The sequence below is a fragment of the Trichosurus vulpecula genome, chromosome 2 (genome assembly GCF_011100635.1).
Source record: "Trichosurus vulpecula isolate mTriVul1 chromosome 2, mTriVul1.pri, whole genome shotgun sequence".
NCBI lineage: Eukaryota > Metazoa > Chordata > Mammalia > Diprotodontia > Phalangeridae > Trichosurus > Trichosurus vulpecula.
In genome coordinates, this window is record NC_050574.1 from 90012013 (window position 1) to 90084101 (window position 72089).

The window sequence follows — 72089 nt, forward strand, 5'->3', positions numbered from 1 at the left end:
CAAGGAATATTGTAGCCAAATTCCAGAACTATCAGGTCAAGGAGAAAATACTGCAAGCAGCCAGAAATAAATAATTCAAATATCAAGGAGTCACAGTCAGGATTACACAGGACTTAGCAGTTTCTACATTAAATAATCATAGGGCTTGGAATATGATATTCCAGAAAGCAAGGGAATTTGAATTACAGCCATGAATCAACTACCCAGCAAAATTGAGCATAATCTTCCAGGGTAAAAGGTGGATATTCAATGAAATAGGGGACATTCAAAATTTCCTGATGAAAAGACCTGAGCTGAAAAGAAAATTTGATCTTCAAATACAAGACTCAAGATAAGCATAAAAAGGTAAACAGGAAAGAAAAAACACATGGTATTCAATAAAGTTAAACTGTTTACATTCCTACATGAGACATGATACTTGTAACTCTTAAGAACTATATCTCCATTAGGGAAGTTAGAAGGAAAATACTTAGAAGGTGTGAGTATAAGCTGACTTTGATGTGATGATAAAAAAAATATTAAGGGGTGAATAAAAAGGACTGTACTGAGAAAAGAGGAAAGGGGAAGGCAGACTGGGGTAAATTATATCACATGAAGAAGCATGGGAGACCTATTATAGTAGAAGGAAAGAAGGGAGGGGGTGAGCATTATTTGAACCTTATTTTCATCAGATTTGGCTCAAAGAGGAAATAATATACACATTCAGTTGGGTAAAGAAATCTATTTTACCTTATAGGGAAGTAGGTGAGGAAGTGGAAAAGAAAAGGAGGGTGATAGAAGAGAGAACAGATTGAGGGAGACAGTGGTCAGAAGCAAAACACTGGTGAGGAGGAACAAGGTGAAAGGAGAGAGAAAGGCACAAACAGGGGGGAAATAGGATGGAGGGAAATACAGTTAGTAGTCATAACTGTAAATGTGAAAGGGATGAACTCTCCCATAAAATGGAAATGGATAGCAGAGTGGATTAAAAACAAGAATCCTACACTACGTTGTTTACAAGAAACACATTTGAAGCACAGAGATACACACAGAGTAAATATCAAAGGTGGAGCAGAATATATTACGTTTCATCTGAAGTAAAAAAAAATAGCAGGGGTGATAATCTTGATCTCAGACAAAGCAAAAGCAAAAATACACTTAATTAAAAGAGATAAGGATGGAAACTACATCTTGCTAAAAGTTACCATAGACAATGACTTAATATCAATACTAAACATATATTGACCAACTGTTTTGCATCCAAATTCTTTTTTTTTTAGAGGGGGAAGGCAGGGCAATTGGGGTTAAGTGATTTGCCCAAGGTCACACAGCTGGTAAGTGTGTCAAGTGTCTGGGGCCAGATTTGAACTCAGGTCCTCCTGACTCCAGGGCCAGTGTTCTACTCATTGTATCACCTAGCTGCCCCTGCATCCAAATTCTTAGGAAAGAAGTTAAGTGAGTTACAGGATTATGTTAATGGGGGTCCTCAACCATCCTCTCTCAGAATTAGATAAATCTAACAACAAAATAAACAAGAAAGAAGTTAAGGAAGTGAATAGAATTTTAGGAAAGTTAGATGTGATAGAATGCTGGAGAAAATTGAATGGGGTGTATTGGTAATTAAGGTGGGACTTTTTTTACTCTTTTCTCTTTTAGAATGCTAAAGTAATCAAGCACCTTTGATTAAGTCTTACTAGGTACTAAGCCCCAGGCCCATACCCTTTTGCTAATTAAGTGTGAAGCCTTCAGGCCCTGAACAGGGTATATAAACTCACGGATTAGCATTTTGGGGGGGGCTCTCACTCACTAGAAGAATGTTGATGTGGAGACTCTGAGTAGCTACTGGAGCCCCCCCCACCCCCAGCTTTGAAGAAAACCCAGATGTTGGTACTTCTCTTTTTGGTAACTATGTATATGATGTCTTGATCAGACAAAGCCTGTCTATTTGAATTGTCTTATTTGATCTGTTGATATTTTCTGTTTGTGATTTCTATTTGTATTCTCTCTGAAGTTCCGGATGCTGGATTTTGATATATGTATGTTTGATCAAAGTGAGATTGTTAACCTCTTAAAGTTGCTTTTCTTAGAAAAGCAGATCAAAGAACTTGTGCTGGCAGCTCTTGTTGCTGGTCTTATTGGGTCTTACACCTCAGCAGCAGCTGCAAGTCACATTATTGTTACATGGGGATAGAAAGAAATAAACCTTTTTCTCAGCAGTACATGGCACCTACAAAAATTTACCATGTATTAAGTCATAAAAACCTCACATTCAAATGCAGGAAGGCAAAAATGTTAAATGCATCCTTTTCAGATCATGATGCAATAAAAATTATATGTAATGAAGGGCCGTGGAAAGATAGATTAAAATTTAATTGGAAATTAAATAATCTAATCCCAAAGGATGAGTGGGTCAAACAGCTAATCAGAGAAACAAATCAATAACTTCACCAAAGAGAATGACAATAATGAGACAACATATCAAAATTTATGGGATGCAGCCAAAGCAGCATGTGGGGAAAATTTTATACCTTTAAATTCTTACATGAATAAAATAGAGAAAAAGCAGATCAACAAATTGGGCATGTAATTTAAAAAGCTAGAAAAAGAACAAATTAAAAATCTCCAATTAAACAACAAATTGGAAATTCTGAAAATCTAAGGAGAGATTAATAAAATTGAAAGTAAGAAAACTATTTAACTAATAAATAAAACTAAGAGTTGGTTTTATGAAAGAACAATAAAATAGATATACTTTTGGTTAATTTGATTTAAAAAAGAAAACCAAATTTCCAGTATCAAAAATGAAAAAGGTGAATTCACAACAAATGAAGAGGAAATTTAAAAAGTAATTAGGACCTATCCAACTGTATGCCAATAAAACTGATAATCTAAGTGAAATGGATGAATATTTACAAAAAATATAAACTACCCAGATTAACTGAAGAGGAAATAAAATATTTAAATAACCCCATTTTAGAAAAAAAAATGAACAAGCCATCAGTGAACTCCCTGAGAGAAAATTCCCAAGGCCAATTGGGTCCATGAGTGAATTCTACCAAACATTTAAAAACATTTAATTCTAATACTAGATAAAGTATTTGGGGAAAATAGTGAAGAAGGAATCCTATCTAATTCCTTTTATGACACAAATAGGGTGCTGATACCTAAATCAGGAAGAGCCAAAACAGAGAAAAAAATTATAGACCAATTTCCCTAATGAACATTGAAGGGAAAATTATAAATAAAATGTTAGCAAAGAGATTATAACAATTTATCACCAGGATAATACATTATGACCAGGTGGGATTTATACCAGGAATGCAGGGCTGGTTCAATATTAGGAAAACTATTAGCATAATTGACCATATCAATAAGAAAACCAACAGAAATCATATGATTATCTCGAAGAGATGCAGAAAAAGCTTTTGACAAAATACAGCACCCATTCCTATTAAAAACGTAAGAGAGCATAGGAATAAATGGAGCTTTTCTCAAAACAATAAGTAATAGCCATCAAAAACCATCAACAAGCATTATCAATAATGGGGATAAGCTAGAAGCTTTCCCAACAAGATCAGGAGTGAAACAAAGATGTCCATTATCACCACTAATATTCCATATTGTACTAGAAATGTTAGCTTTAGAAATAAGAGAAGAAAAAAAAACTGAAGAAATTAGAATAGGCAGTGAAAAAGCAAAACTATCACTCTTTGCAGATGATATGATGGTATGCTTAGAGAATCCTAAAGGATCAAACAAAAAAACTACTTGAAATAATTAACAACTTTAGCAAAGTTTCAGTATATAAAATAGACCCACACAAACCATAAGCATTTCTATATATTGCCAACAAAGTTCAGCAGCAAGAGATAGAAAGAGAAATTCCATTTAAAATAACTGTAGATAATATAAAATATTTGCAACTCTACTTGCCAAAACAAACCCAGGAACTGTATGAACACAATTATAAAACACTTTTCACACAAATAAAGTCAGATCTAAACAATTGGAAAAATATCAAGTGCTCATCCATACTGGATTTAAAACTATATTATAAAGCAGCAATCATCAGAACTATTTGGTACTGGATAAGAGATAGAGTGGTGGATCAATGAAATGGATTAAGTACACAAAGCACAGTAGTAAATGACTACAGTAATCTACTGCTTGATAAACCCAAAGGCTCCCATTTCTGAGATAAGAACTCACTTTTTGACAAAAACTGCTGGGAAAACTGGAAAACAATATGGCAGAAATAGTAGGGCAGAAACTAGGCATAGACCAATATCTCATATCATATACCAAGATAAGGGCAAAATGAGTACATGATTTAGACATAAAGGGTGATACCCTTTAGTTAGGAGAGCAAGGAATAGTTTACCTGTCAGATCTATGGAGAAGGGAAGAATTAGAGTTAGAGAACATTATGAAATGCAAAATGGATAATTTTGATTATGTTAAATTAAAAAGTTTTTGCACAAACAACACCAATGCAACCAAGATTAGGAGGAAAGCAGAAAGACGGGAAATAATGTTTATAGCAAGTGTTTCTGATAAAGGCCTCATTTCTCAAATATGTAGAGAAATAGGTCAAATTCATAAGAATCCAAATCATTCCCCAATTGATAAGTGATCAAAGGATATGAACAGTTTTCAAAGGAAGAAACTAAAGATATCTATAGTCATATGAAAAAATGCTCTAAATCACTACTGATTAGAGAAATGCAAATTAAAACAGCTCTGAGGTACCACCTCACACCTATCAGATTGGCTAATATGACAGAAGAGGAAAATGATAAATGTTGGAAAAGATGTGGGAAAATTAGGATACTAATGCATTGTTGGTGTAGTTGTGAACTGATCCAACCATTCTAGAGAGCAATTTAGAACTATGCCCAAAGGGCAATCAAACTGTGCATACCCTTTGATCCAGCAATACCATTACTCAGTTTGTATCCCAAATATATCATAAAAAATGGAAAAGGACTTGCATGTACAAAAATATTTATATCAGCTCTTTATGTGATCCAAAGAACTGGAAATTGAGAGGATGCCTATCAATTGGGGAATGGCTGAACAAGTTGTGGTATATGAATGAATGCAATACTATTATGCTTTAAGAAATGATGACCAGGCGGATTTCAGGAAAACCTAGAAAGACTTATATGAACTGATATTGAGTGAAGTGAGCAAAACCAGGAGAGCATTGTATACAATAACAGCTACGTTGTTCAATGATCAACTGTGATGGACTTAGCTCTTCTCAGCCATACAATGATTCAAGATAATTCCAAAAAACTCAGGATGGAAAATGCTATCCATGTCCAGAGAAAGAACTATGGAGTCTGAATGCAGATCAAGGCATATGATTTTCCCCTTTGTGTGTGTGTGTGTGTGTGTGTGTGTGTGTGTGTGTATGTATGTGTGTGTGTTTTTCATGGCTTTTCTATTTTTTCTGTTTCTTCTTTCACAGTATGGTCAACGTGGATATATATTTACATGACTGCACATGTATAACCTATATCGGATTGCTTGCCATCTTGGGGAGGGGGAATGGGAGGGAGAAAAAATTTGGAGCTCAAAATTTTATTTAAAAGTGAATGTTAAAAACGATCTTTACATGTAATTGGAAAAAATAAAATACTATTTCAAAAAAAGATTTAATACTCAAAAAAACAGAAAAACAAAAAGAGGTCAGCAAATACCCAGGAAGCTATTCTGTCAGCAAGTAAAACATAAATGGGAGGAGGCCTGAAGGGTGCAGGACAAGGGACGCTTTTGACTGGTCTCCCAGAACTGTCCTTGGTGGCCTTATAGAAAAGCCTGGAGATGAGTTCTCTCTCCCTTGCAACCAAGACTGTAGGTCATGTAACCAGTTAACTCAACTGCCAGTTTTGAGGTGTGCATGCCAAATAAGCAATTCCTTGGTTTCTGCAACCTCCACCTTTCCTTCCCCTCCCCTAAAAGTCGTCTGCTATGTAGATTCCCTTTCAGAGCAGCAGCCCGATTGAATTATAGTCGATTTCAGCTCAACCTCTGATCTTACGATTTCAGGAACCTTAAAATACCTGTTGTACGATGACCTCAGTGTAGGTCTAGCAAGACTACCCTCCAACAATTCAGGCCAACTAAAGAAGGTAGAAAAGCTACAAGTCCGGTGTGGAAAGAGGCCCCAGGAAAAAGAGGAGCAAGACAGCTGTGTCACAAGTCTGCAACAGGGTCCTGGAGTTGAAAACTCCCTTAAAGACATAAAAATACGGTAAACAAAGAGGCTAAAGCATATACATCAACAGTTATCCTCTGAGCTTGCCATGCCAGTCTCCTTGATTTATATAGATTGCCATGTTGATCAGCAAGACTTGGCGGCGGCAGCAACTCTTCAGCTTTCCGATGGTCTGCTTTTCTGACTGCCCCTGCGCATGAACTGAGCGGAGATACACACAGAGAGAACAGCCTTACAGGGATCACAACCATGGCAACACCTCTCACAGCACGTAGTCCAGTTTGGAAATATTCCATGATACACCAAGATGAATTGCAAGAGAAGCCCTAGAAGGGAAATTCAAAGAGCAGTATTTCTAGGACCGAGTTTCATAGAACAAAACACTGTAATGCAATGAGCAGAAAGAGGGCTATATCCTCCATTCAGACAGAGGCAAGCCCACCACGCAGTGCCGCACCTGTGGTAGGAGAAGGAGGGAGAATGTTTCTCGAGAGTTAAGGCATGACTTAAGGGAAGAAACCAGGGGGTAGGTTTTTGCCTGCAGGGAATCACGTTGTCCCCTCACCCTCAAGTCTTTGTGCTCCCCGCCCACCCCTCTCCACCCCCACCCCAAGTTCCTCCACAACCTGCTTTTCCCACATGAGGTTTTATGGGCAGACGCCTCTATGTTCTCTGGGCTTTTCCAAACTGGGAGTGGATAAAAGAAAGGTTCTTCCCTATCTCCATTCCCCGCCCCAGCTTCCCACCGTTCCCTAGATGAGACACTGCTAGGTGCGCCCATCCCAGTCCCTAGCAGAGTGGGAGCCCGGCACTGTGCCGAAGGAGCTAGCAAGGAGGGGGAGCAACCAGGCTCAGGGCGATTGGTTATGGGGGTTGGAGGGTGGGCGGGGGAAAACTCCTCCCTCGGTCTCTTAGTCTTCTGGTAGCGCAGCTCTTTGCCTACTGCTGCTACGACTCGTGTACTGGCTGGAGGGCGGACCGGACCAGAACGGACCCGGAGCTGCCTTGCTGGTTAACGCTCTCGGTGCCTCACTCCGCCCAGCGCACCACACTCTTCCAGAGGAAGACTCCCCAGCCTGTAGCCGCGGGATAGAAGAGGAAAAGCAGCCGCTCTCTCCCAAATCGGCCAAATCGGTGCCCTCCCCGACCTTCCCCGCAGGGTGTCCGGATTACAGGTTAGTGCGAGTCCCCCGCCTCCAACATTCCCAAGAGAGTTCAGAGCAGGAAACTGGAGAGGAGGGGTCAGTGAGGAGCAGGCAACTGGCTGCCCGGCCAGCAGGTCACAGCTTACCATCCCCAGGGCAAGTCTTGGGTATCCATCTTCCTTAGTAGATCTTACCCGTGTCTTTGGAGCAGCCTGTCTTCCGAGTGACCATTACTCCCCCAACCCCTTTTTAGCTCCTCTCGACTTGGTTGCAGGGGAAAACTCATTTCCAGGCTTTTCTGAAAGCGAGCCACGGGTAGAGGTGTGGCTTCCCACTCTGAGGGACCTGTCGAAAGTGCCTCTTGTCCTGCACCCCTTCAGTCCTCTCCCTGTCCACTTTGTCCTAGCCGCCAGACCTCAGACCTCTTCCTCTTGGGTTCCGTATTTTAGGAGACATTCATCACTCGGTCGGTGGGGGAAGGGGAAAGGGTCCGGGCTTCCCTGAGCCCCCTCTGTCGCAGATATCACAGTTGAAGGAGGTCGGGCACTAGGCATCGAGGGTCTGGACTCAGGCAGCAGCAGTCTTCCCAGGACATATCCAGATCAGAACAAGAGGGGAATAGAATAGAGATTTGTCCCTCCTTTCTATATCCTAACATTTATCAATAGCACCTCGTAATTGTATAGTGTTTTCTACTTTGCAAAGCTTCTTCGTGTGTGTTCTTGTCTGTGGTTTTTGTTTTTGTTTTTTCATCTCTTTTTTAGGAAAACTTGCCCACCCATGCTCACATTCACCGCCTGCTTTGCACGGTAAAAATATATCTCAGGCAGGGCTTTAAATGGCTAGTAGGGCTGCTCCCGTTACCAGGAAGTTTTATTGGACGCTGGACTCTTTGGGTTCCCTGGCAGTAGTTGTATGGAGGTTCCTAAAAGACCCTATTGGAAACAGAGCCCATTCCCAGAGTGAGCAGCCCCTTGTTCACAACCCTGAAACTCAAGAGCTGTAATCATTCACTTCCTTTTCGAACTGCTTACAATCAGAGAGTATTGGTTTTGGGAGAGGGGAAACTAGTGAAGCAGAAGGATCCCATTCATGTAAAAAGACCATTGGAAACTTGGTTTTAGTGTCGCCTTGTAGTCCTTGCCTGACTGTTAGCAGAATGGACGGCGTTTGGTATTTAGACCTTAAAGACAAGCTCTAGCTCTGAGTTTCCTTTATCTGCTTAATTTTCTTATGGAACTGGATCTGCTTAGGGAGATGGTGGTGTTGCTGCTAAATAAATAGCAGAGATTTAGGGACAGGTAGGGATTTCTAGAGGTCATCTGGCGGGGCTTGCTTCTTCTTGAGAGGTTTGTGACTACGTCAGTGCAAGAATATGAGTATCCTATTAATAAAGGTGTTTGGGAGGGTTCGCTACAGTCTCTCCTAGATGTTTCTCCTCGGGTGCTTTTCACTTGATTTTTTTCTAACTCTTTTTAAAGAGATAACAGAAAAAAAGAGAGAAAAAAGTCGAATAGTTATTCCCATTCAAACTGGAGTTGTTTGTGATTCCTTGATTTTTTTAAAGAATTTTTTATTAGTAATAAGCAGTAGCATTTAAAATTCCACATTCTATAATCCAATTGCATCAGATATTGATATACAAGAATACGTATTTTCTTTGTTCATTAAAAATCCTGTTTTGGGCTTGGAAGGAAGAGTTTTCTTACTCCCCTCCCCCCATTCCTCTCCATTCCTCATCAGATACTTGCTTGCAATCAGTAATAGAAATGTCTTTAGTGGGGATATTTACAAGTGAGACTGCTTCTGAACATTACTGCATTCTGAAGCTACTTTCTGATGTCCAGCCTTTGAGGGGAAGTGGAACCTTTGAGGATCATAGAAGTATTCCAAGAATACTGGAACAGTTAACAGTTGGCTAGTTTTTTGATCCTGTGCACATTATATGCCCACGATACTTCATGTATTGTGGGATTTCAATAAATATTGGTAATTGCCATCGTCAAAGAAGCAAACATAATATGAAGATTATCTTTCTGTCCTGATCTTAATAGTTCCAAAACTATTGCCAGATTCCATGATAATTTAATTATTGCTGCTGTTTTTCCTTCTTCCCTCTCCCAACTAATGGCTTTATTTCTTGCTTTCTTTTGGAGTACAAAGATGTTTGAGGAGATGGTTAATCATAATCAAATGCCTTTTTTAATGGATTGATTGTTACCATTATGAGGAAGAAAGATTGATCCTTAAAGTAAAAATTTTAGCATTCTGCTTATCAACTCTATCTCAAAGGAATCCTAAAATGTCTCCTCCCCCCAGCTAATACATCTCACTTTACTTCTGGTTTTAGGTATGTAACTTAGTGCTCTGTGTTTAGTTTAAGACACAACAAAATGAATGCTTTATTAAAGTCTCTTAAATGGTTCCAGTAGACATGTCTTTTAAGTGTCATTAGCTCACATATGAAAGACAAAACAAAGTAGTTACTACACATAATCATAGGTTTTGTTCCCTGATTCAAAGGGGTCATTCAAGTACCTGAGCTAATATATTTATAGAAATAAAATTAATAGAGTATTAAGAGAATGCCACATTCTCAGGTACATATTTTAGGAAGGTAATTTATCTTGTAATAAATTGGGGAGATGGGGAGCTTCAGATACTTTCAAAGACTTCAAAAAACACTTAGAAGGTGGTCAGGGGAATGTCAGCAATGAGCTTTAAATGCTTAAATTTGCCAATAAATGAACTGGGGGATTCTGGGAAGGGGTAGAGAAAGGATTCATCATTCTGATTCACAATTTAGGCTGCCAGAGTCTTAGTTGCTAAGACTGATAAGTGCATGTAATATTCTTGAACATATGATAAAGTCTTTGAGGCTGATGGAAATCATTAATCTCTGTATTCATTAAGCTGCTTGAGGTGCCAAGTGACAAGCTCCACAATCCATATCTCCAGATTCATCTCATCTGTAATTCTGTATTGTAGCACTTGCGTTGATCAAATTTATTTCTCCACAGTGCACCATGACATGTGACAAAAATTCTTCTGCCACAATTCTTTGGAATATGAATGTGGCCTATGATCATGTTCAACACCTGGGACTGACAAATATGAAATACTTTAAATTGTGGGTTCCATTTACACAGGTCAAAAGGGAAGTTTTGAACAAGTAGCTCTTCACTATGCAAACGTGAAATTACTGCAAAAACCAGCCAAAGCATTGCAAGCATTGCAAAATATCTGAACTTATCAAGAGGGTTGGTTAAGATTACCATTAACATGTCCTAAGCTCTAAACATTTCAAATTCTCTACTATCCTATTATACTATTCTCTACTATCTACATGAAAATGGAAATCTCTGTTTACATTATGTTTTAACCATTTTTCTTCATTGTTCTTAGTGTTCAAAAGGCTTGGAAAAACCAAGTATCTGCTTTGTGTAAAGTAGGTTCCTCAAGACTGTTACAGGGTTGCATACAAACTTGATGGAGATGGCAAAAGCACATAGCTATGAGAATTTGTGTTGGATTCAGGAAACAGAGAAAATAACTTCTATGACAGCATCAGTTCAGAAGCTAAATGGAATTCATTTAGGGAGCAGTCAATATATAGATTCAGCTCCCCAGGGAAGCTGAAATAGCAGCCCTCCTAATTAATTTGTCATAAGAGTACTGCACTGATTAGAAGGACCTGTTAATCTCTTGGTTATTGCCAGTTAAATAGGTGTAGTTCTCAGTCACTTGGCACTGCAGTATTTCATTGTGCCTCTGGTGCCCAGTTTGTGGTTTTTTGGGATCTAATTCTCAATTATCTATCAGTGACAGGTAACTTGTTTCTTTAGTAGATTATCAATCCCCCAGCACAATCTAAGGATTTGAATTAACTCTGCATTTAGTACTTTGTACTATTCAATCAGGTCAAACATTTTATAAATGTTAGCTCTAACTAATACTAATCTTTGCAGTGACCTTGAACGAAGGTGCTGTCATTTTTATAGGCAAGATGCTTGAGTGTGGAGAAATCATGATTTGCTCTTGGCCACACTTCAAGCATTGTGGTGCTCCTGAACAGGGCCATGAAAAATGGGATGGGAAATGTGGGCTTCACCCTAGGCTAGGACCTCTTTCAGGGTTGAAGAGGTGGCTAGGGGTAGACGACTAAGAATATAATTCTACCACAGATTCAAGATGATCTCGCCAGAACTCATTTGTCCTTGCCATCTGGGTCTGTGTCCACTCCCATAGCTTATGCTATCTTTAAGAGACAAGGATAGTAGAGAAATAAATATATCATGGTGAAGTGCCACAAAATGGAGTGTTAAAATCTTATTGGCTTTCCTAACCTCAATAGTAATCATTTTATGTGCCATAAGTACAAGTTTCTACTTTTCAACCCAGCTCAGGCTGGATCTACATGATGTCAAACAATTCAATGCAAATGGAAAAATGCAAATATCTGGATATTTGATATGAGCACATTTGGATTTAAAAAAAAAATAGTTGAGTAATTTACTGCATCTTTTTGTTTTCATCTCCTAAGAAAAGATATGTACATATGAGTGTAAAGTATGTGCTTTTATGTATACATGACAAAACTAAGACATCTAGGAAATGCACCATCACTAAATATTATTATATTATTCATATGTTCATATTTTATATCACTTTAAGATCTGTGTAACACTGCCTATATATATACATATCTCTATCTTTCTATCCATCTATCTATCATCTCTATGTAGTCTTATTTGATCTTTACAACAACCCTGTGAGGTAGTTGATACTATTATCTCCACTTTAGAGAAGAGGCAATTGAGTTTGAGGAAGGTGACTATGACTTGCTCAGGGTGGTACAGCTTGTAAGTGTCTGAGGCAGAATTTGAATTTTGGTCTTTCTGACTGAAATTGACAATAGAGTTGAAATTTTGAAGAAAAGTAGTTCATCCTAATGAAGAATTTTGCTATAATAGAAATACACAGTGGTAGTTAAAAGATGAATGAGACTTAGAAAGAAAAGATTTTTTACCACATTTCTGTTTTTCCGGATTCATTCCTCTTGTGAATTTTTCTAAGAAGCAGTGGTTGTTGAAGTAATGCTTTGGTATCCTGTGATAGAAATGCTGGATATGCCACTTATCTTCTTTCTATAGACATGGCAGACATATCTTATCCTTCAGCACCAGGGTTGTAATGGCCTTTCTTTATAATTCCTCCCCCCACCAATGGTGAGGATCATCTAGAACCTTATTTTAAAAAAAAAATTTAATTAAAATGTTCATCCTCTGAGACTATTTCCATCTGTCTCATGCATGCACAGTTGGTCCAACCAGCTCTGCACTGCCTTGCCAAAACCAGATTCTATTCTGATTATTGTTGCACAGTCCATAATGCTGTCCAAAGAAATCCCTCAGCTCATGTTTAAAGATGAATCTGCCCATCTATTACAACCTCAGGTTCACTTTTGTACATCACTTACAAAATGATGCCACTGAGAATATTTATAGCCAGATTCTTACTGCCCTTTCCCTACCTTCCAGAATGGATATCCCTGTGCAGACATTCATCCCCCCAGTGAAATCTGGATGTCCCAGAACACTGTCATGAGAGTAGACTTAGCTTTTACTTTTGAAGGGCTTGTATGCTGAAAACTGCTGAGTTCTGGTTTTCATTTGTACACTTCTTCTAGGACCTCCAAGTAACCTGCATCAGGAGCTAGTGTGCTACCCAAACCTGGAGCTCTTCAAGTAAATGCTAGATGACCTCTTGTCATGTATGTTGCAGAGAAGGATACTTTCTCAGATATAGATTGGACTGAGATCTTTTCTAATTCTGCTATTCTGATTCCATTTTTTAACTTATTACCTCATTTTCCACAATTGATAAATGAGAGTTTAAACTCAATGTGGATTTATCCTTACTGTTTACTATTAGCTGATTAAATTGGCATTATAGACATTCATTAGCCCTTATCAAAATGATTTCAGTTTCTTAATCAAAATGCTTAAATAAAAGTGAGATGAGATGAAGTAATTCTTGACAATGCCCTAGCCATCCCTGTTCAGGATGCCCACTGAACACATGCTGAATGAAAGGATATCAATCAATCAATCAACATTCCTTAAGCACCTACCCTGTGCCAGGCATTGGGCTAAGCACTAGGGAAACAAAAAAGACAAAAGACAATCCTGCCCTCAAGGAGCTTACAATGTAATGGGGGAGACAACATGCAAACAAATACATACACACATACATATATATACATACATATATATATACAGCTTTATACAGGATAAATAGGAAATAATTTAACAGGGAAGGCACTGGAATTAAGAAGGGTTAGAGAAGGCTTCCTGTAGAAAGTGGGATTTCAGTTGGGACTTAAAGGAAGCCAGGGCAGTTGGTAGTTTGAATGGAGAAGGGAGAGTGTTCCAGGCATAGGGCACAACCAGAGAAAATGCCCAGAGCCAAGAGATGGAGTGTCCTGTTCATATAACAGCCAGGAGGTCAGTGTCACCGAATCAAAGAGTTCCTGTCAGGGAATCAGGTGTGAGAAGACTGGAAAGGCAGGAATTGGAACCTTGTATAGGTGACCTTTTCCAGGAGTTTAGCTCAAAGGGCTGAAAACATATAGGATAATAGTGGGAATTTGAAATTGACATCTTGCTGACCCACTACAAGTTCCCTATAGGCTATGGTTGAACTTTTTCTTTTTTCTGTGGTGGTAATGAATATATACCAATGCAGTTTCACTTTTTGCATATTTATCTTGTATACAGCTGGTTTGCTTATATTTATTTGCATGATGTCTCCCCATTAGATTGTGAACTCCTTCAGGGTAGGGACTGACTTTTGCCTCTTTTTGTATCCTCGGTACTTAGCACAGTGCCTGGCATATAGGAGGCACTTAATAAATGTTTATTGGTTGATTGATTCTTGTAACCACTAGCCCCCATTACATAAGAGCTGACCAGAACAATGCCTGTATAGTAACATCTCAGCACTCCCCAGCTTACTATTTCATTTACTTAAATATACTAGTGACCAAATCATGAGCCCTTAAATTATAATAAAAGCCTTATATAATGGCTAAGTCAGTTGAATCCCCTTCTCCAATTCAGTTGAACAAACATTTATTAACATCTGCCATATGCAAGACACTCTGCTAGGTGCTAGAGATATGAAGACAAAAATGGAAATAGCCCCCACTCTAAAGCAATTTAAACTCTATTATAGTATTGCTGTTAAAAGGGGGGGGAAATTGCCAATGAATCACATACACAGGTCAAACAGTTCTTAATTATCTACTAGAAAATACACTGGCCCTGATGATCACCAGAGTCCCAATTCCAGTCCTACTTTCATTCATATGCCAGGCAAACTGGTCTTTCCTTGACATCCATATGTGGGTTTCCTGTCTTTCATTCCCCAAGGATATATTCTTCCTCCGCTATATGGGACTTCTGTCAAGTAATTCCATTCAACATACATTTATTAATCACCTACTGTGTTCAAAGTACTAGGGATACAAAGGAAAAATCAAAACAGCTGCTTCCCCTCAAAGAATATACATCCTACTAGGGAGCATAATATGTTCACAAAATAAATCTAATAGAAAGGAAACTGAAGAGGGAGAAAGCATTAACTGGGAGTTTGGATGAGGGAGGGCTTTATGGAGGAGGTGACATCTGAGTTTAGACTCAAAGGAAGTTAAGATTTACTAAGACACGGAGGAGAGAAAGGAACATTTTCCAGACATGAGGAGGGCTTGTTGATGAAGATGGGAGATGGTGAATCAGGTTCCAAAACAATTAGTTCTAGACTGCTTTGTCTAGAGCCTTGAGTTCATGATGGGAGTAGTATGAATAAGACAGATTGTAGAGGACCTAGTTCCTTTTCCGAAGGAAGGATCATTATACCTTAGGTTATTGCACTACTCATCCTTGGGCTGGGCCCTGGTGCTAGTGAGGAAGGAGCCTTTCAGAAGTGCTTGCTTCTGTTCTCTCTTACTCCTCTAGTCCAGCATTCCCTCCCTTCCTGATCTGGGTCACTGAGCCAAGAGAGACTCAGAGCACAGAAGGCCTAGATATGTCAATGTGATTTCCCACTGGGGCTCTTGATTACATGATGCCAAAGTAGCCAGACAGTGCCATCAAAAATTCATTCAATCCAGTGAAATGATCAGTCGAAATGATCCTTCAGTTTTGTGTAGAGGGAAGAAGGAGTTGATGAGTTTTTCACTTTTCAACAAGTTTAATGTTTACATCATGTTTGCATTATAGCCTGAGTATGAGTTCATGAATAAATGGCTGTGTGCATAAGTCCCCCAGATGCACCCCCCAAATCATACAGCCTCTCTCATCTCTGTTAGCATGCATAACCAAGAGTGGAATTTATGTTTAAGAAATGAAATGTTAGCTCACATTATTAAAGGTCATTGTGGGCAGGTGGAAAGGAATTGAAAATTACAGAGGATTTAACACTAGAAAGACCAGAATTTAAGAACAAATAATACTTCAGAGGACAAAGCAAATTTTTGAGCTAATTGTGGCTCTTAATAGTGTTAAAAGGAGAGAGAGTCAGCATGTCTGAACCCAGAGACATAAGACTCCATGTATCTATTCCAAAGAAGATATCCAATCAGATGACATGGAGAGTCATAGGAGATCCCAGTTTGAGGCAAACATGGAAAAAGTGAGGGAGGGGATTAGAAAACTTAGGAGATGTGTAAGTGGACAGTGGATAAAATTATACATGGTCTCAAAAGACAGAAATTCCTCTTTCTGAGGAAGGATGAACTAGAGTCAAAGACTGTCCCATGTGCTATGATATGAGAGAAAAGTCCCCATGAGTTTACTGTGCATAAAAATCACAGCCCAGAGGCAGCATGACATGGATAGGGGAGCTAGCCTTGGAGTCAGGAAGACCTGATATTTGGTCTTGTCTCTGACACATAAAGGCTGTATAAGCATGGGCAACCACTTAGTACCAGATAGGAACTAAGACTAAAGCTACAGATGCTTTCCTAGTCTTTGCCAATGGAGGGAGCTCTCAACTCCATGAAATTAAAGGTCTGGACCTCTCCCAAGAAAATCACACTTCTTTTTCCTAGGATTGTGATTATTTGGTTACATACAAGTTACTAGAGAAATAGTCTGTATTTTGCAGATCCCCTTTCACTTTCTGCCCCTCCCCTCCTCCTTTTAAAATTTGAAATACATGTATGGTGAACTTGAGCCTACAGATTGTTGATTGCTTCTGTATTGCCTCTGACACATTCTGGTCCTGAGCTGTTATCTGAAATGACAACAGGCCATTGAGGACTTGATTTCCTCCTACTCTCGATAGCATGGCATATCATTTTGTTCCATGTTACAAGGAACATGTAGACAGGATCTTTATTTGCAGACATTTGATATCCATTTACCAGCTTCTCGAGAGCATGCAGGAAAAGACAAAGCACTGGCTCTTGGTACAAACTAGAGATTAGCAGGATCGTGGGAAACTCCAAATGGGAACATGTTTTCCTGATGAAGTGCATCCTGTCCTCTCCTAATATCCATTATATCCATAAGTGCTCAGCAAAGACATTTCATTCTGAGCCCTTCCTAAGGATTTCATCCTACAGCTGATTTGTGTTCTATATGGTTTCTCAATAGATTCTGACTCATTTTGTGCTCACACAGTTAGGCTATTACAGGACTGGACAGTACACATTTTATTACGGAAGCAGTAGCTTTTGTCTTTTCTACATGTGTGCACAAATCTCAGTCACTCTCAGAATTGAATATTACCCCATGGGGAGTTCCATATTTTTAGCATTTTGAGGCATTTATCAATTAGTGAGACAAAATGCTAAATTGTTGACTTTGTGCCCTGTTTTAAGAATCAAAGTGATTTCAAGGGTGCCATCTCGAGCCCCAAGTAAATGTCCAATGGAGGTAGCCATTGATTGGACAGGAAACAGATATGTATTTGCAGAACCTATATTCAACCTGTGATCTCACTGGTGTAAGGAACTCCTGGTGGTTAACTCGTCTCACCAATACAGATCAGCAAATTATCCCACTTACAGCCATATAGTTTCACTGGTCAAGTTACTTGTCCAGATTCATACAGTCAGTATGTCAGAGGCAAGAATCAAACCTTGATCTTATATGTGCTACATCATACTTCCTCTTAAACCTACCCTGGGAGGGGGGATAAAAGATGGCCCAGTTACATAGGAAGACCAAAGAATGACTGATAAATAAATAGGTCAAGCATGTTAGGTGGGCCTCCTGTGGTGGATTTACAAGAGGACATGGTGGAGAGTTGCAGAGGATGGCTAGGCATGGCTGAGGACATCTGGTAATCTCCATTGTTGGAGGGAGCAGGTACACTGTGGGATCTCACTGAATAGCCCTGACTGCTGTGTGACATCTTGGTAGATTAGCTACCCCCTTTCCTCTACAGTCTGTGTTACTCTTTGAGATCCCTTTTTCCCCACTCTAGACAGCTAGATGGCACAGTGGATAGAGCACAGGGCCTGGAGTCAGGGAGGCTCCAATCTGGCTCAAAACTAGAGTCAGACACTTACTAGCTGGGTGACCCTGGTCAAGTCACTTCACCTTTGTTTGCTTCAGTTTCCTCCCCTGTAAAATGGAGATGATAATAGCACCTACCTCCCAGGGGAGAATTATTCTCCCAGGCTATTTGTCAAGTGTTTTGCAAACCTTAAAGTGTTATATAAATGCTAACTTTTGTCAGGGGCAAAGCATTTAAAAACATTTATTTGGGGGCCTACGTTGTTCCAGGAACTGTGGGAGGCACTAGAGATACCAAAACAAAAATGAAACAGTTTCTGCCTCCAAGAATCTTACAGTCTATTGCAGTAAATGGTATACATATATACCTCAACTTGGGGGGAGGGTGTCCATGATTTCATTGGTATCAGCGTCTTCCAAAATGGAAACTCCTTTTACCAACATAAAAGGTCACCTACCCTCCAATGTACAATCTTAGAGGATTGCCTGGGGACACTTAGAGTTTATGTGATTTATCCAGGATCATATCGACAATATATGTCAGAGGTGGAACACCAAATACATACAAATACAAGGTGGGGGGAGGGAGAAAAAAACAGAGATTTGGAGCTAGAAGAAACTCATCAAGTCTAGCCTCCTCCTAGATGAGAAAACTGAGGCCCAGAATGGTTTGCACAGAGATACACAATTAATAAATTTCTGAGAAAAAAAAAATTTGAACTTGGCTTTTCCCAACTCTAAGGCCAGGACTCTGTCCCTTACTTCACCCAGCACTGTAAGCTGCTCCTAGAGCTCTCACTAATTAGTCTCTTTTACAACCATTGCCCCACCCCACCTAAATCAAGATGCTTACAGAAATGTGCTAGGATAATTAAATTTTCAGTGTGAGCTTTTACACCTTGAAAATCAGGACTTGATGTGTTACTCTGTTGGTATTGGGACTTAAACTGATGTAGAAAATGTTAATGAAACTTAAAAGTTGGTACTACCTACATTTTTCTTTTTTAATTTAATATTTTATTTTTTCCCAATTACATGTAAAAACAATTTTGATTTTTTTTTCAGATTTTGAGTTCCAAATTCTCTCTCTCCCCCTACCCCTCCCCATTGAGAAGGCAAGCAATTTGACATAGGTTTTACATGTGTAGTCACTACATTTTTTTTTCAGAGAGTCATCAACCATTTACCAGCACACCACTCAGATACTGCTGCTTTGGTGGCCAGGTAGAGCTTTTCTACTCTGAAATATAAAAGAAAACCACAAGAAGAAGATCCACCTGGTGTTTTCTGAAGAGCACTGGTTAATGCAGAGTGAATGCAAGCAAATCTCCCAAACCCCGAACCCAGACCAGGATTCAATTACCCTTGGCAGAGGCAGTGATGAGTAATAAGGCTCCTTAGATGTATCACCTGTCCACACTCTCCAGGCACATCTCCCAGTTCAGTTGTTTTTCAGTCATGTCCAACTCTTCATGACCCCATTTGAGGTTTTCTTGACAAAGTTGCTGAAGTGGTTTAACCATTTTCTTCTCCAGATCATTTTATGGATGAGGAAACTAAGACAAACAGTTAAATGACTTGCCCAGGGTCACACAGCTAGTAAGTGTCTGAGGCCACATCTGAACTCAGGAAGCTGAGTCTTCCTGACTCCAGGCCTGGAGCTCTATCCACTGCATCACTTAGCTGCCCTACTGCAGCCAAAATTGAACTTTCTGTAGAGCATAGCTTTAAAGCTTCTTTCCTAAGACTTGAACACTAGCAGGTGTCATGGATTTATTGAGACAATGAATCCCTGGGCTTAGTTGACCACCCAGTAATGAATCAGGCTATAGGTTGTCTGGGCCAGTACTGGCTTGTTAGATTTTACTGGCTTATTCCAGAGTATTTCCAGGGTATATTTTTGGTATCCTCAGGGGCTAAACTTTGAAGTTTGTATCCTATTTTCTTTTCATGAGTATTCTGCTAAATATGAACCACTAATTCTGGCAGCCCCAAACTATATATACTCACTCAGTCTGCCTGAGCTACTGATTCCTAAAGTGTCTTCTTTGGAGAACCTAATTTTCCCTGATAACGGACAGTCCATCACGATGCTTTACCTGTCAGTCATTATGGAAGAATGAAAGAATGAGAGAATTTATTTAGCACAATTTGTATGTACATATTATGCTAAAATTTGGGCTAATATCCCAGAGGGAAGAACAGTTAACACCCTAATTAATTAGTGTACTGTTGGTAGTTCTTTTAGGAATGACAAGCATTCATTAGCTTTACTAAACCCCCTTCTTAAAATTTTCTCACAACTACTATTAGTAATGAAAATATTCAATGATCCTGAGTCCCTCCTGGGAAATAATAGGTTTAAGAAATTCATACTAGTTAAGAAAATCTAGGCAACATTGAAAGAAGACCTGGTTTAAGCAAACAAATGGTTACAGTTGATAATATACATATAAACAACACCCTGCTTAATTAACTTGCTAATAATTCTTCCCTGGTGATAGATATTATCCTAAATTCAAATCTTAAGCTGAAACATTTTGTGAATATGCAGCATATTTTCAGATAGATATTTATATCTATTTATTTTTGTATACCATTCAGATTCATGCAATTAAAGGGCTGAAAATATCATCAGGCATAAAGATAAAGCATGAAATGATATCCTACTTTTAATTACACTCTTTTGCTTCCTTTGCCAAATCTCTCTATTACCTTGATGGAAGTAATTTCACTCAATCAAATAATAACAACATGTAACTTACTGGGGAGAGATTAGACACCAGCCCTAGGTTGGTAATTTTTCTTTGGCTCTGTCAACATAAGCACAATAGAGATTTGAGGAAATTATCTTAAATTAGTCCTCACTCCCAACCCCAACTTTTAACCTCAATTATCCAGATACTTCAGGTAGAAGTATTGAGTTTTTTTATGTTTGAATTTCCAGGATTATTAGCACTTAAGATTATGTATATAATCATAATTTGATGTGTACATCAATGAAAGGTAATTATTAAGTGCTCACTATATTCCAGGCACTGGGAATAGATAGACAAAAATGAAATAATCCCTGCCCTCAAATTTACATTCTATTGCATGTAATATTTTCCTCCATGATGCTGCCTTCTCCATGAAGCCCTCCTTGATTCCTCCAATTCATATTCTATAGAGCACTTTCCTTAATAAAAACCCTCTAAAGTAAGTAGTATATTAGTATTCCCACTTTACATGAAAAAACTGAGAGCCTCATTAAGATCAGGCACTTAGCACTAGTAGTTACTTGAAAAAATTTTTTGTATTAAATTATTTGGATTTTCTGAGACCAATATGGAGTGGCATAAACCCCCAAAAAATCACTAGAATGGTCCACCCCCAGAGGGATCCTTTATGTCAGAATTTAGAACCTTGAATTCTGAATAGCAAAGGCCTAGAAAAAGCCCATGCGTACCACTGAACCCTACTAAAACATAAGCTGAGAAGGAAAAATGGGAAAGGGAAAAGACAGTGAGAGAAGAGAAAAGAAGAGATTGGGAGGAGAGGGAGAAAACAGAATAAAAGACACACATACATGGTAAAGCTTATGTGTTATATATTCATAATATATGTTCATATATCCTATATGTTATAGAATATGCCCAAAAGATCATATGCTTATGCTCATTAACTTATAGATTTTAAAGATTATATAAGCTTATGAATAGAATGTCATTTCAAGTTTATGAATTGATGATTCTTTGAAATAAAGGATAGTAAACAACTTGAAATTTTGTTCAACTAACTGAAGAATGACTCAGAGGGCCAATAATGTGGTGGAGTGATACTTACCATGGGAAGATAAATGCCATCAGGTAACACACATTAGTACTTGTGCCCAAGATTGTTTGTTAAAATGAGATGAAAATGCTGGGCCTAGCTTGAAACTCAACTGTAATATAGTCGAGAGGGCATTGGATTTAGAATCAGAAAATCTGCCTTACAATCTTAGCTCTGTCATTTGTCAGTCCGGCCAAATCACTTCAATTTCCTCATCTGTATAATCAAAATCATAGCATGTACGTTACCTGCTTCAAAGACCTCTTGCAACCAAAAAGTTGTATATCAATGCTAGCTATTTATATTGAAGGGAGCTCTCAAGGGGTGGCCACAAACTAGAGAGTTTCCAGCATCTTCTCCCCAAGGAAGCTTAAGAAATCCCTGTATTTCCATGGATTCTAGAGTTATGGACTGTTGATGCCCAATGGACAAAAGATACATTCTAAGCAATAAACAATAGAAGGACTGCTGATAACCAGTTATAGCTAGCCTTGAGCAGCCTAGAGTCTTAAGGCTCCCCAGAAAACAGCTTGCTGATTTAGTGTCCTTTAAAACATAACACTACAGGGTGTAATGAATCTTTGCTGGCCTACCCTTGGAAATCCTTAATTAGAAAACAAAGCTTAAAACTACACTGACTTTTGGATCTGGCATCCTATTAGACACTTAATAAGTGCTAGTTAGATTGGATTTGAAGCTACCAGATGAATGTATAAGGGATCAAATGAGATGATATTTGTAAAGCTTAGCTCAGTGCTGAGGTGCTTAAAAAAATACTTATTCCCTCTCCCTACTTAATCCTGGTATCCCAGGGTCTTCATATCTCCTCCCTGCCCCCTTCCCTAACTGAAAGCACCTTTCCTGCTTTTTGCCTCAGGTACAAAAATTCCTGGCTATGGTTCTGCTGGAAATAGCTGGTATAAATGATTTCGCTTTTAATTGTGCAGTCTGAATGGTAGATAGTAGAGAAAGAGCATGTCAATGGACAAATAGCAGTCCATTTTTCCAGAACAGAGACTTGTCTAGTCTTGTTCAGAGTAATCACACTTCCCTTTGAAGACTATGCTATTGTATAATCAGATTTCACTGGTAAGAAATTAGAGATTTTTTTTCCTTTATACACTTCCTAAATTATTGAGTATGATTCAGAACTAAGGGGAAATTGAGCCTGAAAGCTCTCATTAAAAATGCTATAACATCTTGAAAGACCAATATTACTTCCTACCTTCTTTCTTTCCACAGACTCATTATAGCTTTTGCCCACAAATTTTCACATCATAATTCTAGGGCTATTTTCTTTATACAATTTTTCAAGTGTTTAGGGGGCGACCTTGTTTTTTGCCCAAAGGTTATTGTCATCATCCCATCCTCCCCTGGCAAGCTTGTATTTTTCTGTAAGCTTCAGGTTGCTCCCTATTTTATTTCTTATTGAGGCCACTGTAATTATATTAGCCAGAACAGGCAGTCTTTCCTTGAAGTGGAGCACAAAGCTCCCTCATCTAAAATGACATTACCACATCATGGAAATACTGCCCCAATAGTGTTTTTATGAAAGAAATTCTATGTACCATACATAGCATCCTAGATTTAGACCTGGAAGAGACTTTAAAGGTCATCTAGTTTTAAATTATCCTCCCCCACTCCCTATCCCCACCCCTCACATTTTACAAAGGAAGAATCTGTCTATCTACCTTTTGAAGCTGTTGATCCAGGTACAAGGAAAGCAATTTCAAAAGCCAGGAAGAGATTGTCTACCTACAATCTGAACTTGAGCTATTGAGATTCATGATGTCAGACTTTAAAACTCTTTAAATAGTAGGGCTTTAATTGCTCAGGTGGAAAATTGACAGAGAGAAGGCAGAGTTGCTTAATTTTCTTTTTGTTTCAACATAGGGACTTGGGATCTTTGGACTAGAAAGGACAGAACAAAAATGGCTAATGAAAGGCTGATACATGAGATAGCTAATGGGATAATAACAATGACCTACCATTAATGAGTTCCTCCTTTGGCCCAGTTGAAGTATGTGCTGGAGTATTAATACAACTAGTAAATGTAATTGCTGAGCCAATATCAATGATCTTTGAAAGACTGTGGAAAGGGAGGAGTTATTACAGGACTGGAGAAGGATAATGCCCCACTTTTTTGAAAAAAGAAGAGTACACTCGAGATCTTTTTGCTTAAATTCCTACAGATTCTTAGAAGTGTTATTAAAGAAATGGTTAACAAACATCTGGAAAAGGAAACAGTGAGCACAGAAGCATGGTGATTTCCTCAAGCACAGGCTAACCACAGACTAACCTTAAATCTTTTTTTAAGTAGAGTTGTTAGACTGATAGAACGAAGGAATGCTAGAGGTTTTACTCAATTTTAGCAAAGCATTTGATAAAGTCTCTCATGATATTTTTTTCTTACGATTTTTTTTCTTACTAGAAGATAACACAGTCAGCTGAGATTCAGAACTGGCCATATGACCAGACCAAGAGTAGGTTTATATGCCTATTTTACAAATGAGAAATATGAGAGAAGTTATGGGCCTTGCCTAAGGTCTCATAGTAAATATTTGAAGTGGGGTGCTAACCCCAGATTCTTCCTGACTCCAAGTCTGGTGCTCTTCCCTCCTTGCCATAGGTCTTAGCATTACTACTGTTTGTGCATTTGTCTTATTTGCGCCCTCAAATTGCAAGTCCTTTCAGGGTCAGAGCTAAAGCATCTTTATTGCAGCACTTAGTCCAGCCCTGTGCATGAAGAGGATACTAAATGAATGCTGTTGAGCTGAATCAGTATAATGTCTCTCTCAGTTCATGTTCCTCAAAAGTCTACAAGAAATCTAAGTAAGCCCATCAAAAAAATACTTTTGGGTGGCATCAAAAAAATGATAGATGCACCTCCTAGAAGAAAAATCCAATTTGATTTCTTTGTATCCCTACTCCAAACTCAGGAATGCTCATGTACACAGCACAATGGCTTCTAGACTCTATAAGCAACTAAGTTTCAAGTATGTTCTTTTTTGAATTCTACAGAATGAGAGATCTCGGATATGAACTAATGTAAGAGAATTGCAATATCTTTAGTGTGTCACTTGTTCAGCTAGGGAAAACATTTCATTAATGTCATGTTAAGATATGTACAATCTAATCTCTTTCAATTCTAGCTCACCTTTACTTATATTTCTGGGAACACTCATTTGGAATGTAGAGCAACAAGGCTTGAGTGTAGGGAACATTTAATGGAGATCTATGGGGAAAAGGCCTTTCATTAAATGATTTCTCCAAACTGTCCACCCAGGTTTCCTTTTGAAATAAAAAAAGCTTTCAAGTTCCTACTGAAGGGAAAGGAGTATTAGACAGTAAACTGAAATAAGGCTCACAAACCAACAGGTTGGTTGGGATAATTTAAGGGGCAGATATTGTATTTGGGCTTCATATGTCACAATAACATACTAAAGTGGCCTGGCCAGGGACGTAGAGTCAATTTCCATGTGGATCATTTAGTTTCATTCTGTTTCAAGGCTGTAAATAAAACCCCTTACTCCAGTCAGATGTGTTGGGAATATATGCATAATAAGGACAGGACTATAGTATGTGAATGAATCCTCAGAATCTGCCACCACTACTTGGGAAACAGTTCATATGGCTTACCATAGCCTCTTACCTGACTTGCAGAAAATTAGATTTTTGAGGGCTGGAGTTTTTGTTCTTTGTCCCCCAAGTTTAGCCAGGTGCCTTGCATATAGTAGAATCTTCACCTATGTTTCAGAAATGGAATGGAATAGACTATAGAATTGTTGGGCCTCAAGCTTTTTCTCTTGTCAGTATAAGGAGAGAAAAAATGTAGATAACAAGGTAAAACTATTTGACAGCTAATCAGTCTGGAAGAAATGAAATACTTGGAAATGTAAGGGCACAGACAACATTTTTAATGTGTAAACAATACAAACATGGAGACAGAAAGATGGCTGTCCAAGGAAGGAAGCAGTTTTAAGGAGCATGGCCTCTTGATCCAGACAAGAATTCTGACCATGGGCTCAGGAAAGGAATTCCAGGCTAAAAAGGGATGTGGATTATGAGTTACCCCTTTGCCACACATGTGTCCTACACATGTGCCTCACTGCCATTGTATTCTAATTTAAGCCCACTCTTCCTGAGAGCCTGTGTGCATTTCTGGGACAGAGTAGCCCAATGTATCATTTATTCTTACTCTCCCACTGGCTTATTAGAAGGAAGAATATCAGTAAGAGTTGGTGAGCAAAAGGACTAGAAACCCAGACCCTTGGGGTTACCCCTAGAGCCTTGAGAGGAGGAGATATAGTCAGCTGTTCTCTGATGTTTCCAAACTCCTAGTGGGAGTGGGAGTTGGGAGAGTAACCCAAAGGACATGTCAAATAAACAAAGATAGAAAAGAAGAAAGTAGACTTGATTCATATTGTAAAAGAATTCCTTCCTGCCTGTAGTTCCTTCTGATTCCTTCACCTGTATCTAGCTGATGCTACATAAAATCAGATTGGTGTATTTCTTGGCCTAATCACTTTGCAACAGTAGACACAGCCATTCAGCCATTCTCAGTTCACTTTGTGATGAGAGAATATCTGGCTTAACTTTCTTACTGCCTTTTACTTAAGATGAGCACTTCACACAACTAGCCTGCAAAATCAAGCTGAGATGTCAACTATTGACTAATTTACTGCTTTAGCTGATGTAGATCTTCTCTTCTTTGATGTGTAAATCATTATCTTTCCTATTTGCTCTTTGAAATGCCAGTATACACATCCTGCTTGTATAACCAAAATCTAGATCATATAACCTAACACTAATGCTCAGGACTTTTTGGTATGTGTTCGGTGTGGCCTGCACCCTGAGCATGATAAATTGCAGGGTTGTTTTTCCCTTTATTACCTCTGCATTGGTGATTGGTGATTGTCAGCAGTACCTAGTCAGCAGACTCCCAGACAATTTTGTGACAACTTAGTACCCTGAGGAGAGCTGACAGTGTCTCTGCTCTTCTCTGTGGTTCAATCCCTAAACATAAAAAGATGTGACTTTTCTTAATAGCTCCATAAAGGACACAGTTTACTGTTTTACAAGTAAGGTAGTTAAGGCAGAAGGGGCATTGAATGACCTTTGGTTAGTTGAAAGAGCTACGAGTGAAAGCCCCTTTGCTTTGAGAAGCAGTGTATTTCCTGTTGCAGCGTGTCCCGGCTGCCATTCCAGCTAAACTTAATTAATAAAGAATCTTAATTTCTCCCACAACTTGTATGCTTTGTCCCAATGTTCTCCTGAGTTAGTTTGTTGAATCCGGAATAAAAAAAAGGCTGATCATGGAATGAATCATTTTCACAGATTACAGCTTATAATGTTGGGATACCACTCTCTCCTTCCCAATTACCCATACAATGAGTTTCTGAAGACTGCTTAGGAAACAGCCCTGGCTGTTATATGTCACCTAGAAGGAAAGGCATTTGGAGAAGCAGGGAAGAGAAAGGGTGAGGGTATGCATTTGAGATGAAGTCTCATCTATAGTTCAAATGCAGTCTGTTTGGGAAGAACCATCCAGAAAGGATAAATCTGAGGAGCCCTTTATCCCAGAGGAATTGCAGACTGATTGGATTTCACCTCTGCACTGCCATCCTGAACTTAATGCTTCGTTCAGTCCTACACATAAACATGGAAAATTAGGTTTTTATTCATTTCTGGCACATCACTATTATCCATACACTGAAGAATAAAATATTTGAACAATAAAATGAAGCTACATTCAATTTTCAACTTGAGCAAGAAAATGGGAAAAAATATTTTTGAATTCTACCAAATTAAGTGTATGCTTAAGAATACATGTACCCTTTCTTCAAGATTAGAGTATTGAAATGAAGTTGATGTTGCTGCCATTTTAAATTTAAGTAGTGATTTGAAAATTATATTAAATCTCAAACCTTTTTCTCCAAAGTAGATTAAGGAGGAGAATGGAAAATCAGGATACAATATTTCTTTGTTCATTCTATATCATCTTATTAAGGTTATCTGGTAGAAGAGAAGTTTTACAGAAATCTTCCTTTACTATGGGCTTCCCATACACTATTTCAATAGGTGACTAACTCACAATGTACTGTTCTCAGAAACCTTTGAAGGTTAAGCAAAAAAAAAGACTTTTGTATTGATCAGTTTTCTCAGAACCTAGAAATAATAAGGATTCTTTTGTTCTCTGCAGCTCAACTGCTTTATAGCATGATAGTTCTTCTTTGTGCCTCAGTTTCCCCACCAGTTAACGACAGAGTTAAAATAACTGATATTTATATTGTATTTCAAAGTTTATGAGTTTTATTGTTTAGTTTATCATTTATTTATATTGTACTTTATATTACACTTTTAAGTTTACAAAGTGTTTTCCATTATCATATTATAATATAGTATAGGATACGCATGGTATAGCAGTATAAGATAATATGGTACAGTGTATACAATATATATACTATATTTACACTATACTAGGTGCTATAGTATATAGTATAATATGAGGTATATACCATAGCATAGTATATTTTATGCATAGTTGGTGGGTTGAATAGTTGGTGTCCTGTGTTCTCAAAGAGGATCAAGAAGACATCATTATATTAGAGTCAAGTTACAGTGTGTCCAACTGTGGCTGATCAGACCAATATGAGCTGGGAAGGCTCTACCATGGGTTGGGCACAAATGGTCCATGTGAATATTTGGGATGATTCTCTAAGTCTGCACATCTTGCATATATGTGTGCACGTGTAGTATATATACTATATACATATAGAGAGAGTATATCTACATAATGTGTATCTGTATATACATATATATAGTATATATACTATGTAATAGTATGACAACTAGGTGGCTCAGTAGATAGAGTGCTAGAGTCAGGAAGACCTGAATTCAAATCTATTTTCAGACACTCACTAACTGTGTGACCCTGGGCAAGTCACTTAACCTTGTTTGCCTCAATTTCCTTATCTGTAAAATGAGCTGGAGAAGGAAATGGCAAACTACTCCAGTATCTGACAAGGAAACTCCAAAATGGGATCATAAAGAGTTGGACAAGACTGTAAAACAACATGTATAGTATACTATATACTATATGTCATAGCATTATGTAACAGTATATAGCATAAAATAATTATATAATACAGTATTAAATAATATAGTATAGTAAGTTGTTTATGTAACTCTTTTAAGATTTACAATTTGCTTTCAGCACAACAGCCCTATGAGGGAAGCTGAATCATACCTGCTTTACAGATAGAGCAACTGAGGCTCTTAAAGGTTAAGCAATTTGCCCAAAGGCACACTGGTAATGAGTAGAGCCAGGACTCAAAATTAGATCTTCTGACCCTGTGGTATGTGCATGCCATACTACCTCTAGGAGAACGGAGCACAATGGGAGGACACTGGATTTAGGGCCATCAGACAGGATTTGGCTCCTACCTCTGCATCTTGCTACCTGCGTGACCTTGAACAAGTAATTTAATTTCACTGGGACCCATTTTTCCTACCTGTAAAGTGAGGGGTTTGGGTGAAGTGACTTATAATTTCCTCCCAGTTCTACTTGAGCTAGACTAGAGAGCTGGGCTGCTACACTCATGTAAAGCATCCTTGTCATACAATAAAAAAGTCAGTGTTACACTCAATATCCAACTATAATTCTTCCTTTATTTAGGACTGTTAAGGGCCTGTGGCAGTAGAATGGATTTAAAGTCACCAGGCAAAGCATAATGAGCTGTAGGAGGCAAATTATTTTAGGTACTACCAAGATGTTGTCACTGGCCTACCCGGAGGAACTTGCTAAGACTCATTAGCCTGCCCTAACAAGGACAGCCCCCTCAGAGGCTGTTCCTTCCTGAGGATCATTAGTGCAGCCCTGCTCTGGCCATAACCAGTGAATGTCAGACTCTTTAAGAATCGCATATTTAATTATATTTGGAGAACAGAGAGGAAATGCAAGTTTTTTTTAAGGTAAAATGCAGGGCAGAGAAAATAAATGGTGCCATAGGAGCTGTTTTGTCACTGGCTTTTTGCCCTTGGGGGGATGAGATTTAGACTATTATTTTGAAGCTATATAATTCTCTAATGAGCTCCATTCTTCCGTTTGCACAAAGGATCACATCCTCACTGGATCATAGAATCTCCAACTGGAAGAGACCTCAGAGTTTGTCTATCTCTACCCATAGCTAAGCAAGGATCTCTTTTTCCAACATCCCCAACCAGTGGTCCTTCAGCTTCCACATGGAGACCTGCTTTCAAAGAAGCCCATTCCACTTTTGGTCCATTATAATTGTTAGGAAGATTTTCCTTTTATCAATCCAAAAATTGACTCCTCCACAACTGCTAGCATTTTCTCCTAGTTCTGCTGTCTGGAATCAAACAGAACAAGTTCAATCTCTTTTCCATATGAGAATCCTCCAAATACTTGAAGGTACTCATCGTGTTCCACCTTCTAAACTTCCTTTACCCAAAATGCTTTACTGATTCTCATGCATATATAGTTACCTTTGACCAACACATCTAAGAGATCATGTTCATTTCCCCAACTTCTTTATCATCTCATGTGTACTCTTCACTTATAACTTCCATTACTATATTCTATAGGATGATACCCGAGTTTCCATCTAGTGTAACCATATTCTTCTAGGAAGAAGAAATCAATAAAAATGTACTGCTCTCCTACATTCTACCCTTCTCTGTTTTTAATTCATTATAATTTGTTTCTACCTCTTTTTCTTTTCCTTCAACATACTCCAAACCTACCTATTTCTTGATTTCCAAAATATCAGAAATATACTCGACTCTCCAACTTAGTAACTATGCAGATTTCCAATAGATCAACATTCTGGGGTGACTTGTTAGATTGCCTTCTTTTCTCCAGATCAAATATTCTCACTTCTTTCAGCCATCTTCTACTAATCTTCTCTAGAGGTATCTCTTTGCATATTAAGCTTCACCTTCTAGTCCCCAAGGGCCTAAATGAGCCATTGCCCTAAACAGAAAGTTTCTTGTATCCTCTTTCAAGAAATTCCAGAGACCCTGTCCGGAGAGCCCATGCAACTGCCAGCTCTATTCCATTGCATTCTGGAAAAAGCACTGGACTAGGAGTTAGAAAGACCTGGCTTAAAATCTTGCCCTAGGAATTTACTATCTATGTGACCCTGGGCAAGTCACTTTGTCCCATACAGACTCATTAGTCTCACTTGTAAAATAAATTTTGACTCAATGGCCTCTGAGGTCTCTTCCAGCTCTTATTTCATGACACCTCTGGCCTGTTCTAGGGGAGGTCAAGATAGAATAAACTCTGTATACCATCTCTCTGCTCCTGTAGAGAGATTGAGTTCATTGATTTCCACCACACTTTAGCTCAAACCTACCCGCCAATGTCAACCTTTTTTCCCCTTTAAAGTATCTAGGGGAAAAGAGCGAAAGATCAGGAATGGACTAAAAGAAAAGATACAAGATATATACATTTGCTTAGTTTAAATTAACTGAAAAGCTGATTCATGGGAATGGTGGGAAATTCTTGACTGACTTGGATACCCTGAGTTTAAAAAACCAATATATGACAAAGAAAATCTAAGCTTTCTTCTTTCTTTCTAAAGAATCAGCTGACAGATTTGGGATACATATTAAAGTATAGAAACATTTAGACATTGTCTGTGTCCTCAAGAGGCCTATAGTTTAATAGCAGAAACAAGACAGGTAACTGTGATCCCAATAGAAACTACAAATGCAATTATTCCCAGAGTTTGCAGATAGGGGAGAGTTGGTCTGGGGGTGGGTTGATGGGTTTCAGAACTGGTGAAATTTGAATTTCCTGGAGGAGGTAGACCTTGATTTGAATCTTTGGGGGCCTGTGCACAGAGCTTCATACTGCAGCATGTGTTGAAATTGCAACAGATGGAACACATAAGAAATGTATTTTAATTTTATCTTTAGCAACTTGGAGAAACCTAGCACCTAGTGTACTGTGGAGAGATAATAAAAGTTCATTGTCATGTCGTTCATAATATGGTAAATCATACTTGCTCCTAGGGAAGACTTTTGGTTGTTTTCCCACTAGGCTTAATAATCATGTTTCATATAGACACACCAAAAAAAAAAAGGAAAGCAAAAATTTAGAATTGCCTCGGATGTTTTCTGAGTGGTGTACTCAATTCTTTCTGTTTTCTTACAGTTCCAGTGGACGCCTGATCCCTGGTTGTACTTGTCTGGAAAGCAAGACCCTCAGCTCAGATAAAACGACCTGCTATTTCTGCCAGCACTTCTGGGGAAAAAATGAAAAATTATAGAATCTGTCCAATTTAACCCCTGTCTGATTGTAACTTCGATCTCCAGTACACTCATTCTGTCTCTCACACCACAAAGATGTCAGACCCTGACCCTTCATCTGGATTTGTGGGCAACGTGGAGAATGGAACTTTCCTGGAGCTCTTTCCCACCTCCCTTTCCACCTCTGTGGATTCATCTTCTGGCCATTTGTCCAATGTCTACATCTATGTTTCAATATTTCTCAGCCTTTTAGCATTTCTGCTCTTGCTCTTGATCATTGCTCTGCAGAGGCTTAAAAACATCATCTCATCCAGTTCGTCTTACCCTGAGTACCCTAGCGATGCTGGGAGTTCATTCACTAACTTGGAAGTCTGTAGCATCTCCTCTCAGAGGTCTACTTTCTCCAACCTTTCCTCCTGAAGCAAAATGAAAGAGAACACTTTGGTGCTGGAGGGGGTTAGTTGCATGCTATGGTGACTCTTTCAGGCAATCCTGGGAGAGGAGACTCTTTGAGCTCTTAGACTACCCCTCATCCCTTAGTCTCAATTTCCCTTTTAATTAGCAGTGCTTTTCATCTCTGAACATAATGCTAACACAAACACGCTTTAAGCATCTAGAAGTGATACAGGGTTTCACACCCCAAAGCTGCCTGGCAGACCTAGATCTGCCTCTTAGTAGAGGGATCCATTAATTCCATGGCATCGGACTCTCATATGCTCACCTGAAATTCACCTCACCTGTGTGACATTGGACTGTGTGCTTCTGGACTTCATCTTTTCTGAAAAACCATTTGACCAAGGGAGCCAACCAAACTTCCAGTGAAATTTGTGCTTTTTTGCTATTTAGAATTACTCTCTTTTTCCTCCAATATTTGAAAGAACATTTTCCATGAACCAAATAATTTTTAAAAGCAATTTCAGTTTGAATGTCCCTTGTGAAATTTCTAAAATTTTGAAGAAAGGCTCCAAATAGTTAATTTAATTTGATTTTAATGAATCAAAATTATATTTGGCCAGGATTAGGAAGAAATTATTTTCTTAGAGAGCAAGATGGGAATGACTGTGAACCATGCATCAAATTCTCAATATACTCAGTATTTTGGGGTTTTCCCCCACTTATGTGTCCCAGATCAAATGCTCACTATTTTTATCATTCTTTGTGATGACAATTATCAATTTCAGGCATATCCTAGTACAAATCAAAAAGCTGGACTCTTCTTTCATGCCTATAATTCCCACCAATGGGAATTGAGCACCTGGAAAATAGACTGTAAGCATATCATACTGTCATGACTTGCAACAACCAAGTTGATTGAAGTGTGCTCATGTACTCAGTTTCATACTCTTTACAGCTTAATGCAGAATTCTGTAAGGCTACAAGACATCAGGTACATGTTGATTGACATTAAGTTGCAGTGTTAGAAACTGACACGCAAAAGCTATGTATGTATTCTCATTCAAACCATTAAGTGAATGTTACCTCCCTTTTTACTGTTGTCATATGTTGTCTAGTACTGTGAATCAGAATTGCAAGACAAGGTCTAAAGTTGATATTTCTGTAAGTGTATGCTGTAAAGGTAGGTAAGTCTAGGCGGTGATGGTCAGACCAGGCGTAGCTGGAATCCAAGTCCCTGAGACCTGCCATGTAAATGAGTACAGATCTTACTCATGAAAGAAATTAAACTACACCAAAAAGATATCTGGCTCGTGGAGAGTAAGAATTTTCTACTTAAATAAAAGTACCCACAGCATATATAGAGGACTACCACTACTCACTGCCATCAGGTGCCTCATTGCTAAGGTCACGTGTGTACACATGACAACCTAAATGACCATTTCTTGTCCAGTATATTTTTTACAGGCCTCTTCATGACCAGTTCCTGACCATTTAAAGATTTGTAAGACTTAAATCTGAAAGTCATCTTCATAATCTAGCACAACTATTGGTTTGGCTGGACAGTCAAACCCACTTAGTCACAAGAATGTCCCCCAAAAGTGACCATTTACTCAATTCAAGATTTTCCAGGGCATTGACATACCACTTATGTGGGTAGGTGTGGGAAACTTGGAGAATTTATTAAAGTAGGGAGCCTCAAGGTTCTTAATTTTAAATATAGCTAAGGATAAATCAGGTCAAGGCCATCTTTACCTGACTACATGTTCATAAATGGCTCAACAGTTGCGCATAGTTGCTACCTTAGGTTGTGTGAGTTTGTGCAGGTCACCTCTGTCACCATATAAAGTGCAGCAACTCATGGAGGAGATTCAAGTGACAGAAAAAGAAATGAAATAGAGACCTGCCTCTTCTGCAAATGTTGCTTCTTCTCTCCTTTTATGAATGCATCTAAGTTGGATGAAACACACAAACATATGTGTTTACAATATGGCGATGTCATCTGTATGGCATAGGATCATGCAGATTTCCAAGGGACAATTTTAACTATTGACGAATAAGATTAAATAAAGTGGCTTTTCAATTTTTAAAAAAAAAAGAATTTCAGTGTCACCTAAAAGTAATCTTTGTTGCCTTTTTCTTCTAAAAGAGATAGATACGAAAATCCCTACTAGAAGAGGTATTCACAGAAACTACCACTCAAAGAAAGAATTGAATTGCCAGGAGACATCCTGAAAGAAATGTGGTTGGCAATTACGATGGTTCATTGCACTCATCTTCATGTGTGATAAATAGCAGCACATCTGTGCACAATTAGTAGAAGATGAATTCTATTTGTTCCTCCCACATTTGCCAAAGCGCCAATACAACTTGATATAGGTTTGTTTTCAGAGTATTGAAGGTGTTCAAAAGGATTGGAAGTTTACCTGATGAATAAAAAAAAACTGGAGCCCATACAAAGTCTAGTTCATTCTGTTTATCACTACTATGACTACTACCCCTACTACTACTACTTTGTTGTTGTTCAGTCATTTCAGTTGTGTCTGACTCTTCAAGACCCCATTTTGGAGGGTGTTTGTGGCAAAGATACTGGAGTGGTTTGCCATTTCCTTCTCCAGCTTATTTTACAGATAAGGAAATTGGGGCAAACAGGGTTAAGCAACTTGTCCAAGGGCACACAGCTAGTAAGTGTTTGAAGCTATATTTGAATTCAGGCCTTCCTGACTCCAGGCCCTGGGGCTTTATCCACTGCGCCACCAAGCTGCCCACTACCAGTACTACTATTATGTCCATTTGATGGGGGTAACCTAAAAAAAATCATTAAATATTTGATTTGTTATGCCCTCACCTGGAGGGAATCTCAATCTGCTTATATATAGTTCAAATTTGGGGCCCCCTAGATATGGACAAAAGGGTTCTACTTCCCTATCCCACTCCAGATCACATATAAGCACTAAAGGTGACAATATATTTATTAGGTACAATATGGCTCTTCCCCCCATCCAAGAAAATACAGGAAATGCAAAGAACTCCAAAAAGCCTATAAACTTATGTAGAAAACACAGAAAGAACTCATAATAGCTTGTAAAAATACAATCCTGTTAACTCTCCAATGAACTATAACTTTTCCCCAGGGTTCTAAGTTTCTCCAGACTCAGCACCACCCACTGTTTTAGACTCCCATTAGAGGAAAACCAAACTTGGATCTACTAGACAAAAAACAGATTGATATTCCAGTGAATCTCTCTCACCCCAGAGAGACAGATTTGGAGTCTAAAATAGATATGTGCCCCCTCTTCCCATCAATTTATAGCAGCTAGGTAGTGTGGTGGATAGGACACTAGTGCTGGAGTCAAGAAGACCTGAGTTCAAATCCAGCCTCAAGCACTTACTAGTTGTGTAACCTTGGGTAAGTCACTTAACCTCTATCTACCTCATGTTCCTCAACTGTAAAATGGGGATAATAACAGCATCTACCTCCTAGAGTTGTGAAGATTAAATAATATTTGTAAAGTGCCTGGCACATAATGGGCACAGTATAAATATCATTAGCATTAACATTATTATCATCATCTATACCATCTGAATAACTACTATGGTAGAAGGGTACCAAGTCCAGATCTGCCACAAAAAAAAAAAATACTTTAGTCTCTTGCTTCTGGTCCTCCCAATATCAGCGTCCATGTGCAAGATACTCCTCTCTTCAAAAGCTGCACTTCTTGGGGAATCCCTCTTCAGGTAATGACAAGCTAAATTCTCCTTGGAATTAGATCCAACATGTGCCCCCTTGGCTAATGCAGCCCATACATTCCCTATTGAAGTAGGAGGTTGGAATCTAGAGAGAACAGAGACCCAAGTCCACCTTGGGGTCACAGAGCCAATGCATGTATGCCTCCAAGAGCACTGATGCCGATGTGACTGTGGAGTGCTTTACACGTGTTCTCTCATTTGATCCTCACATCAGCCCTACAAGAGAGAAGCTTCAAAGTATCATTGTCTCCACTTTATGAATAAGGAAGCCGATTCAGAGAAGTTAAGGGACTGGCACACAGTCACCGACCTAGTCAAAGTGGAAATCAGGATTCTCATCTGGGTCTCCCTGCCTCCCAAGTCTAGCTCCCTTTCCAATGCCCCCACTGGGGCTCAATTTGTGATTTGGTGGATAAAAAGCTTTGTTTCTATTGTTCACTCATTTCAGTCGTGTCTGACTCTTCATGACCCTATTTTGAGGTTTTCTTGGCAGAGATACAGGAGTGGCTTGCCATTTCCTTCTCCAGCTCATTTGACAGATGAGGAAACTGAGGCAAACAGGGTTAAGTAACTTGTCCAGGGTCACGCAGCCAGTAAATGTCTGAGGCCACATTTGAACTCAGCAAGATGAGTCTTCCTGACTCCAGGCCTCACACTCTATCCACTGTGACACCTAGCTGCCCTGTTTCTGCTACCCTTTTACAAACTAGGAAATTTACAGAGTGCGAAGAATAATAAAGTTTTTTTAATTTCTAGTGGGGAGAACTGTTACTAGAATGAACCTTGTGCCACCCCCTCCAGATCCTCCTCTGGCCTCTACCCCCAACTAGTTTACACTGCAGTTCTAGCCTCTTCTTGATCTGTGTTCTGATTCCTCTACATTTTATTTTCAGTCAATCATTTGCTTTTCAGTCCATAGTACGACTAACCCTGTATCCTGCCTCTGATGTATGCCAGCTTCAGGCAAATTGCTAAGGCTAGAAGTTACTGGTAGAAGTAGCTTCTATACCAGAAGTTACCTACACTGACACAATCATGTCTAGATTAAACACACAGAGACGGAGCTATACATGGGTGTGTCTCTGTGTGTGTGTGTGTGTGTGTGTGTGTGTGTATCTGTAGGCAGTACAGTGGATGGAGTGTGGGACCTGAAGCCAGGAAGCCTCATCTTTCTGAATTTTCATCTGACCTCAGACACTCACTAGCTGGATAACCCTGGGCAAGTCATTTGACCCTGTTTGCCTCAGTTTCCTCATCTGTAAAATGATCTGGAGAAGAAAATGGCAAATCATTCCAGTATCTGTGCCAAGAAAACCCCAAAATGATGTCACAGAGAGTCAGACCCCACTGAAGTGACTGAACAATAACATATTTCTGTTTGTATATGCCTATATACTTCCATGTATATGTACACATCTATACATAGATATACATATATGTGTGCATGTGTGTGTATACCTCTACCCTTCTCTCTTGCTCCTGTGCTCTCTCTCCATATATATGTAAACAGATATCTACAGATAGATATATAGAGATATATATTCACACGCACACCTACGTATAGTCAATCCTTAACATTCAAGCGTTTAACTTTCGCGACTTCAAGCATTTCTGTGATTTTATTAGTAACCTCATTTTCACTTTCATGTTGGCGTCTGAGCCTATTTGCTGCTATGCACAGTAGAGAAAAAAATGAGAGGCATGATGTACAAGTTAGTATCTACAAAAAGGAGGAAAGTCTTCATAAACGTGTTCATGAATCTGCTCCAGAAAATGCTAAAGTAACCTCTTGAGTATGCAAAAATGAGACTGAAAAAAAACAGAAAAGCAGCTAAGTTTGTGAGTAAATGAGATAGTGTTGCATCCTGCCTCCCCCACTGCCCATGCAGCTGGGCTCACTCTGGAGCATCCCAGTCAGGAAGGCTGTGGAGTTGGGAATGGAGAGGGGGCCACTCCCACCACTGCATCTAGCCCACAAAGAGCCACACTGGGAGGGAGTTCTGAGTGAAACCAGGGCCAGGGACTCGTGCCAAGGCATGTGCTTTTCATTGGGGAACAGTTCAACCACAGAACAGAAAGGAAGATTAGAGGTGTCATGTTGCCCCTTTGCCTTTTTTACCTGGGAGTTCTTCTGACATCACCACCCCTGCCCCTCCCCTTCTTGTCCAGTGTCACCTCTCCTCTCCCTTCAATTTTATGGATTATTTCATGGTTACTGTGTTAGGAAAAGTGTGTATTATCTGAATTAATATGTAAAGAATTGTATTTTAAAAAGTGTATTTTCAGCAATCTCTAGCAAAAGATTCCAGTTTTTGGTTTTGGTCCCAGGAACCTAACCCTCTATTTCCCATAGATTTCAATTTATCAACATTCTTATTTTTTACTTTCATACCATTTTCTAGGAACATTACCTCCACAAAAGTTGAGGATTGACTGTATGTGTATATCTCCAATAAATTCAAGCAATGTTTAAATGAAAGTCAGATACTACTACATTAAAATTTAAGCATTAAAACTTTACCTCTTAAAAAACTATTTTAAAAAACTAAAGTTATCTGACATATATTCTTTATGAAACTAAGCAGCTTTTCATTTATGGTACTATTTTCTTTTGAATATTTGACATATGTTGCTAGCTTTCTTCCAATCTTCTGTTTCACCCCCTCTGTAATTCTCTGAAATTTTTGAAGTAGAAATCTTTTAGGTTTCCAGACTCAAATAAGTCCCAATTTTTTTCACCCATTTATTTCACTGTGTCACCCATTTCCCTATTTTCTTCTGCCACATACACATTTTCATTCCCCTTTCCACTCATCTTTTCTTCAACTCATATTCTGGCAAGATTGACAAGTTCCTAGGAGTGCCAAGTGGCAGTGATACTTGGCTATGAGAGTAAGTCTTCCAAATTTGCCATACTGAGACTTCTTGGCATTTGCCCCAGTGTCCTGGAGAGAATCCAATCCTAGGCACATTGAGTTGCTATAATTCTACTATTTGCTATACTACTTCAGCACTTCCTTTGTGCCCCCAAATCTTCCCTTACTTATCTCTCTTTAGAGCACACTCTATTTATTGCCTTTTAAGCAATACCCATTATACTCCCTTGTAACAAAGAAAAATGTTTAAACAAAACCCACCTACATACATAGAAACTGTGTCTGACAGTTCCTCATCTCTACCAAAGAAAGAGTATATCCGGTATTTGGAGTCAGAGATACTACCTTTGTAACAGACTTCAGTTACCTTACTTGTAAAAATGAGGGGGTTGGACTAGGTGTCTTCTAAGGTCCTTTCCAGTTCTAAAGCTGTGACCTCTCTACCAAGAGGAAGGAAATATACTTCATCATCGGTTCTCCAGGATCAAAACTAGACATCATAGTACATCCCAGTTTGACCATTTTTAGTGCAGTTTTCATTTGCATTATTGTAGTCCTTGTACATATTTTTCAGTTTCTGCTTTCTGCATTCTGCATCCATCACAATTATATAGCACAACTTGTTCATCCCCCCAATTAATGAACACCTACTTTGTTTCCAGATTTTTGCTACCACAAAATCTACTACTATTAATATTTCGGAATACATGAGGCCCTTGTTTCTGTCTTTGACCTCTCGAGGTCTATGCCTAATAATCAGTAGGATAGATGAGTCATAGGGTAAGAACAACTGACTTTGCTTCCACAATTCCAAATCATTTGCAGAAAGGTTGGATTAATTCATAATTCAATTCATAATTCAAAGTTACTAACTCTGTAACATTGATTATTTCCTTCTTTTATTATCTTTACTACTCTTAAAGACAGCTTTACAATTCTTTTAATCTACACAACTGCTATTAGTAGTAAACAAGAACAATTTTCGTTATGAATAGTTTGCAACTATTTTTAAAACTTTGTTCATATCTTTTAACAACTTATCTCCAGGGGGATTGTTCTTGATCTTAAGTATTTGTATCAATTTTATACAAAGATGTTTTTCTCATTTAAACATTTCTCTTCTTGATCTAGCTGCATTGATTTTGTCTGTGCAAAAGCTGTTTAATTTTATGTAACTGAAATGTTCTATTTCACTTTTTATGATCATTCCCTTTATTACAACCTTGTTTAGGAAAGTTTCTATCCCCAATTCATCATTATGAGTGGTATCTTCTTTTATTCTCTACATTTTCAATAATGTGACCTTTTATATTTAGGTCATGAATCTCTATGAATCTTACTGTTGTCTTCTATTAAATTCTTATGTAATGCAAGAAAGTGTTGGGCATGGTGGTTTTGGTGGGAAAGCATTATGTTGGTATGTGAGCTGTAGACAATCTATGCCTGATGACTAAAATGTCTAGGTTATTGCATCCAGTGATAGATCCTTGTAACAACAATGCTGCTCGCAGCTGCTGTAGGGGTATAAGATCCAACAAGACCAGCAACAAGAGCTGCCAGCACAGGTTCTTTGATCTGCTCTTCTAAGGAAAGCAACTGTAAGGGGTTAATAATCTCACTTTAATGAAACATACATATCTCATTCACTTAGTTCAGGGGGAAAAGCCAGCACCCTAAACTTCAGAGCAAATGCAAACAGAAATTACAAACAGAGACAATGTAAACAGACAAAATCACAATACATAATTATCAGAGAAGCATCAACATCTGGGTTTTTCAGAGCAGCTACCCAGAGTCTCCATAACAACACCCTTTTAGCGAGTGGCCAAAGGCAAAGGGCATCACAACATGCGACTCAAACCTATGTAAACTAGACTTTCCCTTGAGGTAAGCAGGTCATCAAAGACTCCTGAATCAATCAAAGAAACAAAGGCCAGACTCATTAAAGGCACTTAATTACAACAATGTGCCAAAAGAGAAACAATAAAAAGTCCCACCTTAATTACCAATACAATCCTTTAATTAGAAATATTGTTTGGGGGCGCAGTGAGTAGAGCACCGGCCCTGGAGTCAGGAGTACCTGAGTTCAAATCTGGCCTCAGACACTTGACACGTTTACTAGCTGTGTGACCTTGGGCAAGTCACTTAACCCCAATTGCCCTGCCTTCCCCCCTGCAAAAAAAAAATAAATAAATATTGTTTGTTATCTACTAGTAAAACAATTTTCCCATTTTTTTTTAGCAGATCTGTGATTTCATTAGCAAAGGGAACTCCCAGTGAGGACACTCCCTCTACCAATAAAGATCAGTACTTAGAAAGTTGCCTTGGATCACTGAAAGGTTAAATATCACGCAAATCACATATGTAGAAGAAAATTCTGTACTCTACATTTAAGGCACAATCCAGCACGAAGAATATTTATTAATTTATATTAAATTAATTCAAAACAGAGAGATGGAAGAGTGAGACAGAGATTGAGTTTCTACATGCATTTGAAAATCTAACACAAGACAACTTTAGAGCTATAATTTATGATGCTCATAAACAAGACAAAGTTCCAAAATCAAGATTAAACATGGGTTCAGAGTTTAAGTAAGAAGCTTAGAAAAATAGTAAGTTAAAATGTCGGTTAATCATAGAGAATCATTTTTTTAAACTAGTCAATCCATCTTTGACTACATCCTCTAAGTGGAGGTTACTAACCTGATAGATACCTACCTTCCCCAAGGGGCCCATGGGTAAATTTCAGGGAACTCATGAATTTGGATGGGAAAAATTTACATTTTTATTTTCACTAAACTCTGACTGAAATTTAGCATTTCTTTCCAGTATGAATGGAGGCAACAATCATTATTCTGAGGAGCCCCCTATATTGTCAAAGAGGTTCCATCCCTCCTTCCCTCTCTCTCTCTCTCTCTCTCCCCCTTCCTCTCGCTCTCTCTCTCACTCTCTCTCTCTCTCTCTCTCTCTCTGTCTCTCTCTCTCTCTCTCTCTCTCTCACACACACACACACACACATATATCCCCTATTCTAAGGATTCTCCTTTCTATGTTCTCTAAAGGTGAACTTTAGAAATACTTCCATTAACTGAGGGGATTAAAGATGTCTTTCTTCTCTTTGTTTGATCAGTGCCTTAATATAATCAAGGGTTGAGGAAAGGGGTACTGCTGTTAGGTGGATAAATCAAAGTTCTCTGGCCCTTGTGGGCATCTCTCTCATTTCATCCTTAGGGAGAACTGAGTTCCTCCCCGAAATTTCATCCAGTTTTTTCAAAGAAAATGACCAGGCCTTTGATAAAGAAAAAGTGAATTTAATATAGGATATTGTTTTCCCAGAGGTTTGATTATTTGTAGGACTTCTCATTAGGGTAGGTCCATGGCCTTGAGACTGGAGAAATATTTGTTTCTTAATGATTCTAAAAGAGAGAGCAGAAGAGCCTTTGTTTGCTTCGACATTATCCACAGCACTATCCACTACACCATGGCTGTCTCTGCTTTCTCAATAATCATGGAAAATGATGGCAATCTTTATTGAATTCTATGACATAAATACTGTTCTCTAGGACTGTTAGTGAAGGAGTTGTTCCAGTTAATTAAATGTTCTGGTTAATTAAAGGTTACTCTATATATCATAGATGAATGACCAAATTTTAAAGAGCTCAAAAGTCACAAAACACTGAAACTGTACTGAACATCATTTAATTTTCCACTAATGACTCAAACAGTGATATAGAATTCTCCTGGGTCATCTTCATACACATCACTTAATGAGGTACTGCAGAAATGGTGGTTAATATAAAGATTTTTCTAGCTTAGTGTTAGCAGTCATCTGGCCCAATTCCTTTATTTTACAGATAAGGAAATTGAGGTCCAGAGAGATTAAGGGATATATAAAATTATCACACAGCAAGTGATGGAAAACTTTGATTATTAGAATGCCAGATAGGAGAGTTTTATTGTGATGCTAATTGAAACAAGGGGTAGCTAGGCAGTGCTGTGGCTAGAGTGCTAGTCCTGGAGTCAGGAAGTCTCATCTTCCTGAGTTCAAGTCTGGCCTCAGACACATATGTGTGTGACCTTGAGCAAGTCACTTAACTTTGTCTGCCTCAGTCTCCTCCTCTGTAAAATGAGCTGGAGAAGGAAATAGCAAACCACTCTAGTATCTTTGCCAAGAAAACCCCAAATAGGGTCATGAAGAGTCAGACACCTGAAAAAATGACTGAACACCAATAACAACAACAAACATTGAAACAATCTCAAAACTCAAAGGGACCTTATGGGTCACCCAATCTACTGGGTACCTGGATAAGAATCTCCTTTACAACATCGTTTAGCAATGCAGGCTTCGGTCAACAACCTTTGGTAAGGAACAATCCACTACCTCTCAAGGTATCCCACTCAATTTCAGTTCAATCCAACATGAATTTATTGACTACCTACTATGTGTCAGACACTGTACTATGCATTGGGGATACCAAGTCAAAAAATAAAGAATTCCTCACCTTTAAGAACTTGGGTTTTACTGAAACAAACAACATGTATCTTTTTTTTTTTTAAATGCAATTTATTTATTTAACATATTTGGTTTTCAGCATTGATTTTCACAACAGTTTGAATTACAAATTTTCTCACCATTTCTGCCCTCCCCCCCACTCCAAGATGGCGTATATTCTGGTTGCCCTGTTCCCCAGTCAGCCCTCCCCTCTATCACCCCCCTCCCCTCTCATCCCCTTTTCCCTTCCTTTCTTGTAGGGCAAGATAAATTTCTACGCCCCACTGCCTGTGTATCTTATTTTTTAGTTGCATACAAAAAGTTTTTTTGTTTTTGAACATCTGATTTTAAAACTTTGAGTTCCAAATTCCCTTCCCTCTTCCCTTCCCACCCACCCTCCCTAAGAAGTTGAGCAATTCAACCTAGGCCACACATGTATTATTATGTATAACCCTTCCACAATACTCATGTTGTGAAAGGCTAACTACATTTTGCTCCTTCCCAACCCATCCCGCTTTATTGAATTTTCTCCCTTGACCCTGTCCCCTTTCCAAAGTGTTTGTTTTGATTACCTCCACCCCCATCTGCCCTCCACTCCATCATCCCCCCGCCTTTTATTTTTTTTTTTTTATCTTCCTCCCTCTTCTTTCCTGTGGGGTAAGATACCCAACTGAGTATGTATGGTATTCCCCCTCAGGCCAAATCTGATGAGAGCAAGGTTCACTCATTCCCCCCTCACCTGCCCTCTCCCCTCCTCCCATAGAACTGCTTCCTCTTGCCACCTTTATGCGAGATAATCCACCCCATTCTATCTCTCCCTATCTCCCTCTCTCAGTATGTTACTCTCTCATCCCTTAATTTCATTTTATTTCTTTTAGCTATCTTCCCTTCATCCTCAACTCACCCTGTGTCTGCTCTCTCTCTTTTACATATATATATACACATACATACACATACATACATATACACATAGATACATACATACATACACATTCACTTATATATATACATAAACATATATATATGCATATATATATGCATATTCCCTTCAACTACCCTAATACTGAGGTCTCATGAATCATACTCATCATCTTTCCATGTAGGAATGTAAACAAAACAGTTCAACTTTAGTAAGTCCCTTGCAATTTCCGTTTCTTGATTACCTTTTCATGCTTCTCTTGATTCTTGTGTTTGAAAGTCAAATTTTCTATTCAGTTCTGGTCTTTTCACTGAGAAAGCTTGAAAGTCCTCTATTTTATTGAAAATCCATATTTTGCCTTGGAGCATGATACTCAGTTTTGCTGGGTAGGTGATTCTAGGTTTTAATCCTAGCTCCATTGACCTCCGGAATATCGCATTCCAAGCCCTTCGATCTCTTAATGTAGAAGCTGCCAGATCTTGGGTTATTCTAATTGGGTTTCCACAATACTCAAATTGTTTCTTTCTGGCTGCTTGCAGTATTTTCTCCTTGATCTGGGAGCTCTGGAATTTGGCAACAATATTCCTAGGAGATTTCTTTTTGGGATCTATTTGCGGAGGCGATCGATGGATTCTTTCAATTTCTATTTTGCCCTGTGACTCTAGAATATCAGGGCAGTTCTCCTTGATAATTTCCTGAAAGATGGTATCTAGGCTCTTTTTTTGATCATGGCTTTCAGGTAGTCCAATAATTTTAAAATTATCTCTCCTGGATCTATTTTCCAGGTCAGTGGTTTTTCCAAGGAGATATTTCACATTGTCTTCCATTTTTTCATTCCTCTGGTTCTGTTTTATAATATCCTGATTTCTCATAAAGTCACTAGCTTCCACTTGCTCCAATCTAATTTTTAAAGTAGTATTTTCTTCAGTGGTCTTTTGGACCTCCTTTTCCATTTGGCTAATTCTGCCTTTCAAGGCATTCTTCTCCTCATTTGCTTTTTGGAGCTCTTTTGCCATTTGAGTTAGTCTATTTTTTAAGGTGTTGTTTTCTTCAGTGTATTTTTCAGTATTTTTTTGGGTCTCCTTTAGCAAGTCATTGACTTGTTTTTCATGGTTTTCTCGCATCCTTCTTATTTCTTTTCCCAATTTTTCCTCTACTTCTCTAACTTGCTTTTCCAAATCCTTTTTGAGTTCTTCTATGGTCTGGGGCCAGTTCATGTTTTTCTTGGAGGCTTTGGTTGTAGGCTCTATGACTTTGTTGTCTTCTTTAGGCTGTATGTTTTGGTCTTCTTTGTCACCAAAGAAAGAATCCAAAGTCTGAGACTGAATCTGGGCGCGTTTTCGCTGCCTGGCCATATTCCCAACCAACTAACTTGACCCTTGAGTTTTTCAGTGGGGTATGACTGCTTGTAGATTACAGAGTTCTATGTTCTACGTTTGGGGGGGAGGTGCCAGCTCTGTCAGAGCCGCACTCCTCCTTCCCCAAGGACCCCCAGTCCAGACTGGGCTCAGATCTTCGGCAGGCTGTGCACCCCTGCTGTGATCCGCCACTTAATTCCTCCCACCAGGTGGGCCTGGAGCTGGAAGTAACAACAGCTGTAGCTGCCCCACCTCCGCTGCCCCCGGGGCTGGAAGCCGAACAGAGAACTCCTTCCACTCCTGCAGCTTTTCCCACTAACCTTCTCCGCAGTCTTTGGTGTTTGTGGGTCGAGGGGTCTGGTAACTGCCGCAGCTCACATATTCAGGGCGCTAGGGCCCCCTCCGCCCGGCTTCTGCTCTGGATCGTCCACGCCACTCAGGCTGGGCTCTGCTCCACTCCGTTCCCAGCTCCCAGCTCCCAGCTCCCAGCTCCCAGCTCCGTGTGGAATAGAGCTCACCCAGAGACCATCCGGGCTGTCCTGGGCTGGAGCCCTGCTTCCTTCTGCTGTTCTGTGGGTTCTGCCGTTCTAGAATTGGTTCAGAGCCATTTTTATAGGTTTTTGGAGGGACTCGGGTACGGAGCTCACTCTAGTCCGTGCTTACCAGCCGCCATCTTGGCTCCGCCCCCCCAAACAACATGTATCTTGATAAGAATATACAAAATATATTCCAAGTAAGTACAAAGTAAATTTGTTGGCAGAAATGCACTAAAAACTAGAGAGATCAGAAGTCTCCTGATGAAGTGACACCTGATATGTGCTTTGAAAGAAGGTGTGGATTCTATGAGGCAGGAATAAGAAGGAAGGGCACATGTGCACAGCTTGTGCAAAGGTACATAGGTAGGATGCTGAGTTTGGGGACAAGTAGGTCAGTTAGGCTGAAACAGAGTACTTGAAAATGCAAGGTATGATTAAATTTTGTTTCCACAGAGATTATATGAAAATATGATTGAAGCCATACTGGTGGCTAATTATAGGAAATCAAACTGCTTTCAGGGGCAGTTGAGGAGTTTGGCAGCTTGAAAACCAACATATCTAAAAGGCAGATTCTTTTTTCTTATAAGAAGGCCTTTTCCTGTATCTCAAAAAGAACTGCCAGGCCAGGTGTTCTTCAAAAAAGGATAAGACCCATTAAACCCAGACTCGGCATTAGATAATGAGTCTTTTATTATTGATATCCTGGGTTTGAATCTTCAAACTCATGCTTTTGTCAATTCTCTTTATCAATAGCGAGGGATCTTTTCTCACGCTGTCTGATGCAGACAAACAGAAAGGAAACTAAAAATATAAAGAATGTGGTGTATGTGGATGAGAGGGGGTAGATTGAGGTGTGGAGGTGAAGGGATGTGATCAAGGGGTGGGGTTTAATGAACCCTGAAATGCTGACCAATGAGGTTCAAGGTGCGAAATTCAAATCTGGATGAACTATAAAAAGAGTTTTGTGCCTAGCTTAGAGAGGCTTGTGCCAGCTAAGAGGCCAAGTCACCCCATCAAATAATGACATGAAATAAAAATCTTGTTTTTTAAATTCACACATGGTCAGGTAAAATTCTTGTTATTTCTAACAAGAGGGAGTAATGTGGTATTATTCTGGACTATTATATTTGTTGGAGTTAGACTAACGAGCTTTGGGGCAGTTCTAATTATTAGGAAGTTTTACCTTATTCTGAGCTTAAACCTGCCTCTCTGCTACTTTGACACATTACTAGTAGATTTTCCCTCTGGTAATAAATAGAATACATAGAATCCTTCTTCCACATCATCGTCCCTCAAAAATTTGATGACAGCTAGCATGTATTTCTCCATTCCCTAGTTTTTTCTTCTCCTTGGTTCTTTCAAATAGTTCTCTTATGGCATAACCTAAGAGGCTCTCCCTGTTCTGGTCACCCTCTTCTGATACTGTCCAACTTGTCTATGTCCTTTCTAAAATAGCATGTGCAGAGATGAACACAGTGCTTCAGATTCAGAACTGAGACTGCCATCAATGAGACTATGATCTCTTATGTTCTGAATATCCTCTGTCTCTCAATGTGGCCTAGAATCAGATGGCCTTTCTTGCTTGCCTTGTCATGCTATTGTCTAGCCATGCCTCTCCATCTTTTGTCAGTCATGCTAATTTTTAAAATCCAAAGGGAAAACTGGTGGGGTACAGGCTCTGGAAACCCCCCTGAACTCTCCATAAACTTTCCCACACCACAGGGTTAAGTCTCTGGTGTTGGCCTGAAGCATCTACCCATTCCAGTAATCCTCTCAACTGGTCTTTCGCTGTTAGTCTTTGGCCTTTCACTGTAGCCTACACCCAATCTCTCTCCATTCTCTGTTACACCTGGATCTCCTCTGGCTACTTCCCCCCTTTGATTTTATCTAGACCCCATTCCCATCAAGGTCCTCCCAAGACCCCTCTTCCAGTCACCCTGGAGCACTTGGCCACTCCTAACTCCCTCCCACAGTCTTTCTGTATATAAGATCCATCTTGTTTCCATGCAAGTGCTGACATTCCTTAAGAGTTTAGCCAATGCTGAGATTCCTTAAGAGTCTAGCCAATATGGCAGATCTTTAATAAACTTTGTTTTTCCTTGGCTGAAAGAATGCTTGGGTCGAATTCATTTGGGCAGGACCTGTGTGTCACCATTTCAGAGTCCCAGCACCCTAAGCCTCAACAAAACTATATTTCTCTAAAATTGTGTCTTATTAAATTGAGCCAGAGGCATGCTGGAGCCAGCTCATACTGGCTCATGATAGCCAATTGGTAAATTTTTAATGTATTTACACCTTGGAAAGAAGCAAACACTACAAATCAGCTTGATTTGTGTTTTGTTAATTATCTAGACTTAAGAAGATAATGGAAAAATGTTAATTATATAGATCGAATTCAAAAGTATGTTTGTGTGTGTTTGTGTATGCACTTGGTGAGTTGGTTGTTAAATATTTACCAGCACAACTCTGGATTCAGTCTATTTTTCTATCCAGTTGAGATCTTTTTGGACCCATACTTTGTCATCTAATGTATTAACTATGTCAACACAATTTTGTGATATCTGTAAGTCTGATAATCAGGCCATCTATATCTTTATCCAAATCATTACCAAAAATGTCCAATAAAACTGAATAAAGCAAAGATCCTTCACCATTCCACTGAACACCTGTTTCCAAATTGACATCAAGCTACTCTTTGAACCCAGTCATTAATTTTGTACCAAATCTACTCAATTCTACCATCATTTAGCTAGCCCAGATGGATCTACATCTTGTCCACAAAGATAGGAGATCTTGTGAAAATGCTTTGTTGAAGTATAGGCAAGCTCTTGACAGCACTGGTTTGATTCAGTAACCCTTTCAATGTGCCTAGTTCAGGGGTGGAGAACCTGTAGTCACATGTGGCCTTCTAGGTCCCTGGGTGCAGCCTTCTGAGTCCAAGTTTTACAGAACAAATCCTTTTATTAAGGGGATTTGTTCTATTAAGTTTGGATTCAGTCAAGGGGCTGCACTTGAGGACCTAGAGGGCCACCTGTGGCCTCCAGGCTGCAGCTTCCCCACCCCTGGTCTAGTCTATCATTATTTGTTCTTGGTGGAGCTTTGGGATTACCACCTCTTTTTCTTGATGTTCATTGAAATAATACAGAATTTTGCTACAAATCAAAGACATACTCAGTACACTATGGTTTATAGACTCCAATCTCTCTCCATCCCCCTTTTTTAAATCAGTAGAACCTTTTTCTAATCCTACCACACCACTCCCCATGATTTTTTGAAGATGATTTGACAGGGGCAGGTAATCAAATCCTCCAGTTGTTCAAACTCTCTAGTACTTTTCCAAGTAACTAGACCTGGTAAAGAATTGTGGACAGCTTACTATCTCCTTAGGTATGTCAACTTTCAATTTCCTTTTAACCATATTTGCTCTGTGCTTTCTAATTCAAGGATAATTCTCAAAGCTAGAGAATTCGGAATAACAATAAGAATTGAATATTCCTGCCTTTTCTCCATCCATCCATCAATCAATAAACATGTATTAAGCACCTACTATGTGCCAGGAACCTCGTGCTAAGTGCTGTTATCAGTGTCGCATCCACCCTGAGCAGTGGTCCTACTCTTTTCTTTAATCTCCCTCTGTTCCCCCAAAATGTTTATTTTTGATTTTGTTTTCCTTTTGTTGTTAATGCTCTTAGCATTCATCGCAAGTCTCAGCTTACTCGTGGCTTTGGTATTCCAGACACTATTTTTATAGAACCATATCCTTATCTTCCATTCATTTTCTATCATTCTTCCTGCCATCTTCTTTACATTTCTCTTAAAAATCTAAGTTGGTCAGTAAGTTCCCCATGAATTCACATTAGTCCCTCTAGATAGCTCCCTTTTCTTCTTCTGGAATTATTTCTGTATATCTTCAGAATTTCATTCTTGAAAGCTTCCCATTACTCTTGGGGTTGACTTCCCCTTTAGCATTTTTGGCCATAAGAGTTCTGATCTGCTTGAATCACATGCTTTTGGTGATATCTGATTTCATTTTAGAGTATGTCAGTTAGAGAGAGTTGTCCAGATGATTATCTCTCATCCTGATGGTTTTTAATGAGATTCATATAGGAAAAAAAATATGTGTTCACAAATGTAGGCCAGGGCAAATCTTTCTGATGGCAGTAACCATGCATATTAAATACACATAATAAGTGTACCACTTTCATTATGTTGCTTATCCAGGTGTGAAGAGGGCAAGTCAGTAAGTGTGGATATTGTGGCATGAAAAGTACTGTCGCCAAAGTTTTGCTGTTCTGTAGCATAATCCTGGCAATGGGTATTTCAGTCCTATCCATGGACTTAGAGTCAGAAGACCTAGTTTGAAGCCAAATTCTGCTGCTTACTATTTATGTGATCTTCAATAAGTCATTTAATTTTGCTGGATCTCAGTCCCCTCTTTGGTACAATGAGGTTGGACTACATGATCTCTGTCGTCCCTATTAGCCCCAAATCCTATGATCATATGAAAAGCAGGAAAATTCTGAAAAGATGGTGAGTGTCAAAATGGGGGACCTCTCTAGTCTAATTCTCAGAGCAAGTACTCCTGGAGGGTGATGGACAGAGCCCAGCTGCTCACACTCATACTTAGATTGCCCCTCCTCATGGCTCTGCCCAGCACAGAATAAGCCAGCTGTTAGGTTTGGAAACAGGACTACAAGGAGCAAAAGGTTCTGCAAAGAGCAACTGCAATGCAAAACAAATTAAGATCTTTAAGAACATCCTGGGTTAATCAAGCAGACCTCTTCTGGGCATATTAGCTGAATCTGTGCCAAATCGTCCAGCCAAAGCAATGCCAGTGATCAAATGCATTGGTTTCAGTTTTATCTTGTGGTCAAAGAGCTAACAAATGAGAGCTTGCATACTTTAGTCAACTCTCCTTTGTATTGGGGTTGTGCATATACTCAGGTTGCTCATGCTGTGACTAGGTGCCAAGGCTAATAGTTGAAAATGGTGCCAGCTAGTTGTTTCGACTGACTGAGAACAAATATTTTTTTTCACTCACTTGAATTTTTAATGTATTTTGATGTTACTGATGCAGTGGATAGAGTGCTAGGCCTGGAGTCAGGAAGACTTATCTTCCTTAGTTCATATCTGGCCTCAGATAGTTACTAGCTATGTGACCCTGGGCAAGTCACTTAACCCTGTTTGCCTCAGTTTCCTCATCTGTAAAAAATGAGCTGGAGAATGAAATGGCAAACTACTCCACCCTCTCTGCCAAGAAAACCCCAAAAGGAGTCACAAAGAGTCAAACGCAGCTGAAAACATCTAAACAACAACATCAGATTTGATGTTACGCCAACACAGCCTCAGGCAAGCAACCTCAAAGAAATAATGAACCCCATCTCTCAAACTAGAAAACTAAGAAAATCATGTAAATTTGATCCTGTTACTTACACCCTCATAATAGCTGTGGCCTCATACTCACCCAGGATAAAGTGGAGTCTTGAATTTAGGTTGATCATGTCTTAAGAAAAGGCGGTTGAAAGGAAAAGCAAGATGATGCATTTGCCATTGGCTCTTGATGGCTCATGATCTTCCAGGGGTTTTAAAAAATTATCTTTAAGGAAATTAATTTTATTGAGAAGGTAGATGAAATGCTATACTCTTTCAGCCACGAATGCCTAAAGCTAGCCACTAATGAAGTATATTTAAGCCTGTCTTAAATTAAGAAATAAAAATACCACCCAATGATTAAGCTTGCGCTGGTTTGAAATCATATGGCTACATCTCAAAATCCCTGTTTTCCAGTCCTATTACAAGTTTAATTCTCTCTTTCATTCCCCATATCCTTTTAAAAAACACTTAAAATCTGTTACTTATTCTGCTACAAGATTGGAACTTCATTTCTATCAAATAGGTTCAGCAAAACTGTTTACTCAAAAATTGAGGTGGTATTTCTCTTCATCTGACACCAACCGGCCAACTAATCTCAGTACTCATGTAATTATTCCCATGGACAGAAAACCAAATGTAAATTATGGTGATGGATGGGTATGAGCAGCCATTACAACGTTGATTTAAGGCTTCTTTATACATAACAATACCCTCTTTGCAGTGTATGATTTCAGAACTCATTTTTACCACATATGATGAAATGAATTCAGAACTAGACAGACAGTGATCTAATAAAATCACTAGGAAGAAGTCGTGCTAAGGTGCAAAAGTTTTTATGCAGTCATTTCTGAATAATTAAAGGATTTCTTCCATGCCTGTTGTTTTCAGAAGTGTTGAAGTTGCTAACCTTCCATAAACCACTAATTTAGGACAAACCTGTGCTGGGCTAATTGTTCTCGCATTAATTAATTTTGAGATCTGATACTCACTCCTCAACTGATTTTCTCTATTTCATACACACATCCTCAATTTATCAAGTTCTAAAAGGTTGCTCAGACAAGATTTGTTGACAAATCCTGGATCTTCTACAAGAGCCACATTAATTCCAGTGACCTCTCCTTAGTGGAAAATAGAGTTCACTGGAAGTTTTCACACTTTCCAAAGCTCCAAATTCATCAGTTGTTCAATTTCATTCCAACTTCTGAAAGACTGTGATAAATCATATCTCCCAGTACTTCTTGTGCAAAATTGCTGAATTCCACTGTACCATTTTTACTTGAGAGCTCTTCATGTTTGTCTGTTAATTTATGTTCAGTGGTACTGGTACAAAGACCAGGTCAGGATGGTGTGGGGAATAAGGGTAAAGGAGAGAGGAGGACAGGGGGTCACCTCATCTGTGTGCAAGGACAAAGCCATGTCTTCTTTAGAAGCTTCCCCATATCCTTTTGATCAAACATCATATATAGCCTTCTGTTTTAGTACCAGTGGAGAAAAGGGCCTCCAATAGCATAGGTATAACTAATTCTGTAGTGGCTAGAGCATGGTGATGACCTCCAATCATGTAGCCAAGTTTGGGTAGACCAACCATTTGGTGGACAGGAAATGAAAGACTCTGAGGCATGTCCATTAGCATCTCCAAGAAGTGTTTAGGGAGACTGTAGCTGTATACTCTTTGATCTTTGTAATGCTGCTCCCCTCTCAGGAGAAATGGATCCTGGAGCCTGACAGCAAAGGACAGAATATATTACTCTGGCTAGTGCTAAATCTAGCTGTGCCAAAGAATACGTGAGGTGGCTAGTTCCCCTCTGGTCTTAGGAGAGTTAGAAACTTTGAGCAAGGAAGAATTGAAACCATCAGGTACAATTTCAGCATGATATTAGTACATTCAACCTAATGAATTGATCGAATCAGTTCTGAGCACAGCCACAATTCTGTTTGTCCACCGTCTATTGCGGGCCATATCAACTGTCCAAGGAAATAGTGCCTGGTAGAGAGAGGGAGGAGAAAAGCTTGAACTGGAGGTGCATGACTGTGACTGGGCTAAGTCAATGTCATAGCTACATGGCAGTCACATAAAGCGGGGAGGAGGTGTTTGAGATGCCCAACAGATGTTCAGAAGGAAAGTGCCAATAAGTCAAAAAAAAACCAGAAAGGCTTGCTGGAGAGGGAAAAGGTATTTATTTGGTCCAGTGACTTTACCCTCTTAGAAAATTTTAAACCAGCCTTTTTCACTCTGCTCCTGAAGCTCTCAATCAACTGTTTCCGTATCAGCATCTAGGTATTTCAAGCTTATTTGTACTATTTGCTTCAGTGACCTTAAAGGCAATTTACCCTACACTGTTTAGGATTCTGAGCCAAATCCCATGGTTCTGCTTGAATTTTCTTTTTCCCTTTGGAGATACTGTTGCCCCTGGGAATGGGTCCCATCTCACTTCCAGGGATAATTTATTTCAGCCCATGTTATCAGTTTCCCTTCTCCATTCTGATGCCATCCTTCTTCATTCACCCTAAAGGCTTCTCTTCTCCGAAGGGATTGTGTTTGCCCCTAATTTCTCCCAGTAACAAGCTAGGGGTCCTTCAGTTTGCTCTCCCTTGCTCACCCAGGATCAGTGAAGTGAGATCTAGGCTGTTCTTATTCCTCTCAGGCTATTTAATGCCATCTAGACTTGTAATGTTGGTGAAGCTAAATCCTAGGAGAATTCTGTACTGCAATCTGTTAATGCTTTTGCTTTGAGATTGTGTTTCCAGTTCTATTACCAAAGGAAGGTGTTAGAGTAGGAAGATTGTCTAGAACATCAATATGCATATTTTAACCATTTTTCACAATGCAAGCACCTCCATTAGATAGGAATGTTTTAAATATTGTTAGGGTGAACAAACCTGTTCTCTAAGTAAGACCTTCAGCTTGTTTTTCTTTCCATGACTGCTAACCTTCTGAGGCTGGGGGTGGGGGGGGAGAGGTGGGAAGGGAGTAGTGTTATAGGTGAAGTGGACAAGCATTTGGAGAGCTGTTTTCAGCCTCTCTCTCCTTGAATTATCACCACTTCAAACATTTCAATTTCAGTTTGGTCAGTGAGACAAGCAAAGACTGTGATGTTTGCACCACAGTTAAAGACGTGCAGGCAAGTCAAAGGGTACCCTAAAGGGAGGTAGCTGGTGGCATAGCGAGTAGAGCACTGGGCTTGGAGTCAGGAAGACCCGAGGTCAAATCCAGCCTCAGACACTTACTAGCTGTGTGACTCTGGTCGAGTCATTGAACTTGTTTGTCTCAGTTTCCTCAACTGTAAAGTGGAAATAATTATAGCATCTACCTAACATGGTTGTTGTAAGGATGAAATCAATAATATTTGTAAAGCACCTAGCACGGTTCCTGGTACATAGTTATTATTACTATTCCCTCTTCCAGGTAGTTAATTGTCATGCTAAGACATGTGACATCATTCTACCAATAAACAATATCACAATTCAATCACCTTCTGCACCATTGCTAGAGTAAATAGTGAATTGAAAGCTACAGAGCTCTAAAGGCAGGATCACTCCCTGTCCTGGAGGTAGGAAGAGGTGGCAATGGAATTGACCAGATTCTTTGGTCAGGAAAGAGCAAAGATGAGTCAGTAGTGTGCTAGAGAGACTCTGTCATTCTTTAGACATAGGGTGAAAAATTAAGTAGGAGACAAGAAGAAAGAAGGATCTCAATTAGAGAAAGTCAGAGCAGCCATGGCGGCTCAGGTTTTATCAGGGGCCCTTTCCTTCTGGGTCTGTCTTTGGGTCCTCCTATGATAGAGCCCAAACTAGAAACTCTGATATTCAGAGCAAGTAGCACCTCAAATCAATGTTTTTAAGGCAAATTAATTTGGAGTAGAAGAGACTTGGGTGAGAACTTGGCCCTTAGAACACAAAGGCCCATGGAAAGTATAGATCTCCCAACTTCTTGGGGAGAAATTACCAGTCCCATCAGTCACCATTAAGGGTCCTGCAGAGGCTGAGACTAAGGAAAGGATCAGCATGGGGGAGCTCCCCTGGGATGTAGCCAGAAGGAAGAAGGCCATCTGATATCTTCCTGTTTTAGTTAATGATTCTTACTAACTAGGTACTAAGTTTAGTTGTTTCTACCTAGTGGAGTACAAGTACTGTTAGAATCCTCTGAATCTCAGTGCCCCAAGAGAAACCCTGCTCACTCTACCCTAGCTTATGCCTGATCTTCACGTGTGTCTCATCCACTTAGATTGCAAGGAAAAGGCTATGTCTCATTTAATCTTTACATCTTCCCCAGCATCGAGCATAAAGGTCCAAACACAGTAGATAAAGGAATAAATATTCCTTGAATTTATTGCATATATTTACATATTGCATTTCATTAATATTATAATTTTTACATGGTAGTGATCTCAAATCCTTTCTTCTCTACACTTTCCAAAAACACATCTAGGTACTAACAACAGCTTTGCAGAAAGCAAAGCATAGATTTAAGTGTTTGTGGATCAAGGTGAACTACCAAAATACAAATGATTCTAGCCTTTTTAAAATATTTTTCACACATGATGTTCATTCTACAGATGTGCTCATGGCCAACTAGGCCCAGACTATATTTCCTGCAATCATCTTTTTAAAGAACACCGTTTTCTGAGCTCAAGATGAAGAACGACTGGTTTGATAGATTTGCTAATAGCACCTGCAGTGATTTCAGAAAGATTCTGAGAGATGCTGAAGTGTGACTGAGGGCCTATCCAACATTCTGCTCATCAGTATTCATTAAATACACATTTGGAGGCTGTGATAAAGAATATCCGCTACAGTAACTTATGATTCAGTGTCATCAAAAACAATTAACTCCCTATTATCTGTTTGCTGAAGCAAGGTGCCACTGACAACCAACCATGAACACCGAATCAAACAACTCCCAACCCCTTTTAAAAAATAAAGACTAGGTGGCTAAGCACCAACTTCCCTGAACCACTCCCCCACCATGCAGTTATTATAGATAATAAAGTCTTTCTTAGGATTGTCTAAAAAGAAGGAACTAAGAAATGATAATTTTTTTTAAAAATAGTATGAAGGTGCCATACCTGCTATAGTTCAGAATATGTATCCAAATGAATGATTCAATCAATCAACATGCATTTTTTAACTACCTCTTATGTTCTAGACACCATTCTAGGTGTTGGGGGTACAAAATAAAAATCAAAATAGCTAGTATTTATAAAGTTCCTTAAGTTTTACAAAGCATTTTACAAATGTTATTTCATTTTATCTTCACAACAAGCTTAGGAGGTAGGTACTACTATTATCCACATTTTTATAGGTAAGGAAACTGAGGCAGCGAAAGGTTAGCGAAAGTGACTTGTCCAGAATCTCACAGCCAACAAATTTCTGAGGCCAGATTTGAATTCAGATATTCCTGAACCTGAGTCCAATGCTATATCCACTGTGCCACCTGGATGCCAAACGCTTCCTGCCCTCAAGTAGCTCACATTCAACTGGGAGAAACAACACGTACACAGTTAAGTATTTATAAACTGTATACAAAGTGTATGTAAGGTAATTTTGACAAGAAGAGGAATTCACTTTATGAAGTGCAATGGCAAGCAAAGTGGGACATTTTTGTTTTGCTCTTTTTTCTTTTGGAGTTCTAGTTCTTCTCAGCACTAAGGTAATCAAGTGTCATTGATTGAGACTTGCCTTTGTTTGAATCAAGAGTCTTTGATTAATCAAGAGTCTTTGATGATCTGCTTAAGTCACAAGAAAGCCTAAGTCACATGAGTTTGAGTCACATGGTTGTGATGCCCTCTGTGGGCTGACCCTGAAGAAGTGTATATATACTCTGAGGTTAGCATTTTGCTTTGGGAGCTCACTCATTGGAAGAGTGTTCCTGTGACCTAGCCAGATGAGACTCTTGGAAGACATTAAGGAGATCCCCTCCCGCCCCCCAGGTTTGAAAACCCAGATGTTGGTGCTTCCCTCTCTCTAGTAACTATGTATGTATTGCTATGGACAGACAGAAGCCCTGACTGCTGATTTGTGTTATTTGCTCTGTTTGTATAATTTCTGTTTGTGTTTTCTCTGAAGTTCAGGGTGCCGACTTTTTCCCCTGAACTAAGTGAATGATATATGTATGTTTAACTTAAGGGAGATTGTAAAACCCTTAAAGTTGCTTTCCTTAGAAAAGCAGATCAAAGAACCTGTGCTAGCAGCCCTCCTGTGTGCTGGTGTTATTGGCCTTACACTTCCACAGCAGCTGCAAGTGGTATTGTTGTTACATGAAGAAACTGAGACTTTAGCTATGATCACCAAGTACAACCTCCTCCTTTTACAGATGAGGCCCAGGGAGGTCAACTGACTTGTCCAGGATCTTAAAGATAGCAAATGGCCAAGCTGGGATTCAAAACCAGATCCCTTGACACCAAAGTCAGAGCTCTTCCCACTTTACCATATTGCCTTATGAGTATAGGCATAAAAATTCACACACACACATGCACACACACACACACACACATAACACAATGCAACACATTATCAATAATAATGATTTTTGAAATACAGTTTTAGATGTTATTCTAAGTGACAGGACTCTAATATGGAGTCACTTAAGCTAAGGTCCTAACGACCATAAACATATCTGGGACAGCCTGTACTTTTCCACTGTCCTAACTTATTCTGACCCTGTGTCAAACATATGAATGATTGGAGCTGCTGATTAGACAAGGCCCTTTACTGACTACAGTGGCTGCATGCTGACTCCCATTTTTGGAATCCACCCATCATGGATTAAGATATTCATTCAATTTCTGGTCCCAATTAGGAAACACACACTGGAGTTTGTAATTGACAAGCAATCCTGGGAGTTTCCCCACCACATCTGAGTCTGATTAGGAATGTCCCTTCTCATATCTGGCAACAATTAAGTGTTTTTAACTGAGTTCATCTTTAAGGTACAAAACTTCCCTGCTCCCTCCTTCCTCTGAGTATATGCTCCCACTCAGATCCTTGACACTGTGCAGATTTCCTTCACGTGAGCGACCCTGGCCCTATGTGTGGTGAAATCTCTGTATTACCATTTTGTGTGTGTGTGTGTGTGTGTGTGTGTTACCTGCTTTCTGCCCTGCATGGTAACAAAACTCATTCTTGTACCAGCTTCCCAAGTACTAATTTTCTGTAAATCCTCAAACCTAGGTCTTTGTTCTAACCAGAGTTATGAGATCAAATAAAGAATTACACAAAGAAACTGAGTGCTGCCAAGTATGGGACTCTTTATAAAGCTCAGACCTCTTCTGTTAAACTGGTTTCAAACCCTATAGCCTGGCTGTACCTCTTTACTCACTCCTTGGAATGTTTGATCCTGGTACTGACTCCTGTTTCTGATCTGGATGCCACCTACCACCTATGGCGAAGTATTCTATCTATCTCTAGCACTGTACAATCCACCTGGCTTGTCTGACTCCTCCAGGAGTAGGAACCCTCAGGCCTTTTTGTGCCCCCCAGCCCCATGTTGTTGAAGACTTTCAGGGCCAGCCCATGGCAGGATTTTTTGAGACTTGGGAAGGTACCTTAGCACCATGTAGCCCAACCCATACCTGAAAGAAATCTCTGATAAAGCATACCTGATGAGTGGCAGGCCAGCCCCTGCTTAAAGACCTCCAAGGAAGTGGAAGCCACCATCTCTGCACTTTTGGACAGGTATAATTATTAGAAAGTTTTTTTTTTTTACTTCAAACCTAAATTCTTCCCTTGCAGCTTCCACCCACTGCTCCTCTTACCCCAAACAGAATAAATCTAGTCCTTCCTCCTCCTGGGAGACGTCAAATACTTGAAAAGACATCACGTACCCCCTCAATCTTCTCTTCTCCAGGTCAAATACCCACAGTTTCTTCAATCAATCTTCATATAATATGGACACAAGGCCCTTCAACATCCTGGTACCCCACATACATGCATATCTTTGGTCCATGTCTTTCTTATACTGTAATTCCCAGAACTGAACACAATTTTCTAGTCAATGGCAGGGCTAAGAGACAATAAATCTCTGCTGCTTCTCCCACAAAACTTTACCAGGCATTTCTATGCCTCTCTGGAAACAATTAGAAAATCAGATAAATTAATTAGAATTATAGTGCATAGACTCTGGGTTCAGTCTTCTAATCCACAGTCTGACTAACAGGCCAAGTCTCCAGATTGTGGCTGGCTACATCTCCCTTTGGGGTTCTAGGGATAACCCTATGGGGCCAGAGAGTACATGAGAAGTTCTAATACAATCACTCATATCCAGTGTGTTCCTCCCAATATATATCATCAGTTAATATCTCCCCAATATCACTTAAGCAGTTAACATCAATTAGCTTTTTTAAAAGGATATTTACTGAGAAGGTATAGTCAGAACCAAATTACAATAAAAACCAGGACCACACTCTTTTCTACCACCTTGATCTCTGGAGAGAGTGGACTCTAAATTAAAATGGTGATTATGAAATATATAATTCCTCACCCCCACCCCAAGTTCATCTCTGGGTGTGGCATAGTTAATGTATGATTCTGTCACTTTTTTGTAGGATATTAGCTAATGGATGATTCTATTACTTCTTGTAGGATACGGTGTTTTGGCTGCTGGATTGATTCACTCCTTTCTGGGCTGGGTCAAATAGGTTGCTTTTTAGGGTTGACTCTTCCCAGACTTGTCTAATACTGCTACCAGTCCTAGTTGCTGAGGAGACTTTTGATAGCTCTTCTGACCATTTGAAGTTCATAAGATATAATGGGCCATTCTGTCCCTGATTCTCATCGAAGACCAGGAAAGAATAAACCCAATCAAAAATAGGGGTGACACAGTGTCCATGGGCACACAGTTGCCAGGTTAGAGAAGTTGACAGAAGGCTTCCATACCCTCTGATACTCCTAGCTGCTGCCTAGCCCCCAACCCAGAAGTTCATAGCAGTTCTTGCACTATTTGTCCACAATGAAAAGAAATAGTTCTTCTGTTTGAGTCTTTTGTATGTACTCTCACTTTCAGCTCAGCAGCCAATTAAAAGGCTTTTCTCCCCCATACAGCAAGCTGAGGATATTTAAACATGTTCTGAGGGAGGGTCCCCCTCAATCATGAATTTCTGAAAGCAGACTTACCAAGCCTCCATATGGCTTGGCAGTAGGCAGGTACATGCTCTGAGGGACTGGGCCTTCATCAGCTAGTGTCCACATTACATGAATAATATTCAAATAAGAAGACTAAAATAAATCTCTAGACCTTCAACTCTGAAAGTAACAAATTTACATTTGAACAATATTCTCCCAGGAAAACAGAATGTCTCTGATTTTGTAACTAAACCAGGAGAGTGAGTCCTAGTAGAAAATTTTAGGGTATGTCAGAGAGAAAGCTGTTGCCAGGGTAAGACAGCTGTCTTATCTGCCTGTGTGTAGGAAAATTATACCGATGGAAAGCTCTCAGCCACTGAAGCAATGAATGAGGGGACCTTGGGGTTGGTTGCACCAGAGACTAGGAACAAGGAAGTTGTTTTTTGATCCACAACATCCTCTGTTTTTATGGTAACCATGAGACATGTTCCTGCAGCCCAAGCCCCTAGAATGGCTTCTACTAATGGATCTAACAGATCACAGTTCTACAGCTGGAGCGGACCTCAGAAATCACTTAACCCAACAAAATTTACAAAAGAAGAAACTGAGGCCTAGAAAAGAGAAGTGACTGGCCCAAAGTAGCACAAATAATAAGTATCTGAGGGGAGATTTAGGATTGTTAACAATGATGATAATAACAAGTAGTATTTCTATAGTGCTTTAAGGTTTGCAAAATGTTTTACAAATATTATCTAATTTGATTCTCACAACTATCAGAGATACAAGCTACTATTATCCTCATTTTGCAGATAAGGAAACTGAGGCAGGCGGAGGTTAAGTAATGTGCCCAAGATCACAGTCTAGCAAGTATCTGAGGCAAGAATTTCTGTGCCACATCTAGGACTGAATCAGGATTCTGATTATAAAATTGAACCTAATTTGTGTCTGAACTAACATGATGTAAAAGGGCTGTTAAGTAATTACTTCAGAAGCAATTTGGTTTTAGTGCCAATGGATGTTCATGAATTTTCATGGAGGTTAAGCACACAGCAAGTAGTACTTTGGAGCCAATGACAGACTTAACATTTTGAAAAATAAGCACTCTTGTGTATGGGAAGTCTTGCTAATTGTTGTAGCATACAGATGGATGAATTATGTTTTATGATAGCAAGAAGGAAAACTCTCCTAGAATGTAATCTCCTTGAGAGCAGGGACTATTTTGCTTTCTTCATTATACCCCCAATGCTTGGCACAGCATCTAGAATATAGTAGGCCCATAATAAATATTTGTCAAATTAAATTGAATTGAACATGGTATTTCCATCCATAAAAGTACCCTAATTTTGTAGGGTTTTTTTTCATTTTAATTAAAATAATACCATCACACTGCTGAATTTTTATGAATAAGGGAAAGAAATTCTTGTTGACCCAATTTCACAAATATTGTACTTCCTTCCATCAGAACTGTGAAATAAAATCAATTGTCCATGAGTGAGATCTGCATATTCATGTAAGCATTCTGCCTTTGATTTCTCATGAAATTTGAGCCTTAGATCACACAGTGGACTATAGGTAGGGACTGGAAAGTAATGACAAAATTTAGGGAGCAATCTTGTGGATCACGGCTTCTGGAAGTGAATCCTAATGGTTAGTGACTGGATTTGCACATATCCAGACTCCTTGAGTAGGAGTGGTGTTGTTTGTCCGTCACTTTCAAAGAGGATCAATGATATCACAGGGTGACGCCTTGACTTGAATTGGATTTAAATGAGGCAGAGTTGCACAAAGTTGTCAGCTTCATTCTTTCTTCCAGAGTCATAGAAATCCAGTGGCAAGACAAAAGTCAGGACAATTGGCAATGGCCGGGGATACAGTGGATGACCTTGGCATCTTCAATGTCTAACCAAGCTCTTAGTGCTCCATGGCACCTGCTTCAGCCACCTTCATGGCTATTGGAACAAATTGTTCTTATCTGCCAATTTCACTAGGGGAAGTCTTCCCCTTGTAAGTACACAGCCCCCTATGACAGCAAGACCCTGACTCATCAATGGGTTTGTGACCCATTGGTTGCCTTCAAACTGATTTAGCCCATCTGCCAAGATGGTTTTGCTGGGATGTGACCACTACCCACGCTACAGATTCTTGGAGCCACAAGTGAAAGTTGAGTGCCAGATGGACACCAAAAGTGGATGAGCTCTGAAAAGGGCTCCATAAGCCCACATATAAGTGGTGTTAGTCCTTCTTAAACACTCATTGTTCTTCATCACCAGCATTAAAAACCTATTGCTAGCCTGTTGTGTATTGGGCACTATCCTAGGTGCTGGAGATCCAACGAGGCATAAGACAGCGTCTGTGCCTAGGAGAGATTTACACTTTGAGGGAGGAAACAGGATATCTGCATTGAAAAGTGGATAAAAATAAAAGGTAATCCATGCTACACACAAAATGAGCATGATAGAAACTTAAATAAGGGAAATATCACCAAACACAGGGGGAGTCAGAGAAAATTATGAACTGAACAATGTATTTAACTGGGCCCTTAAGGAAGATTAGAACTTACATGATAATTAAAAAAAAAAGTAGAGAAGGTACTAGGAACAGAGAACAGCATAAGCAAAAACTTCGTGCAGATTAGAGGTGAGACAGTGAATAGTATGCTCAGAAAAACGGGGAGGGGGTGGAGATCAGTTTATCCAGGATAGGTAATTTCACATCCTAGAAGGGAGGTAGAGAATGTGTCAGAGAAGGTCTAGAATGCCAGGCTACAGAGTTTAGAATGTATCCCATAGGCAATAAGAATATACTAAAAATTTTTGAGCAACAGAGGGATACATTCAAAATAGTATTTTAGGATGTCTAATTTGGACAGGGCAAACACCAAACTACTGGGGGCAGGGGGAGGTGGTGGGGATTGGCCATATCTTCACAGACATGAAATGTCTAGTTGGTGATGTATGAGTCATTTCAGAATCAGCCGTCTTTGTGCAGTCAGATCATCAAATGATTACAACGAAAGTCAAAATTAACAACAAATTAGGAGAAAAATAAAGAAAAAAGAAGATGCTATGTGCAATTACAACTTCACCCTGACTTATTTAAATAAGCTGTTCAGTATAAAAAATGGGACATAAATTAAAATGGATATTTACTCCAATTGGTACCATTCCTTAGAGACATTTAATCAGTATAAAACCATTGCCACCAATACTATGGAAGACCAAAAGAGTCCAGAACCCATATCAGCAAGCAAACCCTTGATCTCATTGATAGAGAGGTCTGGAAACCAATAGTAAAGCTTGTTTAGAATACACGCTCATCTATGAAAGCATAATGGGAGGGGAAAAATTATGGAAAAGAATGTCAGAAGATTATGATGAGCCATATTGTCTCACAGGATGGTAAAAAAGCAGTTGAGGAGAAAATGAGGAAGTATGGGAGTGGGATCCAAATAAGGCAGATGGTCCTAAGAGTATTTATAGACAAAATTAGAAAATAAATAGATATGAAATGGGATAGAACTACTATGCCTTCCACAGCATACTATTTTCTTCATCTATGACAATGAAACCACCAGGCAAACAACTCAGCAATCTATATTCTGAGGAGATAGAAATAGCAGTCAAGAAAAAGGAATTCAGAAGTGCAAAAAAAAAATACTATAGGCAACTCAGTTTAAAAGTTTAAATTGATCCTCAGAGATCAATTTCCAAGTATTACAAAGTGAAAATATTAAAGATATGAAAACACCATCGTTTGTATTATTTCAATTTAGATAATGTATAAGCACCTAGATGGCACAGTGGATAGCGCCTCAGGCCTGGAGTCAGGAAGACTCATCTTCCTGAGTTCAAGTCTGGCCTCAGACACTTACGAGCTGAGTGACCCTGGGCAAATCATTTAACCCTATCTACCTCAGTTTCTTCATCTGTAAAATGAGGTGGAGAAGGAAACTGCAAACTACTCCAGTATCTTTGCTAAGAAAACCCCAAATGCGGTCACAAGAAGTTGGACATGACTGAAAAATGGCTAAACAGCAACAATGTAAAGTACTTTAGAAACTTTAAAACACTATCAAAACCAGGTATAATTATTATTCCCTTCTCATCTTTTTTTAATGAAGTTCAGATAGAAATGGGCCTGAAATTTATAGAGACAAGTCTAAAAATGTTTATTAAATACCTACCAAGTACCAGATATTGTGCCAAGCATTGGAAATACAAAAAACAGTCCTTACTCTGAAGGAGCACAGAATCTAATGGGAAAGACAACATGCAAGGTACATGTAGGGTAAACTGGAAATAGTCTCAGAAGGAAGGCGCTAAGACTAAGGAGAACTGGGAAAGGCTTCTCGTAAAAGTGGGATTTTAGCTAAGACTTGAAGGAATCCAGGGAAGGTAGAGAAGAGGTGAGAGAGAATTCCAGAAATGGAGGAAAGCCAGTGAAAATTCTAAGAGTCAGGAGATAGAGTATTGTGTGCCAAGAGGATAAAGATGGTGAGTGTATTTGGTTTACAGAGTATTTGTGAGGAGGGGAGAGTAAGGCATAAAAGACTGAAAAAGAAGAAGGGTCCCAGGTCATGAAGAGCTTTAAAAGACATACAGAAGATTTTATATTTCATGGCAGTAGGGAGCCACTAGAGTAATTGAATGGAGGAGGTGGAGAGGGTTGTCATGACTTGGGGCAGGATGACCAACCAGCAGGCTATTGTAATAGTGTAGGTCTGAGGTGATGTGGGCCTTCACCAGCATTGTGGCAGAACCCAAGGATAGAAAGGGAACATATGTGACAGATGTTGTGAAGGTATAAGTGATAAGACTTGGAAACTGATTGGATATGAGGGTGAGACAGAGTGAGGAATAGAGGATAATACCTCAAGGTGTCACCCAGGATTAGTCACCCAGGCTTACTGGGAAGATGGTGTTAAACTCAACAGTTATACGGTAATTAGGAAAGAGAAAGGTTTGGAGGGAAAGATAATGAGTTCAGTTTTGGACATGTTGAGTTTAAGATGTCTGTAAGATATCCAGTTCAAAATGTTTAATAGGCAACTGGAGAAGAGAGACTATAGGTCAGGAGAAAGGTTAGGACTAGACAAATAGATTTGATAATCATCTGCATAGAGATGAGAGTTGAATGCTTAGGATCTGATGAGATCACCAAAGGGATAGAAGGAGAAGAGAAGAGAGCTCTGGATAGGACCTTGGGGAATGTGCATGATTAATGGGTATGACCTGAATGAAGATATAACCAAGGATACTGAGGTAGTCAGGTAGGAGAACCAGGAGAGAGTAGTGTCACAAAAACTAGAGAAAAGAGTATTAAGGAGAAAAGTATTATTGACAATGTCAAAAACTATAGAGGGGTCAAGAAGAATGAGGATTGAGAAAAGGCCAACGGATTTGGCAATTAAGAAATCGTTGGTAACTTTGGAGAGAGCAGTTTCATCTGAATGGTGAAGTCAGAAGCCAAACTGTAGAGAGTTAAGAAAAGGACGAGAGGAAAGGAAGTGAAGTCACCAAGTGTAGATAAACTTCTCAAGGAGTTTAGCTACAAAAGTGATGGGAGATATAGGCCAATAGCTAAAAGTGATAGATGAATCAAGTGACAGATTTTTGAGGATGGGGAGATGTGGGCATTTTTGTAGACGATAGGAAAGCATCCAGTAGAATGGGAGAGACTGAAGATAAGAGATTTAGTAAGGGTGATAGAGAGGCAATCTACTGGAGAAGATGGTATGAAATAGAGTCACATGCATGGAGAGGGGTTTATTTTGACAAGAAGGACCACTTCATCATGTGAAACAGGAGTAAAGGTGAAGATGGTGGTGGAAGGCATCTGGGAAATCTGAGGTGAAAAGGTGAGAAAAGGAGACTCTCAGGGAATGGCCTCAATATTTTCAGTGAAATATGAGGCAAATTTCTCAGCTCAGAGAGCAGGGGAGGGGGGAGCTCTGGAAGGTTTGAGGAGGGATGAAAACATTTTGGAAAGTCTCTGTGGTGATTGAGATAGTAAGTCAATTAAAAAGGGAATTGTATTGCTGCAGTGAGGGCCCAGTGGAGATTACACAATAGAAATTTGTAGTGGATCCAGTCAGCATGGTTTTATGATTTTTCTCCAGTTTCATTTGGCCGCACATGAGTAGGAACAAAGTCAACAGATCATGAGAATAATCCAAGGCTGAGGTTTGGCAGGGCAAGATTGGCTATAGGATAAGAGGCAAGAGATTCAAAAGAAGATGATAATGTATAGTTAACTGGTTCATTAAGGGATAAGGATGGGGAAGAGACAGGAGTGTAGCCAATGCAAGGATGATAGTCTGGGAAAGAACTAGGGTTGGGCAATTGGAGCTCATGATAAGGACAAAGAATAGGTTTGGGGGTTGTAAGACAGAGGGAGAGGTAGAATGACCATAGACTACGATCAGATACAGGAATTTTAGAATTCACAAATGTGGAAGTGGAGCATCAATGGGTATTGGCATGCTCCAGATAATGACCACCTCTGTGTGTAGCTAAGGTGGGATGAAGGATATTAGTAAGCTGAGGAAATGGAAGGTAAGTTCTACTCCACTTTATGTTTCTAAGCAGTAGGGAAGTAGCCAATAGAGAGGAAGAGATTGAAGATAAGTGAGAGAGTGGGGATGATAGAGGAGGCAATCTCTCAGAGAAGACACAATGGAATGAGACAACTTGGGCATGCGGAAGGTTTTGCCTTGTCAAGAAGGGCCACTTCAGAAGAGCCAAACTTTCCCCAAGCAAAGTCTTTCACATGCATAGATAAAGACCATAGAAGATTTCTTGATAGATACAACCATGGAGATAACTTTGTTCAATAATCTTGTGAACATTAATATCAAATGAAGTATAAAAAGAGAAAACATATTCTACAACTTCATGAAGGATATCCTATGCAGAGTACAAAAGGAAGAAGAAATTGTTCTCCAGATGCTCCCATTTGTATATGGTATGGTGCTGATTCATATTTCAGATAGATGTTTGGAGAATTTGAATTTTATTGATAGCATTGTGCCCCCCCCAGATCACTCAAGATATCTCAACTATACTCATCTCTGAGTATAGTCAACCAGACAGGAAAAACCAAGTGGATGTCATCTAGATTATAGAATGCAGGTGGATGGGCAGCCCATTGGATTAATCCCTCAGTGGAAGTCCACATGATGGAAGGGTCCAGTAGAACATAAGCTCCTTGAGAACAGGGAACGTCATACTTTTATATCTGTGTTCCCTATACAGATGCCTGGCATAAAGTGGGGGCTTCATAAGTATTGCTGATTGGTTAATTGACTGATGCTATAGCTAACCAAAAGGGAAAACCCATGTGCTTGGGGCAACTAATGACTGGATGGCAGAAATTTCTTGATATCCTTGGTTTCTTTAGAGAACAATCTTCTCCTTTTGTCACCTGTTAGGCAAGACTATTTCTCTGTTATCTGCTCCCCTTCTGATCTTCACAGTTCTGCTGGGTAAAACTGATTCTCTACCACTCTCAGGCTGCTGAAACAGTGTCAAGTTCTTTTAGCACACCACCATTTTTGACAGGATTCTGAGAAAGTGTTACATTCCTTTAGCAAAATCTATCAGCATAGCTCAAAAGAGCCGCAAAGTCTATCTCTTCCCTTACCCTATACGATCTCAAGCTACAAAGATCAGTAAAGGGGAAACATAAGTATCCCTAATAGGTTTCCAATTCTTTATAAAGAGTTTTAGATTTAAGGCATTACAGATGGAGATGGACACTTAATGCAATATAAATCCAGACAGCCCTCCACATAACAACAGAATTCAACTCTCCTAAAATCAGACTCTAGTAGTTACACAGCTTATCTAGCTTCATTTGGCTCTCTCAGCTGACTCAGCCTTTCTCCAGCCATTCATTATTCTCTCAGAAAAGCAATGCCTCTTTTCCAATCTGCACAGCTCCCAGCAAAAGAGCCATAGAACCTGGCAACCAGCTTAGCTCCTGTCAAATTCTGTTGTCTATCTTCCATCCCCAGCTTTTCCTGTGCTCAGCTTCCTCTCCTCTTTCTACCTTCATATGGCCCTCTCCTCATGCTTCAAATCAAACAACTCTCCTAAGCAGTCATCCATCTCTAATTTATTATGTAAAACTCCAAAATCCACCTTGATCTCAGGTATGATCCCAATAGTTCTTAAATAATTTTCCCATGATCCTCACACAATCATTTGATTTGTAGTTTATTTTCATCTGTAACCCCATCCAAGATTTTAAAAAATTAAGCCAAAAAGAAGAAGCCCCACAAGGGCAACAGGTGAAGGAGAAATGAAAAGAGAATGTGAAAGAAGAGGCTGGAGAGAGAGAGAGAGAGAGAGAGAGAGAGAGAGAGAGAGAGAGAGAGAGAGAGAGTAATGGGAGGGCTGAGCTGTAGCAGAGAAGAAATTAATTGAGGGCTATTGGGCCCCTACAGGCATCTCAAAGACTCAGGCTGAAGCTATGAGTTGTACCCACCTCTTCAAGTAATGGGGGAAACTCCAAAGAAAAAGTCTTCTCTGTCCTGTACCTTCCTTTCCTGTGGCTGTCTAATAATAGACTTCACAATATTCTACTTACTTCTTCTTCTTAAATTTTTCCTACATCTTGATTTTTGCCTTAAGCATAAAGAAACTATGGGTTAGCTAGAGATAAAAAAAATTAAATTAGGACAGAGAGCCACATGTCTATCTGAATGTTGGGAATTTTCCTAACATAGCCTAGAGGCTATGAGTTCCTATGACTATATCAATAACTTCTCTTCTGATCACAAACTTCATAAATAGAGAGAAGGGTCATATGGACTTGAGATTCATTCTATTGCCCCTGAGCTAATTGTTGTAAGGAGGTATGGCTGACTAAACCTCCAAAGTGGATATTATTACTACTATTCTAAGATAGAATAGCATCTTTCTTTAGTGAATTTAATTAAGTACTTGTTTACAGACAATTAACACTTTAACTGTGGTTCTATGTAGAAAGAGTATTAGAGAAACTTCAGCAAATGTGTTAGAAGCCAATGACAACTGAAGATACTTAAATGCACCCATGATTTCATTGGTCCAAATCTCTCTTCTGGTACAGATCACAATCCCTCCATATCTTCCTCCACTATTGTATTTCCATATTGTCCACTAACAATTTTCACAACACACTAGACATCTTCTTCAGATCCTGGTAAAAGAAGATCAATCAAATGTGAAGCAAAAACATCTCTGCAATGACACAATATAGCAGCATAAATGGAAGATTTATGTACAACTTATCAGGAATGCACCTTTTGCATCAATTTCATGCGACTAGTATTTAGCAGTGACCTACCATGTGTTGGTTCATTGGCTAGATATTGCAGATGCAAAGATGAAAACAAAACAATCCCTGATCTCAGGGAGTTTATGCTTTACCAAGAAGATGCAATAAATACATTGGTAAGTATAATTCAGGGTAATCTGAAAAGGGAGAAAGCTCCAGAAACTTGATGGATCAGGAAAGGCTTCAGAGAAGAAGCAGTTCCTCTGATGATGAGTCAATCCTCAAAACAATATTGAAGTGCAACTAATGGTCCAGAACCCCACCTCAGAATTAACACTGACCTAGGATTTACATAATCTTAGGGGAACTTTTACTTTTTAACTCAGGATTTACATAGTCACAGACAGGATTTTCTATAAATCACTCTTTGGTTTGTTCTCCTACCTAGGGTTTACTGTGGGAAGATGAGACTTTGGCTGATGTTTAGGTATCAAGGAAAAAAAAATATGTACAAGTGCCTCTAGATCCTATGTAACACTCAGGCCAATAACATATATGAAAAAGAGGGCAGCATTAATTTCATGCTTCACACATACATAAATACAAAGATTAATTTGGGAGCCCAGAAATAGTCAATACAACTCTCCTCCCCACTATGAAGAAGCATTCCCTATATTCTAAAAGACATTCACACAGATTTTAGATCAATCTTGAATTTCCACAATAATGCTGTGCGATAGTCAAACCTCAGTGTCCACTAACTGAATGTGTCTTGCCTGACTATTCAGCTCCTCATGAAGTCAATGGAAGGTAAAACAGAAATATATCTACCCTAATTGCATCTAAAGTGTTTCTCCCTACTAGGGTAACAGCTGCAACTAACTGAGTCACACTGAACCAAAGGTCCCTGTTCAGTAAGGGCAGCATGGGCCACTGAATATCTCAGTCATGACATTCTCAGTAAGATATCAAATAGCTTCTTTTTTAAAGGAAGTTTCAGGAAGGTTAAAGATTTAAAGAACAGAGCCATTCACTTATGAACTAATATCTCCTACCCATGAATGTATGCCATGATGCTCAATTTTTGACTTGAGATATTTACAAATTTCACCTAGCTTAGTTAAAGATTGCTTCAGCAAAAATGAGAGTAATTGGCTGCAGTACATTTTATTGTTGTTTGAGCAGAAGCTGGGAATCTTAATGGGACATTCCTATTAATGAAGTACTCAGCCACATCAAATGTGAAAATTCTCCAGGGGGTGATGTTCCATCAAATCACACTAACTGTTTCCCTGGGTGAATGGACTAGATGATCTCTTCTGCAAGAAAGCTGAATGGAAAGGTGATAACTCTAATTTGCTTATATGAAGCATCAGCAATAGATTTTTGTTAAATTAAAACCCAATTCTCAAAATGTCTCCCAAGAAGAATTAATTAAAGCTAAAAAGCCACCTTATGGGATTGACTGGAACATTGCACCACGAGGTATGATTGTAGCTTAATTTCAGGGAACAGCCACTCTTATTTTAAGTAATATTAACATTTACAGGACCATCATACTGAATATCTAGGCTGCTTTCCTTGTTTGGGGGGAGTGTGAAATTTTCCTGCAACTACATTCACATATTCTCTGCAGAATGTGTGGGATTACAAGGAAAACACATTGTTAGAACCATATTCAAACTAGAACTAGAGGCACCAGTGGAACAATAGGCTCAGATAATTTTTCCAAGGAGAGGGAATAATCTTTTTTCAAAAAATATTTTATTGATGACTTTTGTTTTTATATCACATCATGTTCATTTCTGAGTCTCTCTCTCTCTCTCCCTCTCTCACCTCCTATAGACATCCTTCCTCTGACATAAATATTTAACAGAAATAGAAAAAAAGAAGTCCAGTAAAACCCACGAATAAATCCACATGCCTGACAATATATACAATATTCCACACTCATGTTTACCCCACCTCTACAAAGAAGAGAGGGAGACGCATTTTTTAAGTTTTTCTCTAGTACCAAGGTTGGTCATTATGATTACATGGTATTCAGTTTTGTTTTATTGTCCTTTCCATTCAATTGTTCTAGTCACTGTGTTCTGTTTTCTTCACT

General features: G+C 39.2%; 1 protein-coding gene across 1 annotated transcript; it reads left to right on the forward strand.

The window, feature by feature from the left end:
- The first annotated feature begins 7226 nt into the window (after positions 1–7226).
- SERTM1 (serine rich and transmembrane domain containing 1) lies at positions 7227–32928 on the forward strand. Its single transcript, XM_036743050.1, has 2 exons — positions 7227–7377; positions 31870–32928. Exon 2 carries the CDS (start codon positions 32061–32063, stop codon positions 32382–32384), a length of 324 nt encoding a protein of 107 aa, XP_036598945.1. The 5' UTR covers positions 7227–7377; positions 31870–32060; the 3' UTR covers positions 32385–32928.
- The last annotated feature ends 39161 nt before the right edge of the window (positions 32929–72089 follow it).

What these genes read in the sequence shown, in the direction of transcription:
- SERTM1 (XM_036743050.1), top strand. Translation starts at nt 32,061, where the DNA reads ATGTCAGACCCTGACCCTTCATCTGGATTTGTGGGCAACGTGGAGAAT.